This window comes from Sycon ciliatum, chromosome 10 (assembly GCF_964019385.1).
Source record: "Sycon ciliatum chromosome 10, ocSycCili1.1, whole genome shotgun sequence".
In the NCBI taxonomy this organism is placed as follows: Eukaryota; Metazoa; Porifera; class Calcarea; order Leucosolenida; family Sycettidae; genus Sycon; species Sycon ciliatum.
In genome coordinates, this window is record NC_088652.1 from 19,138,554 (window position 1) to 19,209,759 (window position 71,206).

A 71,206-nucleotide genomic window follows, 5' to 3' on the forward strand; every position below is an offset into this window, starting at 1 on the left:
GTCTAGCTAAACAACAAGATCAGGGTGGCGATGGTCAGTTCTTGAGCTTCGAACAGGCAGAACGGTGAGAAATTGTCGCTTTTTGACCATTTGTGCCCACGTGTCACTTTCAACGTACCTCTCTATAACATGACCCAGCTGTGATGTGAGTGGTCGCATTGATTTGATTTTTGGTTTGCTTGTAGGCCGCTGGTATCCGTATTCAGTGACGGCAAAATGTTGGCACTGCTGTGAATAGTTGAGCCGCAAAGTGAAGAATCACGGGGAAAAAGGCCAAAAACTTCGAGATAGCTTGTTTCAGCTTTGAGCAGCCCTGGGCAAGTTGTTTATTGAAATGTGGCATTTTTTCTTCGTCATCTTCCCTATGTCTAGCTAAACAACAAGATCAGGGTGGCGATGGTCAGTTCTTGAGCTTCGAACAGGCAGAACGGTGAGAAATTGTCGCTTTTTGACCATTTGTGCCCACTTGTCACTTTCAACGTACCTCTCTATAACATGACCCAGCTGTGATGTGAGTGGTTGCATTGATTTGATTTTTGGTTTGCTTGTAGGCCGCTGGCACCCGTATTCAGTGACGGCAAAATTTTGGCATTGCTGTGAATAGTTGAGCCGCAAAGTGAAGAATCACGGGGAAAAAGGCCCAAAACTTCGAGATAGCTTGTTTCAGCTTTGAGCAGCCCTGGGCAAGTTGTTTATTGGAATGTGGCATTTTTTCTTCGTCATCTTCCCTATGTCTAGCTAAACAACAAGATCAGGGTGGCGATGGTCAGTTCTTGAGCTTCGAACAGGCAGAACGGTGAGAAATTGTCGCTTTTTGACCATTTGTGCCCACGTGTCACTTTCAACGTACCTCTCTATAACATGACCCAGCTGTGATGTGAGTGGTCGCATTGATTTGATTTTTGGTTTGCTTGTAGGCCGCTGGTATCCGTATTCAGTGACGGCAAAATGTTGGCACTGCTGTGAATAGTTTAGCCGCAAAGTGAAGAATGACGGGGAAAAAGGCCCAAAACTTCGAGATAGCTTGTTTCAGCTTTCAGCAGCCCTGGGCAAGTTGTTTATTGAAATGTGGCATTTTTTCTTCGTCAACTTCCCTATGTCCAGCTAAACAACAAGATCAGGGTGGCGATGGTCAGTTCTTGAGCTTCGAACGGGCAGAAAGGCGAGAAATTGTCGCTTTTTGACCATTTGTGCCCACGTGTCACTTTCAACGTACCTCTCTATAACATGACCCAGCTGTGGTGTGAGTGGTCGCATTGATTTGATTTTTGGTTAGCTTGTAGGCCGCTGGTATCCGTATTCAGTGACGGCAAAATGTTGGCACTGCTGTGAATAGTTTAGCCGCAAAGTGAAGAATCACGGGGAAAAAGGCCCAAAACTTCGAGATAGCTTGTTTCAGCTTTCAGCAGCCCTGGGCAAGTTGTTTATTGAAATGTGGCATTTTTTCTTCTAGCACTTCCCTATGTCCAGCTAAACGACAAGATCAGGGTGGCGATAGTCAGTTCTTGAGCTTCGAACGGGCAGAAAGGCAAGAAATTGTCGCTTTTTGACCATTTGTGCCCAATTGTCACTTTCAACGTACCTCTCTATAACATGACCCAGCTGTGATGTGATTGGTCGCATTGAAGTGATTTTTGGTTTGCTTGTAGGCCGCTGGCACCCGTATTCAGTGACGGCAAAATTTTGGCACTGCTGTGAATAGTTTAGCCGCAAAGTGAAGAATCACGGGGAAAAAGGCCCAAAACATCGAGATAGCTTGTTTCAGCTTTCAGCAGCCCTGGGCAAGTTGTTTATTGAAATGTGGCATTTTTTCTTCGTGAACTTCCCTATGTCCAGCTAAACGACAAGATCAGGGTGGCGATAGTCAGTTCTTGAGCTTCGAACGGGCAGAAAGGCAAGAAATTGTCGCTTTTTGACCATTTGTGCCCACTTGTCACTTTCAACGTACCTCTCTATAACATGACCCAGCTGTGATGTGATTGGTCGCATTGAATTGATTTTTGGTCTGCTTGTAGGCCGCTGGCACCCGTATTCAGTGACGGCAAAATTTTGGCACTGCTGTGAATAGTTTAGCCGCAAAGTGAAGAATCACGGGGAAAAAGGCCAAAAACTTCGAGATAGCTTGTTTCAGCTTTGAGCAGCCCTGGGCAAGTTGTTTATTGAAATGTGGCATTTTTTCTTCGTCAACTTCCCTATGTCCAGCTAAACAACAAGATCAGGGTGGCGATGGTCAGTTCTTGAGCTTCGAACGGGCAGAACGGTGAGAAATTGTCGCTTTTTGACCATTTGTGCCCACGTGTCACTTTCAACGTACCTCTCTATAACATGACCCAGCTGTGGAGTGAGTGGTCGCATTGATTTGATTTTTGGTTAGCTTGTAGGCCGCTGGTATCCGTATTCAGTGACGGCAAAATGTTGGCACTGCTGTGAATAGTTTAGCCGCAAAGTGAAGAATCATGGGGAAAAAGGCCCAAAACGTCGAGATAGCTTGTTTCAGCCTTCAGCAGCCCTGGACAAGTTGTTTATTGAAATGTGGCATTTTTTCTTCGTCATCTTCCCTATGTCTAGCTAAACAACAAGATCAGGGTGGCGATGGTCAGTTCTTGAGCTTCGAACAGGCAGAACGGTGAGAAATTGTCGCTTTTTGACCATTTGTGCCCACTTGTCACTTTCAACGTACCTCTCTATAACATGACCCAGCTGTGATGTGAGTGGTCGCATTGATTTGATTTTTGGTTTGCTTGTAGGCCGCTGGCACCCGTATTCAGTGACGGCAAAATGTTGGCATTGCTGTGAATAGTTGAGCCGCAAAGTGAAGAATCACGGGGAAAAAGGCCAAAAACTTCGAGATAGCTTGTTTCAGCTTTGAGCAGCCCTGGGCAAGTTGTTTATTGAAATGTGGCATTTTTTCTTCGTCATCTTCCCTATGTCTAGCTAAACAACAAGATCAGGGTGGCGATGGTCAGTTCTTGAGCTTCGAACAGGCAGAACGGTGAGAAATTGTCGCTTTTTGACCATTTGTGCCCACGTGTCACTTTCAACATACCTCTCTATAACATGACCCAGCTGTGATGTGAGTGGTCGCATTGATTTGATTTTTGGTTTGCTTGTAGGCCGCTGGCACCCGTATTCAGTGACGGCAAAATGTTGGCACTGGCGATGGTCAGTTCTTGAGGTTAGAACAGGCAGAAAGATGAGAAATTGTCGCTTTTTGACCATTTGTGCCCACGTGTCACTTTCAACGTACCTCTCTATAACATGACTCAGCTGTGATGTGATTGGTCGCATTGATTTGATTTTTGGTTTGCTTGTAGGCCGCTGGCACCCGTATTCAGTAACGGCAAAATTTTGGCACTGCTGTGAATAGTTTAGCCGCAAAGTTGTGAAGAATCATGGGGAAAAAGGCCCAAAACTTCGAGATAGCTAGTTTCAGCCTTCAGCAGCCCTGGGCAAGTTGTTTATTGAAATGTGGCATTTTTTCTTCGTCATCTTCCCTATGTCTAGCTAAACAACAAGATCAGGGTGGCGATGGTCAGTTCTTGAGGTTAGAACAGGCAGAACGGTGAGAAATTGTCGCTTTTTGACCATTTGTGCCCAATTGTCACTTTCAACGTACCTCTCTATAACATGACCCAGCTGTGATGTGAGTGGTCGCATTGATTTGATTTTTGGTTTGCTTGTAGGCCGCTGGCACCCGTATTCAGTGACGGCAAAATTTTGGCATTGCTGTGAATAGTTGAGCCGCAAAGTGAAGAATCACGGGGAAAAAGGCCAAAAACTTCGAGATAGCTTGTTTCAGCTTTGAGCAGCCCTGGGCAAGTTGTTTATTGAAATGTGGCATTTTTTCTTCGTCATCTTCCCTATGTCTAGCTAAACAACAAGATCAGGGTGGCGATGGTCAGTTCTTGAGCTTCGAACAGGCAGAACGGTGAGAAATTGTCGCTTTTTGACCATTTGTGCCCACTTGTCACTTTCAACGTACCTGTCTATAACATGACCCAGCTGTGATCTGATTGGTCGCATTGATTTGATTTTTGGTTTGCTTGTAGGCCGCTGGCACCCGTATTCAGTGACGGCAAAATGTGTGCACTGCTGTGAATAGTTTAGCCGCAAAGTGAAGAATCACGGGGAAAAAGGCCAAAAACTTCGAGATAGCTTGTTTCAGCTTTCAGCAGCCCTGGGCAAGTTGTTTATTGAAATGTGGCATTTTTTCTTCGTCAACTTCCCTATGTCCAGCTAAACAACAAGATCAGGGTCGCGATGGTCAGTTCTTGAGCTTCGAACGGGCAGAAAGGTGAGAAATTGTCGCTTTTTGACCATTTGTGCCCACGTGTCACTTTCAACGTACCTCTCTATAACATGACCCAGCTGTGATGTGAGTGGTCGCATTGATTTGATTTTTGGTTTGCTTGTAGGCCGCTGGTATCCGTATTCAGTGACGGCAAAATGTTGGCACTGCTGTGAATAGTTTAGCCGCAAAGTGAAGAATGACGGGGAAAAAGGCCCAAAACTTCGAGATAGCTTGTTTCAGCTTTCAGCAGCCCTGGGCAAGTTGTTTATTGAAATGTGGCATTTTTTCTTCGTCAACTTCCCTATGTCCAGCTAAACAACAAGATCAGGGTGGCGATGGTCAGTTCTTGAGCTTCGAACGGGCAGAAAGGTGAGAAATTGTCGCTTTTTGACCATTTGTGCCCACGTGTCACTTTCAACGTACCTCTCTATAACATGACCCAGCTGTGATGTGATTGGTGGCATTGATTTGATTTTTGGTTTGCTTGTAGGCCGCTGGCACCCGTATTCAGTGACGGCAAAATTTTGGCACTGCTGTGAATAGTTTAGCCGCAAAGTTAAGAATCACGGGGAAAAAGGCCCAAAACTTCGAGATAGCTTGTTTCAGCTTTGAGCAGCCCTGGGCAAGTTGTTTATTGAAATGTGGCATTTTTTCTTCGTCAACTTCCCTATGTCCAGCTAAACAACAAGATCAGGGTGGCGATGGTCAGTTCTTGAGCTTCGAACGGGCAGAAAGGTGAGAAATTGTCGCTTTTTGACCATTTGTGCCCACGTGTCACTTTCAACGTACCTCTCTATAACATGACCCAGCTGTGGTGTGAGTGGTCGCATTGATTTGATTTTTGGTTAGCTTGTAGGCCGCTGGTATCTGTATTCAGTGACGGCAAAATGTTGGCACTGCTGTGAATAGTTTAGCCGCAAAGTGAAGAATCACGGGGAAAAAGGCCCAAAACTTCGAGATAGCTTGTTTCAGCTTTCAGCAGCCCTGGGCAAGTTGTTTATTGAAATGTGGCATTTTTTCTTCGTCAACTTCCCTATGTCCAGCTAATCGACAAGATCAGGGTGGCGATGGTCAGTTCTTGAGCTTCGAACGGGCAGAAAGGCAAGAAATTGTCGCTTTTTGACCATTTGTGCCCACTTGTCACTTTCAACGTACCTCTCTATAACATGACCCAGCTGTGATCTGATTGGTCGCATTGATTTGATTTTTGGTTTGCTTGTAGGCCGCTGGCACCCGTATTCAGTGACGGCAAAATTTTGGCACTGCAGTGAATAGTTTAGCCGCAAAGTGAAGAATCACGGGGAAAAAGGCCAAAAACTTCGAGATAGCTTGTTTCAGCTTTCAGCAGCCCTGGGCAAGTTGTTTATTGAAATGTGGCATTTTTTCTTCGTCAACTTCCCTATGTCCAGCTAAACAACAAGATCAGGGTGGCGATGGTCAGTTCTTGAGCTTCGAACGGGCAGAACGGTGAGAAATTGTCGCTTTTTGACCATTTGTGCCCACGTGTCACTTTCAACGTACCTCTCTATAACATGACCCAGCTGTGGAGTGAGTGGTCGCATTGATTTGATTTTTGGTTAGCTTGTAGGCCGCTGGTATCCGTATTCAGTGACGGCAAAATGTTGGCACTGCTGTGAATAGTTTAGCCGCAAAGTGAAGAATCATGGGGAAAAAGGCCCAAAACTTCGAGATAGCTTGTTTCAGCCTTCAGCAGCCCTGGGCAAGTTGTTTATTGAAATGTGGCATTTTTTCTTCGTCATCTTCCCTATGTCTAGCTAAACAACAAGATCAGGGTGGCGATGGTCAGTTCTTGAGCTTCGAACAGGCAGAACGGTGAGAAATTGTCGCTTTTTGACCATTTGTGCCCACGTGTCACTTTCAACGTACCTCTCTATAACATGACCCAGCTGTGATGTGAGTGGTCGCATTGATTTGATTTTTGGTTTGCTTGTAGGCCGCTGGCATCCGTATTCAGTGACGGCAACATTTTGGCATTGCTGTGAATAGTTGAGCCGCAAAGTGAAGAATCACGGGGAAAAAGGCCAAAAACTTCGAGATAGCTTGTTTCAGCTTTGAGCAGCCCTGGGCAAGTTGTTTATTGAAATGTGGCATTTTTTCTTCGTCAACTTCCCTATGTCCAGCTAAACAACAAGATCAGGGTGGCGATGGTCAGTTCTTGAGCTTCGAACGGGCAGAAAGGTGAGAAATTGTCGCTTTTTGACCATTTGTGCCCACGTGTCACTTTCAACGTACCTCTCTATAACATGACCCAGCGGTGGTGTGAGTGGTCGCATTGATTTGATTTTTGGTTAGTTTGTAGGCCGCTGGTATCCGTATTCAGTGACGGCAAAATGTTGGCACTGCTGTGAATAGTTTAGCCGCGAAGTGAAGAATCACGGGGAAAAAGGCCCAAAACTTCGAGATAGCTTGTTCCAGCTTTCAGCAGCCCTGGGCAAGTTGTTTATTGAAATGTGGCATTTTTTCTTCGTCAACTTCCCTATGTCCAGCTAATCGACAAGATCAGGGTGGCGATGGTCAGTTTTTGAGCTTCGAACGGGCAGAAAGGCAAGAAATTGTCGCTTTTTGACCATTTGTGCCCACTTGTCACTTTCAACGTACCTCTCTATAACATGACCCAGCTGTGATGTGATTGGTCGCATTAATTTAATTTTTGGTTTGCTTGTAGGCCGCTGGCACCCGTATTCAGTGACGGCAAAATTTTGGCACTGCTGTGAATAGTTTAGCCGCAAAGTGAAGAATCACGGGGAAAAAGGCCCAAAACTTCGAGATAGCTTGTTTCAGCTTTGAGCAGCCCTGGGAAGTTGTTTATTGAAATGTGGCATTTTTTCTTCGTCAACTTCCCTATGTCCAGCTAAACAACAAGATCAGGGTGGCGATGGTCAGTTCTTGAGCTTCGAACGGGCAGAACGGTGAGAAAGTGTCGCTTTTTGACCATTTGTGCCCACGTGTCACTTTCAACGTACCTCTCTATAACATGACCCGGCTCTGGTGTGAGTGGTCGCATTCATTTGATTTTTGGTTAGCTTGTAGGCCGCTGGTATCCGTATTCAGTGACGGCAAAATGTTGGCACTGCTGTGAATAGTTTAGCCGCAAAGTGAAGAATCATGGGGAAAATGGCCCAAAACTTCGAGATAGCTTGTTTCAGCCTTCAGCAGCCCTGGGCAAGTTGTTTATTGAAATGTGGCATTTTTTCTCCGTCAACTTCCCTATGTCCAGCTAAACAACAAGATCAGGGTGGCGATGGTCAGTTCTTGAGCTTCGAACAGGCAGAACGGGGAGAAATTGTCGCTTTTTGACCATTTGTGCCCACGTGTCACTTTCAACGTACTTCTCTATAGCATGACCCAGCTGTGATGTGACCGGTCGCATTGATTTGATTTTTGGTTTGCTTGTAGGCCGCTGGTATCCGTATTCAGTGACGGCAAAATGTTGGCACTGCTGTGAATAGTTTAGCCGCAAAGTGAAGAATCACGGGGAAAAAGGCCCAAAACTTCGAGATAGCTTGTTTCAGCTTTCAGCAGCCCTGGGCAAGTTGTTTATTGAAATGTGGCATTTTTCTTCGTCAACTTCCCTATGTCCAGCTTAACGACAAGATCAGGGTGGCGATGGTCAGTTCTTGAGCTTCGAACGGGCAGAAAGGCAAGAAATTGTCGCTTTTTGACCATTTGTGCCCACTTGTCACTTTCAACGTACCTCTCTCTAACATGACCCAGCTGTGATGTGAGTGTCGCATTGATTTGATTTTTGGTTAGCTTGTAGGCCGCTGGTATCCGTATTCAGTGACGGCAAAATGTTGGCGCTGCTGTGAATACTTTAGCCGCAAAGTGAAGAATCCTGGGGAAAGAGGCCCAAAACTTCGAGATAGCTTGTTTCAGCCTTCAGCAGCCCTGGGCAAGTTGTTTATTGAAATGTGGCATTTTTTCTTCGTCATCTTCCCTATGTCTAGCTAAACAACAAGATCAGGGTGGCGATGGTCAGTTCTTGAGCTTCGAACAGGCAGAACGGTGAGAAATTGTCGCTTTTTGACCATTTGTGCCCACTTGTCACTTTCAACGTACCTCTCTATAACATGACCCAGCTGTGATGTGAGTGGTCGCATTGATTTGATTTTTGGTTTGCTTGTAGGCCGCTGGCACCCGTATTCAGTGACGTCAAAATTTTGGCATTGCTGTGAATAGTTGAGCCGCAAAGTGAAGAATCACGGGGAAAAAGGCCCAAAACTTCGAGATAGCTTGTTTCAGCTTTGAGCAGCCCTGGGCAAGTTGTTTATTGAAATGTGGCATTTTTTCTTCGTCATCTTCCCTATGTCTAGCTAAACAACAAGATCAGGGTGGCGATGGTCAGTTCTTGAGCTTCGAACAGGCAGAACGGTGAGAAATTGTCGCTTTTTGACCATTTGTGCCCACGTGTCACTTTCAACGTACCTCTCTATAACATGACCCAGCTGTGATGTGAGTGGTCGCATTGATTTGATTTTTGGTTTGCTTGTAGGCCGCTGGCACCCGTATTCAGTGACGGCAACATTTTGGCACTGCTGTGAATAGTTTAGCCGCAAAGTGAAGAATCACGGGGAAAAAGGCCAAAAACTTCGAGATAGCTTGTTTCAGCTTTCAGCAGCCCTGGGCAAGTTGTTTATTGAAATGTGGCATTTTTTCTTCGTCAACTTCCCTATGTCCAGCTAAACAACAAGATCAGGGTGGCGATGGTCAGTTCTTGAGCTTCGAACGGGCAGAACGGTGAGAAATTGTCGCTTTTTGACCATTTGTGCCCACGTGTCACTTTCAACGTACCTCTCTATAACATGACCCAGCTGTGGTGTGAGTGGTCGCATTGATTTGATTTTTGGTTTGCTTGTAGGCCTCTGGTATCCGTATTCAGTGACGGCAAAATTTTGGCACTGCTGTGAATAGTTTAGCCGCAAAGTGAAGAATCACGGGGAAAAAGGCCCAAAACTTCGAGATAGCTTGTTTCAGCCTTCAGCAGCCCTGGGCAAGTTGTTTATTGAAATGTGGCATTTTTTCTTCGTGAACTTCCCTATGTCCAGCTAAACGACAAGATCAGGGTGGCGATGGTCAGTTCTTGAGCTTCGAACGGGCAGAAAGGTGAGAAATTGTCGCTTTTTGACCATTTGTGCCCACGTGTCACTTTCAACGTACCTCTCTATAACATGACCCAGCTTTGATGGGAGTTGTCGCATTGATTTCATTTTTGGTTTGCGGGTAGGCTGCTGGCACCCGTATTCAGTGACGGCAAAATTTTGGCACTGCTGGGAATAGTTGAGCTGCAAAGTGAAGAATCACGGGGAAAAAGGCCCAAAACTTCGAGATAGCTTGTTTTTGTTTGAAGTTTTATTTTACATCGCAAACCAAATGGGCACTGATGCCCAATATTATGATGGCGATAGAATATAAAGTGTAGCTCGATAAAGCTTCACTTGCGAAAATGAGAAAACAGTCAAAAGGAAGTATTTGTACCGGTAATTACAAGTCAAGTTCGAACGAAGTAACAATCAGGGAGAAATAGGAAGATGAGGACCTATGCCAGAGGGAGGTGCTTTTCGGCCATATTAACCGTAGAAAAACACTTTCAGCAATCTTTTAAACGGGGTTGGACGACGAGCGGACGTGAGTTCCTGTGACAGGGTGTTCCAAAACTTCACGGCGGAAACCAATGGTCGGCTGTCGCCAGATGTTCGCCGAGTTAGCGGAACAACGTATTTGCAATTGTCATTGCCACGGGTGTTACTGGGAGGTTGGAGGGCTACTCTATCTTTCAGAAGAGGGCTGATGCTGCTGGTGTGGACACGGTGCATAAGGAAACGGAGTTTGCATTTGGCACGTTCAATTACAGGGGTCAGGGAAAGGCGAGTGTATATAGGAGTGGTATGGGACGGGAAGGGCAGATTGGCTACGCAGCGAACACATCGCTTGTCGAGGACAGTGAGCTGGTGCCGCTGCTGAGCCGTGAGGGCAGAGAAGAACGCGTTTGATCCATAAAGCATGTCAGGAAGTATAAGGGCAGAATAGAAGAGGAGCGACTGGCGTTCAGATAGCGACGGGCCGATGGTTCTCAGGGTGGTTAGCTTCTGGGAAGTTTTACGTACTATGCTGGAGACCTGCGCGTCCCACCGAAGACAGGAATCGATCTGTAGGCCCAGAAAGCGAGCAGTGGTGGTCTGGGTGAGAGGCGTCCCGTTGCAGTTAACGTTGAGTTCCAGGGTACTACGGCGTGATGCCTCAATGGCTAAGACCTGCGTCTTGTCAGGGTTTAAAACCAGGCCTTTCCCGTGTAGGTAGTCAGCCAAGTTTGACACAGCAACTGATAAGACTTGATTTAGGGTTTCTACGGATCTGCTTGCGGTGTCGAGAAGGATGTCATCCGCAAACAGCTGGGAGTGTGCTGGGCTGGTGACGCTATGGACGTCCATGGTATATAGTGAAAACAGCAAAGGACCCAGTACACTACCCTGAGGGACTCCACACTCGCATGCAGTTAGGCCCGAGCACTGCCCACTCGCCAGAACTACTCTCTGTCGACGGTCCGTGAAGTAGCTCGCAAACCAACGCAAAACAGTCGAAGATACACCCAAAGCAAACAAATCTTGGATCATGAGCTGGTGCCGTACTTTATCGAATGCCTTGCTCATGTCCACTAGTACTGCGCCAGTATGTAGCTGGTGGTCTGCTGACGACAGATAGCGGTCCATGGCCAAGGTCAAGGCATCTTCCGTGGAGTGTTGTGGCCGGTACGCAAACTGATTGGCGGGCAAAAGTGAATGGGTTTGTAAGAAGTCACACAGGCGTTTGTGGACTATCTTCTCCAAGATCTTCGATGCTATTGGCAGCAAAGATATGGGACGGTAATTGCGAGATGCGTTCTTGTCACCAGACTTAAATAGGGGTCGAACATTTGCAATCTTCAGGGAGACGGGCACAATGCCAGACGAAAGGGATGCATTAATTAATATGGATAGCGACGGGGCGAGGGCTGCTGCACAATGCTTCAGGATGAATGCCGGAATACTGTCGCTGCCCTCAGCTTTACGAGCATCGAGTCTCACGAGAAAGGTGAATACCTCCTCAACACTAGTGGCCTGGAATTCCCGCAAAGGTTCCCGTGGTGACGGGCCACAAGGTAAGGATAGCTGCACAGGTCTACTTGGATCGGAGACTACTCCACTGACTTGCTCGCTGAGTGCTGCTATACTGACAGAGGGTGGAGTGGGAGTTTTGGTCCGGCCGCTGAGCTCGTTTATTGTCTTCCAAGTATGGCGCGCATTTGCCTGACTCCGTGTGAGAAGATTCTTGTAATACTGGGCCCTGAGGCGTCGGGACATTCGCTTAGCCTCGGCTCGTGCTGATGTGAATACAGTTCGTAGATCCATGTCAGTCGGCGACGATGTGCTGCGTTGCGAAGTAGAATAGCGTCGTGGAGGGCAGGTAATTTCCAAGGACAGGGCGTGCGGGAGGAAGATTTAGGCCGATACGTTCGGACAGGAGCGTGCTCGTCCAAAACGGAAACAATCTTGTCAGTCCAAGAATACCACATGGCATCCACAGTCTGAGCGGTTGAAAAATTCTCCAGGTCACAATGATGCAAGTCATGAGCGAATCGGTTCATATCGATCCTTGCTAGGTTACGACCGCACTTGACAGCAGGAGGCTCCACAGTGCACTTGAAAGGTAGGTCAATTACGACCGCAAAGTGGTCGCTGATGGTACAAGGGAGAACCGTGCAGGAGGTTATCGCTCCATCCACAGCTAGGGCGAGATCCAGTGTTGTTCTGCTGCCGTGGGGGGCAATGCGGGTAGTGTCCTGCACCTTGTTGCTGATATTGAACTGGTCGCAGAAGCGATGTAAATTGTCGAGCTGAGGGGCTTGGCGCCGGCTTACGTCGACATTGAAGTCGCCCGTTAAAATCAGCGGGGACGATGGCATTGACGCCGCTGCTGTGTCAACTGCGTTGGACAAGTCCTGCCAAAATTGTACTGGCGTGCCTGGAGGTCGATACACTCCTCCTAGGAGAATCCGGTTTCGATGACTTCTGATCTCCAGTAGCAAAAGTTCTATGTTGGTGTGGTCTCCCACCACTTGTGCTTGAAAGCGATTGTGGACATAGGCTGCTAGGCCACCTCCATGACCGGGACGATCCCTCCGGAAAAGTGCATGGTTAGGTATGCTGAGCAAGCTGTCTGCGGTAGAGCTAGATAGAAAGGTTTCCGCCAGTATCATGATGTCAATGTTTTGAGATCGTATGAAATCCTCAATTTCATGCTTTTTATTAAGAAGTGGCACACATTGAGGAACCCTACTCTAAGATTAAGACTAAGGCCGTTGTTGCTGTTTGATAAAGGGGCTAAATTAGGGGTGTGTGGTCTAGGATGGAATGGGATTGCATTAGGGTTTAGTGGGGTGTCGGCATTCATGATGCGGCTGAAGCTGAAGCTATCTTGTCCAAGGCGAATCTCCACTCTCGTGCACGCACCTCCGCTGGCCAGAAGTCTTCCTGCAGGGCTTTGTCGATTTGATCTGCTGGGATCACGACATGTGCGTACGCCAGTCCGAAGTACCGGGATTCTGACACACTGCACTTCATGACTGGCAGGTCTTTTTTCTCGCACCAACCTACTATGGAATCAGCACTACATCCCATGTGGACATTGCCAAGGTGAATTGCGCGGCATTTTATCCGAGGGGCTCCACGAAAACTTGCAGGAGCTTTAGGTTTGTGCTGATAATACGAGATGACAGTGGACTGGCCTGGCTTGTGTGCTACTTCACGGCTGGCAGTGGTAGTCTTATTTGCCAACGTGCGTGCAGGGTTTCGCGGTTTCCTCCGTTCAACGTCCTTCAACTCAGGTTCGACCGGTACGGGATCACATGTTGGCTCGCGTGGTGTACTCGTGTCAGTAGTAACCCCTGAGCTGCAAGCATTTGAATACGAGTTGCGTGTAGCAGGCCCTGAGTCAGATGTGCGTGGGTTGATCACTGATGTGGCCGTGGAGGACGTGGACTGGCCTGTTGGGGTACATGTACTCGTACGCAATTTCTGAACTTCCTCCCTGAGTGCCGCCACTTCGATTCTCAGGGAATTGTTGTCAACAACAGCTTCTTTCATGGCAGCCAATTCCTTGATCAAACTACTCATGATCCCCATGAAAGACTCGCCACCGCAACATCTATGGTCATGACACATGCATGAGCACTTACGGTTAGCAGGCAAGCTAGACGAGGCCACATCAATTTGGCATCCAGAATAGCCGTTTTCGCCAAATAAAGGCGTGACGTCAACAGAACCGTCCATACCAGTGCTCGGAGAACAACTTTGGGCAATCGGAGTCGTACTAGAGCTATCTTCTCCGCTTTCTTTGGACCTGGTTGACATGGGCATGGTGAACCCGTATAAAACAAGAAAAAATCAGCCAAAGTTGGAGCTAGAAAATTTGCATCCTACTCCTACACGTACGTACAACTTCAGCTTTGAGCAGCCCTGGGCAAGTTGTTTATTGAAATGTGGCATTTTTCCTTCGTCAACTTCCCTATGTCTAGCTAAACAACAAGATCAGGGTGGCGATGGTCAGTTCTTGAGCTTCGAACAGGCAGAACGGTGAGAAATTGTCGCTTTTTGACCATTTGTGCACACGTGTCACTTTCAACGTACCTCTCTATAACATGACCCAGCTGTGATGTGAGTGGTCGCATTGATTTGATTTTTGGTTTGCTTGTAGGCCGCTGCCACCCGTATTCAGTGACGGCAAAATTTTGGCACCGCTGTGAATAGTTGAGCCGCAAAGTGAAGAATCACGGGGAAAAAGGCCCAAAACTTTGAGATAGCTTGTTTCAGCTTTGAGCAGCCCTGGGCAAGTTGTTTATTGAAATGTGGCATTTTTCCTTCGTCAACTTCCCTATGTCTAGCTAAACAACAAGACCAGGGTGGCGATGGTCAGTTCTTGAGCTTCGAACAGGCAGAACGGTGAGAAAATGTCGCTTTTTGACCATTTGTGCACACGTGTCACTTTCAACGTACCTCTCTGTAACATGACCCAGCTGTGATGTGAGTGGTCGCATTGATTTGATTTTTGGTTTGCTTGTAGGCTGCTGGCACCCGTATTCAGTGACGGCAAAATTTTGGCACCGCTGTGAATAGTTGAGCCGCAAAGTGAAGAATCACGGGGAAAAAGGCCCAAAACTTCGAGATAGCTTGTTTCAGCTTTGAGCAGCCCTGGGCAAGTTGTTTATTGAAATGTGGCATTTTTTCTTCGTCAACTTCCCTATGTCCAGCTAAACAACAAGATCAGGGTGGCGATGGTTAGTTCTTGAGCTTCGAACAGGCAGAACGGTGAGAAAATGTCGCTTTTTGACCATTTGTGCACACGTGTCACTTTCAACGTACCTCTCTATAACATGACCCAGCTGTGATGTGAGTGGTCGCATTGATTTGATTTTTGGTTTTCTTGTAGGCCGCTGGCACCCGTATTCAGTGACGGCAAAATTTTGGCACCGCTGTGAATAGTTGAGCCGCAAAGTGAAGAATCACGGGGAAAAAGGCCCAAAACTTCGAGATAGCTTGTTTCAGCTTTGAGCAGCCCTGGGCAAGTTGTTTATTGAAATGTGGCATTTTTCCTTCGTCAACTTCCCTATGTCTAGCTAAACAACAAGATCAGGGTGGCGATGGTCAGTTCTTGAGCTTCGAACAGGCAGAACGGTGAGAAATTGTCGCTTTTTGACCATAATTTTGTGCACACGTGTCACTTTCAACGTACCTCTCTCTAACATGACCCAGCTGTGATGTGAGTGGTCGCATTGATTTGATTTTTGGTTTGCTTGTAGGCCGCTGGCACCCGTATTCAGTGACGGCAAAATTTTGGCACCGCTGTGAATAGTTGAGCCGCAAAGTGAAGAATCACGGGGAAAAAGGCCCAAAACTTCGAGATAGCTTGTTTCAGCTTTGAGCAGCCCTGGGAAGTTGTTTATTGAAATGTGGCATTTTTTCTTCGTCAACTTCCCTATGTCTAGCTAAACAACAAGATCAGGGTGGCGATGGTCAGTTCTTGAGCTTCGAACAGGCAGAACGGTGAGAAATTGTCGCTTTTTGACCATTTGTGCACACGTGTTACTTTCAACGCACCTCTCTATAACATGACCCAGCTGTGATGTGAGTGGTCGCATTGATTTGATTTTTGGTTTGCTTGTAGGCCGCTGGCACCCGTATTCAGTGACGCTAAAATGTTGGCACTGCTGTGAATAGGTTAGCCGCAAAGTGAAGAATCACGGGCAAAAGGCCCAAAACTTCGAGATAACTTAATTTCAGCTTTGAGCAGCCCTGGGCAAGTTGTTTATTGAAATGTGGCATTTTTTCTTCGTCAACTTCCCTATGTCCAGCTGAACAACAAGATCAGGGTGGCGATGGTCAGTTCTTGAGCTTGGAACGGGCAGAAAGGTGAGAAATTGTCGCTTTTTGACCATTTGTGCCCACGTGTCATTTTCAACGTACCTCTCTATAACATGACCCAGCTGTGGTGTGAGTGGTCGCATTGATTTGATTTTTGGTTTGCTTGTAGGCCGTTGGCACCCGTATTCAGTGACGGCAAAATTTTGGCACTGCTGTTTATAGTTTAGCCGCAAAGTGAAGAATCACGGGGAAAAGGCCCAAAACTTCGAGATAGCTTGATTTCAATTTTGAGCAGCCCTGGGCAAGTTGTTTATTGAAATGTGGCATTTTTTCTTCGCCAACTTCCCTATGTCCAGCTAGACAACAAGATCAGGGTGGCGATGGTCAGTTCTTGAGCTTCGAACAGGCAGAACGGTGAGAAATTGTCGCTTTTTGACCATTTGTGCCCACGTGTCACTTTCAACGTACCTCTCTATAACATGACCCAGCTGTGATGTGAGTGGTCGCATTGATTTGATTTTTGGTTTGCTTGTAGGCCGCTGGCACCCGTATTCAGTGACGGCAAAATTTTGGCACCGCTGTGAATAGTTGAGCCGCAAAGTGAAGAATCACGGGGAAAAAGCCCCAAAACTTCGAGATAGCTTGTTTCAGCTTTGAGCAGCCCTGGGCAAGTTGTTTATTGAAATGTGGCATTTTTTCTTCGTCATCTTCCCTATGTCCAGCTAAACAACAAGATCAGGGTGGCGATGGTCAGTTCTTGAGCTTCGAACAGGCAGAACGGTGAGAAAATGTCGCTTTTTGACCATTTGTGCACACGTGTCACTTTCAACGTACCTCTCTATAACATGACCCAGCTGTGATGTGAGTGGTCGCATTGATTTGATTTTTGGTTTTCTTGTAGGCCGCTGGCACCCGTATTCAGTGACGGCAAAAATTTGGCACCGCTGTGAATAGTTGAGCCGCAAAGTGAAGAATCACGGGGAAAAAGGCCCAAAACTTCGAGATAGCTAGTTTCAGCTTTCAGCAGCCCTGGGCAAGTTGTTTATTGAAATGTGGCATTTTTTCTTCGTCAACTTCCCTATGTCCAGCTGAACAACAAGATCAGGGTGGCGATGGTCAGTTCTTGAGCTTGGAACGGGCAGAAAGGTGAGAAATTGTCGCTTTTTGACCATTTGTGCCCACGTGTCATTTTCAACGTACCTCTCTATAACATGACCCAGCTGTGGTGTGAGTGGTCGCATTGATTTGATTTGTGGTGTGCTTGTAGGCCGTTGGCACCCGTATTCAGTGACGGCAAAATTTTGGCACTGCTGTTTATAGTTTAGCCGCAAAGTGAAGAATCACGGGGAAAAAGGCCCAAAACTTCGAGATAGCTTGATTTCAATTTTGAGCAGCCCTGGGCAAGTTGTTTACTGAAATGTGGCATTTTTTCTTCGCCAACTTCCCTATGTCCAGCTAGACAACAAGATCAGGGTGGCGATGGTCAGTTCTTGAGCTTCGAACAGGCAGAACGGTGAGAAATTGTCGCTTTTTGACCATTTGTGCCCACGTGTCACTTTCAACGTACCTCTCTATAACATGACCCAGCTGTGATGTGAGTGGTCGCATTGATTTGATTTTTGGTTTGCTTGTAGGCCGCTGGCACCCGTATTCAGTGACGGCAAAATGTTGGCACTGCTGTGAATAGTTTAGCCGCAAAGTGAAGAATCACGGGCAAAAGGCCCAAAACTTCGAGATAGGTTAATTTCAGCTTTCAGCAGCCCTGGGCAAGTTGTTTATTGAAATGTGGCATTTTGTCTTCGTCAACTTCCCTATATCCATCTAAACAACAAGATCAGGGTGGCGATGGTCAGTTCTTGAGCTTGGAACGGGCAGAAAGGTGAGAAATTGTCGCTTTTTGACCATTTGTGCCCACGTGTCATTTTCAACGTACCTCTCTATAACATGACCCAGCTGTGATGTGAGTGGTCGAATTGATTTGATTTTTGGTTTGCTTGTAGGCCGCTGGCACCCGTATTCAGTGACGCCAAAATGTTGGCATTGCTGTGAATAGTTTAGCCGCAAAGTGAAGAATCACGGACAAAAAGGCCGAAAACTTCGAGATAACTTGATTTCAGCTTTGAGCAGCCCTGGGCCAGTTGTTTATTGAAATGTGGCATTTTTTCTTCGTGAACTTCGCTATGTCCAGCTAAACAACAAGATCAGGGTGGCGATGGTCTGTTCTTGAGCTTCGAACAGGCAGAAAGGTGAGAAATTGTCGCTTTTTGACCATTTGTGACCACGTGTCACTTTCAACGTACCTCTCTATAACATGACCCAGCTGTGATGTGAGTGGTCGCATTGATTTGATTTTGGTTTGCTTGTAGGCCGCTGGCACCCGTATTCAGTGACGCTAAAATGTTGGCACTGCTGTGAATAGTTTAGCCGCAAAGTGAAGAATCACTGGCAAAAGGCCCAAAACTTCGAGATAGCTCAATTTCAGCTTTCAGCAGCCCTGGGCAAGTTGTTTATTGAAATGTGGCATTTTTTCTTCGTGAACTTCCCTATGTCCAGCTAAACAACAAGAGCAGGGTGGCGATGGTCAGTTCTTGAGCTTGGAACGGGCAGATAGGTGAGAAATTGTCGCTTTTTGACCATTTGTGCCCACGTGTCATTTTCAACGTACCTCTCTATAACATGACCCAGCTGTGATGTGAGTGGTCGCATTGATTTGATTTTTGGTTTGCTTGTACGCCGCTGGCACCCGTATTCAGTGACGCCAAAATGTTGGCATTGCTGTGAATAGTTTAGCCGCAAAGTGAAGAATCACGGACAAAAAGGCCCAAAACTTCGAGATAGCTTGTTTCAGCTTTCAGCAGCCCTGGGCAAGTTGTTTATTGAAAAGTGGCATTTTTTCTTCGTGAACTTCCCTATGTCCAGCTAAACAACAAGATCAGGGTGGCGATGGTCAGTTCTTGAGCTTCGAACAGGCAGAACGGTGAGAAATTGTCGCTTTTTGACCATTTGTGCCCACGTGTCACTTTCAACGTACCTCTCCATAACATGACCCAGCGGTGATGTGAGTGGTCGCATTGATTTGATTTTTGGTTTGCTTGTAGGCCGCTGGCACCCGTATTCAGTGACGCTAAAATGTGTGCACTGCTGTGAATAGTTTAGCCGCAAAGTGAAGAATCACGGACAAAAAGGCCCAAAACTTCGAGATAGCTTAATTTCAGCTTTCAGCAGCCCTGGGCAAGTTGTTTATTGAAATGTGGCATTTTTTCTTCGTCAACTTCCCTATGTCCAGCTAAACAACAAGATCAGGGTGGCGATGGTCAGTTCTTGAGCTTGGAACGGGCAGAAAGGTGAGAAATTGTCGCTTTTTGACCATTTGTGCCCACGTGTCACTTTCAACGTACCTCTCTATAACTTGACCCAGCGGTGATGTGAGTGGTCGCATTGATTTTATTTTTGCCGCTGGCACCCGTATTCAGTGACGCCAAAATGTTGGCACTGCTGTGAATATTTCAGCCGCAAAGTGAAGAATCACGGACAAAAAGGCCCAAAACTTCGAGATAACTTGATTTCAGCTTTGAGCAGCCCTGGGCAAGTGTCACTTTCAACGTACCTCTCTATAACATGACCCAGCGGTGATGTGAGTGGTCGCATTGATATTTTTTATGGTTTGCTTGTAGGCCGCTGGCACCCGTATTCAGTGACGCTAAAATGTTGGCACTGCTGTGAATAGTGTAGCCGCAAAGTGAAGAATCACGGGCAAAAGGCCCAAAACTTCGAGATAGCTTAACCCTTTACCGTTTGTACGTACAAATTTCGACCCCTCGCGGTCGATGACTTCTATGCGCACAGCGCTGGACTGGTTCACCGCAGAGAGCTGGGATTTTTCCTACTGGTAGCCAAGATGTACGCGCAGAGGGTGCCGACAATTTTTTTGTGTGATGCAATATAAAAAATCGCGAAAATCGCGACTTGAAAAATGCGCTTTGGGAAAAGTGCGTACCCTGCGACTTTTGGTATTGCCTGCAGATTATTTCGACTTTTGCTTGAGCTGGCCTCACGACTGTCTGCCCTACTGTGCAAGCCATGGACGCGGAGCAAGCTCTTTCGCTTCTGGAGACCCTTCCTGACGACTCTGTCGCTGCCTCATCCAGCGAAGATGAGTTTGTGGAGCCAGACAATCCTGTTGAAAATATTTATTCTGACGACGACCGCGACGATGACATGGCGAGTGAAAGCAGCGCCAGTGAGAGTGACATGGATGTCACAGACGACGACAATGTCGCTGAGATGAGTGCCACTAATGGTGGAAGGGGACGTGGCAGAGAGAGAGGATTCGGCCGTGGAATAGGCCGTCGTCACGGTAGAGGTCGTGGTGCACAGGTACTATGTACAGCCAGCGGTGCAACCTGCACTAGTCGATATTTGCAATACTTGGGACAATGCTGACACCGCTGTGACTGGTAACACTCCTGCATTCCACCCAGAGAACGAACCTGGTATCCACTTACCTGAGGGAGCCACTCCAGTGCAAGGATCTGATTTATTGCATATTGCAACAGTTTGCCCGATCGGGAATAAATCCAAATAATTATTAGTGCTAAATAGTGAAATCTGTGTTCGTTTTCTGGACTTGAAAGTTGTTGCATCGCATTCCTGAGGGTTTTTACTTTCAGAATCACCCCATTTTGTACATAATAAAAGTGAAAAATAAAAAAGTTACGGCATGAACAATGACGGTCGGTTTATGCTGTACAAATACCTAAAACGGTAAAGGGTTAATTTCAGCTTTCAGCAGCCCTGGGCAAGTTTAGGGTTCACGGCTTGCCACTAAAAGCACCCGTCACGTGCGCCTCCATTTTGGATTATGGACGCGCGCTACAGCCTGGCCGCGACAGCGCCTATCGAAGTAAAAAAATATCGACTCGAAGTCTAGCCGGAGAGCGTACTTTTTGAATTTTTCCTTAGCTTCAGTGGCTTCACTTCACTCGGGCTTTGCATTTTTCTGACTGACCTGGACTTGATGATGGCGGCAGTGGCGGTCTTGGCGAAATATCCAGTTCCATCTGAGACACTCTGTCGTCTTTTCTTATCTGCATGCTGAGGTTCTGGCAAAGCGCAGCTGCATCGAACCTGACTAGATGTAGCTGCACGCATCCTTTGTTTGCCCTGCAAATCTCGATCTGTTGCTCTTCTTGCTGTTTGGCCGCTGATGCCATGGAAGAAAATATTCTTCCTGTAAAGAGGCCGAAACTGAGCTAGGGCACGTCAAGATATGTAGGGTATACAAAGAAAAAGAAATGTCATGGTCGTTTCAGCAGCTCACAACAGCCAACACGCTCCATTGTCGGGATTGGAAGTATCCAGCACGGCTGTTCCGAGAGCTGCTCCATCGTCGGGATCGAGCGCTGCTGCTCTTGTTATTCTTCTTCTTCAGAAATTCTCCACACCTTGTCGGCCAAAGTACGCGCGCGCGTGCACGGAAAATAGATGCGCTGAGCCGTTTCTTGTTCGATTTTGACAAATAATGGCTTGTTGTTTTGCTCTCGACCTTGGCTATCCTTCTACCGTTCAGTATTTTACGGAAACGCAACGGCTCCCCCTGTTTTTTAGCCGAACTTTGGCCAAAGTTACTGGAAAACCCGGAACTCGTTTGAAAAAATACGAACGGTGGAAGTCTTGGAATGTCTTTCGTGCGTGTGGATTCAAAAATTCAGGCAGTTTGAGACAACCGTAATGAATCCCGTAGAGTTGAAAGCGAGTGATATTGATGGGAAAATGCGATTTGAGCACTGACCGATTGTGTGGGACAGTATATGCACGCGCCTGTCACGTGCATGATGTAGCTGGCGACGCTAGCATGCCAATCCGTGAACCCTAAAGTTGTTTATTGAAATGTGGCATTTTTTCTTCGTCAACTTGCCTATGTCTAGCTAAACAACAAGATCAGGGTGGCGATGGTCAGTTCTTGAGCTTCGAACGAGCAGAAAGGTGAGAAATTGTCGCTTTTTGACCATTTGTGCCCACGTGTCACTTTCAACGTACCTCTCTATAACTTGACCCAGCGGTGATGTGAGTGGTCGCATTGATTTGATTTTTGGTTTGCTTGTAGGCCGCTGGCACCCGTATTCAGTGACGCCAAAATGTTGGCATTGCTGTGAATAGTTTAGCCGCAAAGTGAAGAATCACGGGAAAAAGGCCCAAAACTTCGAGATAACTTGATTTCAGCTTTGAGCAGCCCTGGGCAAGTTGTTTATTGATATGTAGCATTTTTTCTTCGTGAACTTCCCTATGTCCAGCTAAACAACAAGATCAGGGTGGCCATTAGCGCCCACGTGTCACTTTCAACGTACCTCTCTATAACATGACCCAGCTTTGATGTGAGTGGTCGCATTGATTTGATTTTTGGTTTGCTTGTAGGCCGCTGGCACCCGTATTCAGTGACGGCAAAATTTTGGCACTGCTGTGAATACTTGGTCCGGCTCATCGCAATTGTCGCTTATCTATCGCCACTAAGAACAGGAGTTTTGTTGGCGCTCTGTGAAATTTTCAATGGGCATAGTGAGGAAGCATGATACATGAATACTCTCCGCCACAAGAAAAAAAATCAGCCATGGAATCAGGTGAAGCGAGTCATAGAAGAGAAGCAAGGTAAGCAAAATGCACGAAATAAATCAGCGAAGGAGCGCGTTCTTGCACTCACACTCTTACAGGTCCAGAGTTCATTCAACTCTCCGTCACTGAGCTGCCGCCGTTACATGAGCTGACATTAAATTGCTGGTGTCTAGCTGCTTGTGTAGACAGATAGAGTATCTCTTGCTTTGTCAGCCTGTCGTATGGCAGCAATGGAAAAGAAACAGCTGTGGCTGGCACTTCCGTGCTTGAAGGAACCGTGGGCAGTGTGACCTGTGTGTCACCACAGCGTGTTTCAACAAAGCCTTCGAATGAGGCATACAAGCCTCTCCAGACAGCTGTCATACGCTCCGCTGGATAAGCTGACCACGACTCTTGTAATGCTGCTGCCAGGTCCACGAAGGAACAACCAAAACGTCCCTGCCATGCGCGCATCGCATCGAAAACACCTTTCTTCTTCAGCATGACGCTCATACTACTCTGCCGTGCAAGCGTGCCTGTCACGCTCTACAGGATGTGCCTACAGTTCCGGTCTTCGGGTCGCTGCGCTTGGCTTTTGCAGTTTTGGCAACACAGACAGTGAATCATCATGTGAATGGCCAGATTTCCACTTCCAAAAAAGTCGAACACATCGCGATTCAAAGCGCTAGTCGCGATCATTTTTCTTTGGTGCTTCATTTGATCTTGCCATCACAACCTCCCAAGCAAAAGTAAGTTAGATATCGTGATTGGACTGGGTTTTACGTGTCAAAAAGTGCGTGGGAGATAAGCGACAATTGCGATGAGCCGGACCAAGTAGTTTAGTCGCAAAGTGAAGAATCACGGGGAAAAGGCCCAAAACTTCGAGATAGCTTGTTTCAGCTTTGAGCAGCCCTGGGCAAGTTGTTTATTGAAATGTGGCATTTTTTCTTCGTCAACTTCCCTATGTCTAGCTAAACAACAAGATCAGGGTGGCGATGGTCAGTTCTTGAGCTTCGAACGGGCAGAAAGGTGAGAAATTGTCGCTTTTTGACCATTTGTGCCCACGTGTCACTTTCAACGTACCTCTCTATAACCAGTCGGGGAGATGTCCTATCTAGGACATCGCACTCTGAATGAGTCTGATTGGTTACCTGTCCCAGAGTTGTCATGGAAGCGTCGGTCGCGCACACGCGATGAAAAGAAGTGCTGCGTGAGCATTTCTGAATGTATGTGGAGGATGCGCGATCGTAATGGCGATGGATTTCTTTCCGAAATGGTCAAGTTTGAGGGAATAGGCGGAGAATATCAGACAGCGGCGGGGATTGAGGTAGTGTATATGTAGGACTCAGTATAGAGTCCATGCACTATATGATGTCCAGCACCCTATATAGAGTCCATTGGTCCAAAATCCACTATACAGAGTCCAGGAGTCCCCTCAGTTTTGATCAGCTTCATCCTGCCGCGCAATCCCCTATAAGGAGTACACTTTTTCTACAAGTCCCCTATTCACAGTCCAGGAGTCCAGTTTATCCAGTCACGCCGTCCTGTGTGTTGTGCCCGAAAGAGAACAAAAACATTTTCAGTTTTGCTTGCCTCGTGGCAGCGCATTCCTTTCTTCACTTCAGCCATGGCTGCCAATTCTGCTGTGCAGTTGCTGACAGTAATCTGTCTCGAGGTAACCAAGGAGGATAAGGAGACGTTCAAAATCAAATCTGGAAAGCGTCTTGTGGTTCTCTGAAGACGTTTCATCAGTGCGCGGGATGAAAGCAGAAATTGCAGAACGAGAAAAGTTCAGCACAGTTCAAATCTGACGAGTCAGGTACACTGACGCTCTCTTTCGTTCGACGCCACAATGATCCCCTGTTTGGCTGGCCATTGCTGCCAGTAAGACGTTTGAACGGTTTCATCAGAGCGAGGGATGAAAGCAGAAAGCGGAGAAAGAGAAAAGTTCAGCACAGTTGCAATCTGACGAGTCAGATACACTGACACTCTCTTTCGTTCGACGCCACAAGGATACCCCTGTTTGACTGGACAAGAGCTGCCTGTACCACCGTGTCAAAAGGCTGTCCAACTACATGGCAGGACGATGACTGAGGTAAGGAAGCTTTTACTCGTTTCGATTGGTCTGCTGTTCTGTTGTTATGCTTGAATTTTTTTTTCCATTTTCAAGGAGCGTATCGCGTTTGTTTGATGTTGCTTGAATGAATGCCCTAAAAGTAATCAACCACTTCGTAATAGTCCTCAAGGACTGCAAGGACTTTGCATCAATCGTATATGATCGTCTAGCTATCATCAATTATTATTTTATTTCATGAGAAATGTATTTTTATCCCTGTGATAATTATGTGAACTCCACGACACTGTTCCTGTAGTATGATGTCAAATACAATGGGATCCACAAACGCAGTGCCAGTGTACTAGTAGTAGTAGGACTAGGAGGATTGCTTGTATGCCAATGACAAGAAAAAGCTTCTCAAGCTAATACTCGTATTCCCTGAAGTAACCGTTTTGATGTCACGAACATGACATTGTGTCGGTGAAACTGCCTCGTGACAACAAATCATTGCATTTCCATCTTGGGGAAGACTGACTGACAGCAACGCTGTACAGATTGTTCAAATCATCTCATTTGAATTTAGTTGCAGTGAAGTGAAACACTGTGTACACTACATGTATGTTGGTGTGTCTGTGCGTCTTGAGTGGGCACAAACGATCTTGTTCCTCGTATTACTAATAGATTGTTGTCCCCACCGTCACCTGTTCACAGGTCTTTGAGTGGATTGATTTTCATTGAGCATCACATTTGTTGAGAACTTGGTAGTTGTGTGCTCCCATGCATCATTACGGTAATAAGCGTATCCTTGTGCTATCTATTTGTTGCAGGTGTGCTGATCTTCAGAAGCTTGCGGAACTGAGTGCTGCTGAACATTTGCATGGCCATGAGCAATGGTGAAGCTTGCTATTGCACTCTCAGCATGTGCTAGTATTATGCTGACCACTGCACTATGTTACTCTCTTACACTACTACGTGTATGTAAACGTGCGTGTACCCGTCCCCGTATGCATTCGTTTCGTATAATTATTTGTTATCCCTCTTGACTTTACATGTAAATGGGTGGACGTTTGCATGGCTGTTGGAGTTGGGTGTGTATTGTGTCTCTACTCTTTTTTTGGTGTTTTCTTGGCGTTGTATAAGTTTGTGTGTGTGTGTGTGTGTGTGTGTGTGTGTGTGCGCGCGCGTGCGCGCACAATAATTTGAAAACAAATAATTAATCCTGGGCTCTCCATTATTCTCTTTCGATTCTTGTTTTTTTTCTAGGTATTTTCTTGGCGTTGTATGGGTGTGTGCATGTGTGTGTGCGTGCACAATAATTTGGCAACACTACATGATTGAGATATTGTAATTTGCAGCGTCTGCGAAGAGACCACTTGATTTGAGGATGGTGTTTGTAGGGTTTTTCATGTAATGAAGTGGCTGCAGTGGCGCCTCAATATATATTTTTTTATCTTGAGAAGTGAATGATGTAAAGGATTAAAGGGAGAGGTCGTTTTCTGGTTAATATTCACTGCTTACAGCAGATCCTATGTCTATTTTCGAACTCGATAGGGGATGCGTAATTGGCTGGACTTTATACAGGGGGTGTCGTCCACATAAAGACTCTTTATAGTTGATTTCAAAGTTTGGACTCCGTACAGTTGATTTTGGACCAATGGACTCTATATAGGGGTGAAGCCAATTGGCTGGACTCTATACAGGGAGTGATGTCCATCGAAACTTTGAGCTCACAGTTGATTCCAAATTTGGACTCTGTACAGTGGATTTTGGACCAATGGACTCTATATAGGGGTTGGACATCATATAGGGGCTGGACGCTCTACTGAGTCCAACATATATTCGATTCTCCATCGAATACCCGACCGAATGGCCGTTTTCGTTTGGGGATTTCATGTGGGGTTTCTCGTAGCCACGCGGCGCTTCTTTGGAAACGATTGGTTCTAATTTTGAATGTTTTGCCTTTGGAATGTTTCTTCACCATGTTCACGCCCCGTGCGTTCATTTCGCCCAAAACCTGGCCATGCAGAGGAGGAAGACAAGCCAGCAGGCGCTAGGCCCGTAAATTACTGCCTGGAAGATATTATTTGGCCAAAGCTTGCTGTTGGCGTTTTTGATTTCTTGGCCAGCTCTTGGCTAAAACTGGACCTTGGACGGTCTTTCTTGGATATCAACCCAGGACGTGGTGGTCATGGACGTATCGCCATCGCTTTCAGCCAGATCCTTCTGCTGCCTGAAGCCAATGGCGAAAGTAAAAACTTTATCGCAGCAGCAGCTACTGCTCTGCTGAAAGTGCGAACGCAAATTGCTTCGCCAATCCTCTTGTGCACTTGCAATTTCCAATGTGACCAAAACGATTCGCTTGCCAGTTCCTTTGTCCAGTCGTACTCCACAACGAGGGAAATAAAATTCGTGAAGGTAAGAGGCAAGATAGGAATCTCGACTCGCTTGAGGCAAGCCGCCAGGAGAACGACAACTAATAATAATTATTACTTTTGAGACGAAAGGCCCTCGTTGCGTTTGTTTTGAGTGCGACATGTTCATCTTCCTCGGACGCGACACAAAGTTTTGAGTCACGTGTCACGATTACTATGGGAACAGCATAGTATGTATGCTGGGCCATGCTGGGTTCCGTGATGTCCTATCTAGGACATCACCAGGACTGATAACATGACCCAGCTGTGTTGTGAGTGGTCGCGTTGATTTGATTTTTGGTTTGCTTGTAGGCCGCTGGTATCCGTATTCAGTGACGGCAAAATTTTGGCACTGCTGTGAATAGTTTAGCCGCAAAGTGAAGAATCACGGGGAAAAAGGCCCAAAACTTCGAGATTACTTGTTTCAGCTTTCAGCAGCCCTGGGCAAGTTGTTTATTAAAATGTGGCATTTTTTCTTCGTCAACTTCCCTATGTCCAGCTAAACAACAAGATCAGGGTGGCGATGGTCAGTTCTTGAGCTTCGAACGGGCAGAAAGGTGAGAAATTGTCGCTTTTTGACCATTTGTGCCCACGTGTCACTTTCAACGTACCTCTCTATAACATAACCCAGCTTTGATGTGAGTGGTCGCATTGATTTCATTTTTGGTTTGCTTGTAGGCCGCTGGCACCCGTATTCAGTGAACGCAAAATGTTGGCACTGCTGTGAATAGTTTAGTCGCAAAGTGAAGAATCACGGGGAAAAAGACCCAAAACTTCGAGATAGCTTGTTTCAGCTTTGAGCAGCCCTGGGCAAGTTGTTTATAGAAATGTGGCATTTTTTCTTCGTCAACTTCCCTACGTCTAGCTAAACAACAAGATCAGGGTGGCGATGGTCAGTTCTTGAGCTTCGAACAGGCAGAACGGTGAGAAACTGTCGCTTTTTGACCATTTGTGCCCACGTGTCACTTTCAGCGTACCTCTCTATAACATGACCCAGCTTTGATGTGAGTGGTCGCATTGATTTGATTTTTGGATTGCTTGTAGGCCGCTGGCACCCGTATTCAGTGACGGCAAAATGTTGGCACTGCTGTGAATAGTTTAGTTGCAAAGTGAAGAATCACGGGGAAAAAGACCCAAAACTTCGAGATAGCTTGTTTCAGCTTTGAGCAGCCCTGGGCAAGTTGTTTACAGAAATGTGGCATTTTTTCTTCGTCAACTTCCCTACGTCTAGCTAAACAACAAGATCAGGGTGGCGATGGTCAGTTCTTGAGCTTCGAACAGGCAGAACGGTGAGAAACTGTCGCTTTTTGACCATTTGTGCCCACGTGTCACTTTCAACGTACCTCTCTATAACATGACCCAGCTTTGATGTGAGTGGTCGCATTGATTTGATTTTTGGTTTGCTTGTAGGCCGCTGGTATCCGTATTCAGTGACGGCAAAATGTTGGCACTGCTGGGAATAGTTTAGCCGCAAAGTGAAGAATGACGGGGAAAAAGGCCCAAAACTTCGAGATAGCTTGTTTTCAGCTTTGAGCAGCCCTGGGCAAGTTGTTTATTGAAATGTGGCATTTTTTTCTTCGTCAACTTCCCTATGTCTAGCTAAACAACAAGATCAGGGTGGCGATGGTCAGTTCTTGAGCTTCGAACAGGCAGAACGGTGAGAAATTGTCGCTTTTTGACCATTTGTGCCCACGTGTCACTTTCAACGTACCTCTCTATAACATGACCCAGCTTTGATGTGAGTGGTCGCATTGATTTGATTTTTGGTTTGCTTGTAGGCCGCTGGTATCCGTATTCAGTGACGGCAAAATTTTGGCACTGCTGTGAATAGTTTAGCCGCAAAGTGAAGAATCACGGGGAAAAAGGCCCAAAACTTCGAGATTGCTTGTTTCAGCTTTGAGCAGCCCTGGGCAAGTTGTTTATTAAAATGTGGCATTTTTTCTTCGTCAACTTCCCTATGTCCAGCTAAACAACAAGATCAGGGTGGCGATGGTCAGTTCTTGAGCTTCGAACGGGCAGAAAGGTGAGAAATTGTCGCTTTTTGACCATTTGTGCCCACGTGTCACTTTCAACGTACCTCTCTATAACATGACCCAGCTGTGATGTGAGTGGTCGCATTGATTTGATTTTTGGTTTGCTTGTAGGCCGCGGGCACCCGTATTAAGTGACGGCAAAATTTTCGCACTGATGTGAATAGTTTAGCCGCAAAGTGAAGAATCACGGGAAAAAGGCCCAAAACTTCGAGATAGCTTGTTTCAGCTTTGAGCAGCCCTGGGCAAGTTGTTGATTGAAATGTGGCATTTTTTCTTCGTCAATTTCCCTATGTCTAGCTAAACAACAAGATCAGGGTGGCGATGGTCAGTTCTTGAGCTTCGAACAGGCAGAACGGTGAGAAATTGTCGCTTTTTGACCATTTGTGCCCACGTGTCACTTTCAACGTACCTCTCTATAACATGACCCAGCTTTGATGTGAGTGGTCGCATTGATTTCATTTTTGGTTTGCTTGTAGGCCGCTGGCACCCGTATTCAGTGACGGCAAAATTTTGGCACTGCTGTGAATAGTTTAGTCGCAAAGTGAAGAATCACGGGGAAAAAGGCCCAAAACTTCGAGATAGCTTGTTTCAGCTTTGAGCAGCCCTGGGCAAGTTGTTTATTGAAATGTGACATTTTTTCTTCGTCAACTTCCCTATGTCCAGCTAAACAACAAGATCAGGGTGGCGATGGTCAGTTCTTGATCCTCGAACGGGCAGGAAGGTGAGAAATTGTCGCTTTTTGACCATTTGTGCCCACGTGTCACTTTCAACGTACCTCTCTATAACATGACCCAGCTTTGATGTGAGTGGTCGCATTGATTTCATTTTTGGTTCGCTTGTAGGCCATTGGCACCCGTATTCAGTGACGGCAAAATGTTGGCACTGCTGTGAATAGTTTAGTCGCAAAGTGAAGAAAAAGACCCAAAACTTCGAGTTAGCTTGTTTCAGCTTTCAGCAGCCCTGGGCAGGTTGTTTATTGAAATCTGGCATTTTATCTTCGTCAACTTCCCTATGTCCAGCTAAACAACAAGATCAGTGTGGCGATGGTCAGTTCTTGAGCTTTGAACGGGCAGAAAGGTGAGAAATTGTCGCTTTTTGACCATTTGTGCCCACGTGTCACTTTCAACGTACCTCTCCATAACATGACCCAGCTGTGATGTGAGTGGTCGCATTCATTTGATTTTTGGTTTGCTTGTTGGCCGCTGGCACTCGTATTCAGTGACGCCAAAATTTTGGCACTGCTGTGAATCGTTCAGTCGCAAAGTGAAGAATCACGGGCAAAAAGGCCCTAAACTTCGAGATAGCTTGTTTTCAGCTTTGAGCAGCGCTGGGCAAGTTGTTTATTGAAATGTGGCATTTTGTCTTTGTCAACTTCCCTATGTCCAGCTAAACAACAAGATCAGGGTGGCGATGGTCAGTTCTTGAGCTTCGAACGGGCAGAAAGGTGAGAAATTGTCGCTTTTTGACCATTTGTGCCCACGTGTCACTTTCAACGTACCTCTCTATAACATGACCCAGCTTTGATGTGAGTGGTCGCATTGATTTGATTCTTGGTTTGCTTGTAGACCGCTGGCACCCGTATTCAGTGACGCTAAAATGTTGGCACTGCTGTGAATAGTTTAGCCGCAAAGTGAAGAATCACGGGGAAAAAGGCCCAAAACTTCGAGATAGCTTAATTTCTGCTTTCAGCAGCCCTGGGCAAGTTGTTTATTGAAATGTGGCATTTTTTCCTCGTCAACTTCCCTATGTCCAGCTAAACAACAAGATCAGGGTGGCGATGGTCAGTTCTTGAGCTTGGAACGGGCAGAAAGGTGAGAAATTGTCGCTTTTTGACCAATAATTTTGTGCCCACGTGTCACTTTCAACGTACCTCTCTATAACATGACCCAGCTTTGATGTGAGTGGTCGCATTGATTTGATTTTTGGTTTGCTTGTAGGCCGCTGGCACCCGTATTCAGTGACGCCAAAATTTTGGCGCTGCTGTGAATCGTTCAGTCGCAAAGTGAAGAATCACGGGCAAAAAGGCCCTGAACTTCGAGATAGCTTGTTTTCAGCTTTGAGCAGCCCAGGGCAAGTTGTTTATTGAAATGTGGCATTTTTTCTTCGTGCACTTCCCTATGTCCAGCTAAACAACAAGATCAGGGTGGCGATGGTCAGTTCTTGAGCTTCGAACGGGCAGAAAGGTGAGAAATTGTCGCTTTTTGACCATTTGTGCCCACGTGTCACTTTCAACGTACCTCTCTATAACATGACCTAGCTTTGATGTGAGTGGTCGAATTGATTTCATTTTTGGTTTGCTTGTAGGCTGCTGGCACCCGTATTCAGTGCCGACAAAATTTTGGCACTGCTTTGAATAGTTTATTCGCAAAGTCAAGAATCACTGGGAAAAAGGCCCAAAACTTCGAGATAGCTTGTTTCAGCTTTGAGCAGCCCTGGGCAAGTTGTTTATTGAAATGTGGCATTTTTTTCTTCGTCAACTTCCCTATGTCTAGCTAAACAACAAAATCAGGGTGGCGATGGTCAGTTCTTGAGCTTCGATAGGTAGAACGGTGAGAAATTGTCGCTTTTTGACCATTTGTGCCCACGTGTCACTTTCAACGTACCTCTCTATAACATGACCCAGCTGTGATGTGAGTGGTCGCATTGATTTGATTTTTGGTTTGCTTGTAGGCCGCTGGCACCCGTATTCAGTGACGCCAAAATGTTGGCATTGCTGTGAATAGTTTAGCCGCAAAGTGAAGAATCACGGACAAAAAGGCCCAAAACTTCGAGATAACTTAATTTCAGCTTTGAGCAGCCCTGGGCAAGTTGTTTATTGAAATGTGGCATTTTTTCTTCGTGAACTTCCCTATGTCCAGCTAAACAACAAGATCAGGGTGGTCATGGTCAGTTCTTGAGCTTCGAACGAGCAGAAATGTGAGAAATTGTCGCTTTTTGACCATTTGTGCCCACGTGTCACTTTCAACGTACCTCTCTATAACATGACCCAGCTGTGATGTGAGTGGTCGCATTGATTTGATTTTTGGTTTTCTTGTAGGCCGCTGGCACGCGTATTCAGTGACGGCAAAATTTTGGCACTGCTGTGAATAGTTTAGTCGCAAAGTGAAGAATCACGGGGAAAAAGGCCCAAAACTTCGAGATAGCTTGTTTCAGCTTTGAGCAGCCCTGGGGAAGTTGTTTACTGAAATGTGGCATTTTTTCTTCGTCAACTTCCCTATGTCTAGCTAAACAACAAGATCAGGGTGGCGATGGTCAGTTCTTGAGCTTCGAACAGGCAGAACGGTGAGAAATTGTCGCTTTTTGACCATTTGTGCCCACGTGTCACTTTCAACGTACCTCTCTATAACATGACCCAGCTGTGATGTGAGTGGTCGCATTGATTTGATTTTTGGTTTTCTTGTAGGCCGCTGGCACCCGTATTCAGTGACGCCAAAATGTTGGCATTGCTGTGAATAGTTCAGCCGCAAAGTGAAGAATCACGGACAAAAAGGCCCAAAACTTCGAGATAACTTTATTTCAGCTTTGAGCAGCCCTGGGCAAGTTGTTTATTGAAATGTGGCATTTTTTCTTCGTCAACTTCCCTATGTCAAGCTTAACCCTTTAAGAGCCGCCCCATACTTGAATGCGTCGTAAACGACGCATTCAAATGCAAAACTTCAAAAGATCGTAACTCAGTCTAATCTTGCTCAAATCCATCGATCGAAATATCCAGGGCGAAGAGAAAACTCTCACCTGTCGGGAGAAACAATTTGCGAAGCGCTGCAAGCAACGGTTCCCGAGATAAATCACTCGTAAGTTGAGCCGCGATCGCGGCAATTTCAAAAGCGCGCAGTGCAACTTTAGTATTGAGATTTTTGAGACTTTTCGTCACGCTGGTTTACTCGAATTTGCACGGGTTTCACTGTTGATATTGTCAAGGGTACACAGCAAAAAAATTGGAACTCCACGATCGAGTAGAATGAAATATCTGGAGCGGGACGCAATTGGACGCATTTGGGGCATTTTTCGTACTGTCGCTGCGATCTAGCGCTGGATAGACGGTGTGCTGGCTATCATGATCGACCTCATTCTCTTCCTCTCGCGAATACCTTTCCAGGAAGCCCTAGATTGTGAGGATTGAGTGAGTAGAACTGAAGCTATGATCCGAGGAACATGAAAAAATGCAGATTTTTGAAAATTTCCTGTGGCTCTTAAAGGGTTAACAACAAGATCAGGGTGGCGATGGTCAGTTCTTGAGCTTCGAACGGGCAGAAAGGTGAGAAATTGTCGCTTTTTGACCATTTGTGCCCACATGTCACTTTCAACGTACCTCTCTATAACATGACCCAGCGGTGATGTGAGTGGTCGCATTGATATTTTTTATGGTTTGCTTGTAGGCCGCTGGCACCCGTATTCAGTGTCGCCAAAATGTTGGCATTGCTGTGAATAGTTTAGCCGCAAAGTGAAGAATCACGGACAAAAAGGCCCAAAACTTCGAGATAGCTTGATTTCAGCTTTGAGCAGCCCTGGGCAAGTTGTTTATTGAAATGTGGCATTTTTTCTTCGTGAACTTCCCTATGTCAAGCTAAACAACAAGATCAGGGTGGCGATGGTCAGTTCTTGAGCTTCGAACGGGCAGAAAGGTGAGAAATTGTCGCTTTTTGACCATTTGTGCCCACGTGTCACTTTCAACGTACCTCTCTATAACATGACCCAGCTGTGATGTGAGTGGTCGCATTGATTTGATTTTTGGTTTGCTTGTAGGCCGCTGGCACCCGTATTCAGTGACGCCAAAATGTTGGCATTGCTGTGAATAGATTAGCCGCAAAGTGAAGAATCACAGACTAAAAGGCCCAAAACTTCGAGATAACTTAATTTCAGCTTTGAGCAGCCCTGGGCAAGTTGTTTATTGAAATGTGGCATTTTTTCTTCGTGAACTTCCCTATGTCCAGCTAAACAACAAGATCAGGGTGGTCATGGTCAGTTCTTGAGCTTCGAACGAGCAGAAATGTGAGAAATTGTCGCTTTTTGACCATTTGTGCCCACGTGTCACTTTCAACGTACCTCTCTATAACATGACCCAGCTGTGATGTGAGTGGTCGCATTGATTTGATTTTTGGTTTTCTTGTAGGCCGCTGGCACGCGTATTCAGTGACGGCAAAATTTTGGCACTGCTGTGAATAGTTTAGTCGCAAAGTGAAGAATCACGGGGAAAAAGGCCCAAAACTTCGAGATAGCTTGTTTCAGCTTTGAGCAGCCCTGGGGAAGTTGTTTACTGAAATGTGGCATTTTTTCTTCGTCAACTTCCCTATGTCTAGCTAAACAACAAGATCAGGGTGGCGATGGTCAGTTCTTGAGCTTCGAACAGGCAGAACGGTGAGAAATTGTCGCTTTTTGACCATTTGTGCCCACGTGTCACTTTCAACGTACCTCTCTATAACATGACCCAGCTGTGATGTGAGTGGTCGCATTGATTTGATTTTTGGTTTTCTTGTAGGCCGCTGGCACCCGTATTCAGTGACGCCAAAATGTTGGCATTGCTGTGAATAGTTCAGCCGCAAAGTGAAGAATCACGGACAAAAAGGCCCAAAACTTCGAGATAACTTTATTTCAGCTTTGAGCAGCCCTGGGCAAGTTGTTTATTGAAATGTGGCATTTTTTCTTCGTCAACTTCCCTATGTCAAGCTTAACCCTTTAAGAGCCGCCCCATACTTGAATGCGTCGTAAACGACGCATTCAAATGCAAAACTTCAAAAGATCGTAACTCAGTCTAATCTTGCTCAAATCCATCGATCGAAATATCCAGGGCGAAGAGAAAACTCTCACCTGTCGGGAGAAACAATTTGCGAAGCGCTGCAAGCAACGGTTCCCGAGATAAATCACTCGTAAGTTGAGCCGCGATCGCGGCAATTTCAAAAGCGCGCAGTGCAACTTTAGTATTGAGATTTTTGAGACTTTTCGTCACGCTGGTTTACTCGAATTTGCACGGGTTTCACTGTTGATATTGTCAAGGGTACACAGCAAAAAAAATTGGAACTCCACGATCGAGTAGAATGAAATATCTGGAGCGGGACGCAATTGGACGCATTTGGGGCATTTTTCGTACTGTCGCTGCGATCTAGCGCTGGATAGACGGTGTGCTGGCTATCATGATCGACCTCATTCTCTTCCTCTCGCGAATACCTTTCCAGGAAGCCCTAGATTGTGAGGATTGAGTGAGTAGAACTGAAGCTATGATCCGAGGAACATGAAAAAATGCAGATTTTTGAAAATTTCCTGTGGCTCTTAAAGGGTTAACAACAAGATCAGGGTGGCGATGGTCAGTTCTTGAGCTTCGAACGGGCAGAAAGGTGAGAAATTGTCGCTTTTTGACCATTTGTGCCCACATGTCACTTTCAACGTACCTCTCTATAACATGACCCAGCGGTGATGTGAGTGGTCGCATTGATATTTTTTATGGTTTGCTTGTAGGCCGCTGGCACCCGTATTCAGTGTCGCCAAAATGTTGGCATTGCTGTGAATAGTTTAGCCGCAAAGTGAAGAATCACGGACAAAAAGGCCCAAAACTTCGAGATAGCTTGATTTCAGCTTTGAGCAGCCCTGGGCAAGTTGTTTATTGAAATGTGGCATTTTTTCTTCGTGAACTTCCCTATGTCAAGCTAAACAACAAGATCAGGGTGGCGATGGTCAGTTCTTGAGCTTCGAACGGGCAGAAAGGTGAGAAATTGTCGCTTTTTGACCATTTGTGCCCACGTGTCACTTTCAACGTACCTCTCTATAACATGACCCAGCTGTGATGTGAGTGGTCGCATTGATTTGATTTTTGGTTTGCTTGTAGGCCGCTGGCACCCGTATTCAGTGACGCCAAAATGTTGGCATTGCTGTGAATAGATTAGCCGCAAAGTGAAGAATCACAGACTAAAAGGCCCAAAACTTCGAGATAACTTAATTTCAGCTTTGAGCAGCCCTGGGCAAGTTGTTTATTGAAATGTGGCATTTTTTCTTCGTGAACTTCCCTATGTCCAGCTAAACAACAAGATCAGTGTGGCGATGGTCAGTTCTTGAGCTTTGAACGGGCAGGAAGGTGAGAAATTGTCGCTTTTTGACCATTTGTGCCCACGTGTCACTTTCAACGTACCTCTCTATAACATGACCCAGCTGTGATGTGAGTGGTCGCATTGATTTGATTTTTGGTTTGCTTGTAGGCCGCTGGCACCCGTATTCAGTGACGCCAAAATGTTGGCATTGCTGTGAATAGATTAGCCGCAAAGTGAAGAATCACAGACTAAAAGGCCCAAAACTTCGAGATAACTTAATTTCAGCTTTGAGCAGCCCTGGGCAAGTTGTTTATTGAAATGTGGCATTTTTTCTTCGTGAACTTCCCTATGTCCAGCTAAACAACAAGATCAGTGTGGCGATGGTCAGTTCTTGAGCTTTGAACGGGCAGGAAGGTGAGAAATTGTCGCTTTTTGACCATTTGTGCCCACGTGTCACTTTCAACGTACCTCTCTATAACATGACCCAGCTGTGATGTGAGTGGTCGCATTGATTTGATTTTTGGTTTGCTTGTAGGCCGCTGGCACCCGTATTCAGTGACGCCAAAATGTTGGCATTGCTGTGAATAGATTAGCCGCAAAGTGAAGAATCACAGACTAAAAGGCCCAAAACTTCGAGATAACTTAATTTCAGCTTTGAGCAGCCCTGGGCAAGTTGTTTATTGAAATGTGGCATTTTTTCTTCGTGAACTTCCCTATGTCCAGCTAAACAACAAGATCAGTGTGGCGATGGTCAGTTCTTGAGCTTTGAACGGGCAGGAAGGTGAGAAATTGTCGCTTTTTGACCATTTGTGCCCACGTGTCACTTTCAACGTACCTCTCTATAACATGACCCAGCTGTGTTGTGAGTGGTCGCATTGATTTGATTTTTGGTTTGCTTGTAGGCCGCTGGTATCCGTATTCAGTGACGGCAAAATTTTGGCACTGCTGTGAATAGTTTAGTCGCAAAGTGAAGAATCACGGGGGAAAAGGCCCAAAACTTCGAGATAGCTTGTTTCAGCTTTGAGCAGCCCTGGGCAAGTTGTTTATTGAAATGTCGCATTTTTTCTTCGTCAACTTCCCTATGTCTAGCTAAACAACAAGATCAGGGTGGCAATGGTCAGTTCTTGAGCTTCGAACAGGCAGAACGGTGAGAAATTGTCGCTTTTTGACCATTTGTGCCCACGTGTCACTTTCAACGTACCTCTCTATAACATGACCCAGCTGTGATGTGAGTGGTCGCATTGATTTGATTTTTGGTTTGCTTGTAGGCCGTTGGTATCGGTATTCAGTGACGGCAAAAATTTGGCACTGCTGTGAATAGTTTAGTCGCAAAGTGAAGAATCACGGGAAAAGGCCCAAAACTTCGAGATAGCTAGTTTCAGCTTTCAGCAGCCCTGGGCAAGTTGTTGATTGAAATGTGGCATTTTTTCTTCGTCAACTTCCCTATGTCCAGCTAAACAACAAGATCAGGGTGGCGATGGTCAGTTCTTGAGCTTTGAACAGGCAGGAAGGTGAGAAATTGTCGCTTTTTGACCATTTGTGCCCACGTGTCACTTTCAACGTACCTCTCCATAACATGACCCAGCTTTGATGTGAGTGGTCGCATTGATTTGATTTTTGGTTTGCTTGTAGGCCGCTGGCACCCGTATTCAGTGACGCAAAAATTTTGGCGCTGCTGTGAATCGTTCAGTCGCAAAGTGAAGAATCACTGGCAAAAAGGCCCTAAACTTCGAGATAGCTTGTTTTCAGCTTTGAGCAGCCCTGGGCAAGTTGTTTATTGAAATGTGGCATTTTTTTCTTCGTGAACTTCCCTATGTCCAGCTAAACAACAAGATCAGGGTGGCGATGGTCAGTTCTTGAGCTTCGAACGGGCAGAAAGGTGAGAAATTGTCGCTTTTTGACCAATAATTTTGTGCCCACGTGTCACTTTCAACGTACCTCTCTATAACATGACCCAGCTGTGATGTGAGTGGTCGCATTGATTTCATTTTTGGTTCGCTTGTAGGCCATTGGCACCCGTATTCAGTGACGGCAAAATGTTGGCACTGCTGTGAATAGTTTAGCCGCAAAGTGAAGAATCACGGGCAAAAGGCCCAAAACTTCGAGATAGCTTAATTTCTGCTTTCAGCAGCCCTGGGCAAGTTGTTTATTGAAATGTGGCATTTTTTCTTCGTCAACTTCCCTATGTCGAGCTAAACAACAAGATCAGGGTGGCGATGGTCAGTTCTTGAGCTTGGAACGGGCAGAAAGGCGAGAAATTGTCGCTTTTTGACCAATAATTTTGTGCCCACGTGTCACTTTCAACGTACCTCTCTATAACATGACCCAGCTTTGATGTGAGTGGTCGCATTGATTTGATTTTTGGTTTGCTTGTAGGCTGCTGGCACCCGTATTCAGTGCCGACAAAATTTTGGCACTGCTGTGAAAAGTTTAGTCGCAAAGTCAAGAATCACGGGGAAAAAGGCCCAAAACTTCGAGATAGCTTGTTTCAGCTTTGAGCAGCCCTGGGCAAGTTGTTTATTGAAATGTGGCATTTTTTCTTCGTCAACTTCCCTATGTCTAGCTAAACAACAAGATCAGGGTGGCGATGGTCAGTTCTTGAGCTTCGATAGGTAGAACGGTGAGAAATTGTCGCTTTTTGACCATTTGTGCCCACGTGTCACTTTCAACGTACCTCTCTATAACATGACCCAGCTGTGATGTGAGTGGTCGCATTGATTTGATTTTTGGTTTGCTTGTAGGCCGCTGGCACCCGTATTCAATGACGCCAAAATTTTGGCACTGCTGTGAATAGTTTAGCCGCAAAGTGAAGAATCACGGGAAAAGGCCCAAAACTTCGAGATAGCTAGTTTCAGCTTTCAGCAGCCCTGGGCAAGTTGTTGATTGAAATGTGACATTTTTTCTTCGTCAACTTCCCTATGTCCAGCTAAACAACAAGATCAGGGTGGCGATGGTCAGTTCTTGAGCTTTGAACGGGCAGGAAGGTGAGAAATTGTCGCTTTTTGACCATTTGTGCCCACGTGTCACTTTCAACGTACCTCTCTATAACATGACCCAGCTGTGTTGTGAGTGGTCTCGTTGATTTGATTTTTGGTTTGCTTGTAGGCCGCTGGTATCCGTATTCAGTGACGGCAAAATTTTGGCACTGCTGTGAATAGTTTAGTCGCAAAGTGAAGAATCACGGGGGAAAAGGCCCAAAACTTCGAGATAGCTTGTTTCAGCTTTGAGCAGCCCTGGGCAAGTTGTTTATTGAAATGTCGCATTTGTTCTTCGTCAACTTCCCTATGTCCAGCTAAACAACAAGATCAGGGTGGCGATGGTCAGTTCTTGAGCTTTGAACGGGCAGGAAGGTGAGAAATTGTCGCTTTTTGACCATTTGTGCCCACGTGTCACTTTCAACGTACCTCTCCATAACATGACCCAGCTTTGATGTGAGTGGTCGCATTGATTTGATTTTTGGTTTGCTTGTAGGCCGCTGGCACCCGTATTCAGTGACGCAAACATTTTGGCACTGCTGTGAATCGTTCAGTCGGAAAGTGAAGAATCACTGGCAAAAAGGCCCTAAACTTCGAGATAGCTTGTTTTCAGCTTTGAGCAGCCTTGGGCAAGTTGTTTATTGAAATGTGGCATTTTTTTCTTCGTGAACTTCCCTATGTCCAGCTAAACAACAAGATCAGGGTGGCGATGGTCAGTTCTTGAGCTTCGAACGGGCAGAAAGGTGAGAAATTGTCGCTTTTTGACCATTTGTGCCCACGTGTCACTTTCAACGTACCTCTCTATAACATGACCCAGCTGTGTTGTGAGTGGTCGCGTTGATTTGATTTTTGGTTTGCTTGTAGGCCGCTGGTATCCGTATTTAGTGACGGCAAAATTTTGGCACTGCTGTGAATAGTTTAGCCGCAAAGTGAAGAATCACGGGGAAAAAGGCCCATAACTTCGAGATTGCTTGTTTCAGCTTTCAGCAGCCCTGGGCAAGTTGTTTATTAAAATGTGGCATTTTTTCTTCGTCAACTTCCCTATGTCCAGCTAAACAACAAGATCAGGGTGGCGATGGTCAGTTCTTGAGCTTCGAACGGGCAGAAAGGTGAGAAATTGTCGCTTTTTGACCATATGTGCCCACGTGTCACTTTCAACGTACCTCTCTATAACATGACCCAGCTGTGATGTGAGTGGTCGCATTGATTTGATTTTTGGTTTGCTTGTAGGCCGCTGGCACCCGTATTCAGTGACGGCAAAATTTTGGCACTGCTGTGAATAGTTTAGTCGCAAAGTGAAGAATCACGGGGAAAAAGGCCCAAAACTTCAAGATAGCTTGTTTCAGCTTTGAGCAGCCCTGGGCAAGTTGTTTATTGAAATGTGGCATTTTTTCTTCGTCAACTTCCCTATGTCTAGCTAAACAACAAGATCAGGGTGGCGATGGTCAGTTCTTGAGCTTCGAACAGGCAGAAAGGTGAGAAATTGTCGCTTTTTGACCATTTGTGCCCACGTGCCACTTTCAACGTACCTCTCTATAACATGACCCGGCTGTGATGTGAGTGGTCGCATTGATTTGATTTTTGGTTTGCTTGTAGGCCGCTGGGGGCCGTATTCAGTGACGGCAAAATGTTGGCACTGCTGTGAATAGTTTAGTCGCAAAGTTAAGAATCACGGGGAAAAAGACCCAAAACTTCGAGATAGCTTGTTTCAGCTTTGAGCAGCCCTGGGCAAGTTGTTTATAGAAATGTGGCATTTTTTCTTCGTCAACTTCCCTACGTCTAGCTAAACAACAAGATCAGGGTGGCGATGGTCAGTTCTTGAGCTTCGAACAGGCAGAAAGGTGAGAAATTGTCGCTTTTTGACCATTTGTGCCCACGTGCCACTTTCAACGTACCTCTCTATAACATGACCCAGCTGTGATGTGAGTGGTCGCATTGATTTGATTTTTGGTTTGCTTGTAGGCCGCTGGCGGCCGTATTCGGTGACTCCAAAATTTTGGCGCTGCTGTGAATCGTTCAGTCACAAAGTGAAGAATCACGGGGAAAAAGGCCCTAAACTTCGAGATAGCTTGTTTTCAGCTTTGAGCAGCCCTGGGCAAGTTGTTTATTGAAATGTGGCATTTTTTCTTCGTCAACTTCCCTATGTCCAGCTAAACAACAAGATCAGGGTGGCGATGGTCAGTTCTTGAGCTTCGAACGGGCAGAAAGGTGAGAAATTTAAGCTTTTTGACCATTTGTGCCCACGTGTCACTTTCAACGTACCTCTCTATAACATGACCCAGCTTTGAGGTAAGTGGTCGCATTGATTTGATTTTTGGTTCGCTTGTAGGCCGCTGGCACCCGTATTCAGTGACGGCAAAATTTTGGCACTGCTGTGAATAGTTTAGCCGCAAAGTTAAGAATCACGGGGAAAAAGGCCCAAAACTTCGAGATAGCTTGTTTCAGCTTTGAGCAGCCCTGGGCAAGTTGTTTATTGAAATGTGGCATTTTTTCTTCGTCAACTTCCCTATGTCCAGCTAAACAACAAGATCAGGGTGGCGATGGTCAGTTCTTGAGCTTCGAACGGGCAGAAAGGTGAGAAATTGTCGCTTTTTGACCATTTGTGCCCACGTGTCACTTTCAACGTACCTCTCTATAACATGACCCAGCTTTGATGTGAGTGGTCGCATTAATTTCATTTTTGGTTTGCTTGTAGGCCGCTGGCACCCGTATTCAGTGACGGCAAAATTTTGGCACTGCTGTGAATAGTTTAGCCGCAAAGTGAAGAATCACGGGGAAAAAGGCCCAAAACTTCGAGATAGCTTGTTTCAGCTTTGAGCAGCCCTGGGCAAGTTGTTTATTGAAATGTAGCATTTTTTCTTCGTCAACTTCCCTATGTCCAGCTAAACAACAAGATCAGGGTGGCGATGGTCAGTTCTTGAACTTCGAACGGGCAAGAAGGTGAGAAATTGTCGCTTTTTGACCATTTTTGCCCACGTGTCACTTTCAACGTACCTCTCTATAACATGACCCAGCTTTGAGGTAAGTGGTCGCATTGATTTCATTTTTGGTTTGCTTGTAGGCCGCTGGCACCCGTATTCAGTGACGGCAAAATTTTGGCACTGCTGTGAATAGTTTAGCCGCAAAGTTAAGAATCACGGGGAAAAAGGCCAAAAACTTCGAGATAGCTTGTTTCAGCTTTGAGCAGCCCTGGGCAAGTTGTTTATTGAAATGTAGCATTTTTTCTTCGTCAACTTCCCTATGTCTAGCTAAACAACAAGATCAGGGTGGCGATGGTCAGTTCTTGAGCTTCGAACAGGCAGAACGGTGAGAAATTGTCGCATTGATATTTTTTATGGTTTGCTTGTAGGCCGCTGGCACCCGTATTCAGTGTCGCCAAAATGTTGGCATTGCTGTGAATAGTTTAGCCGCAAAGTGAAGAATCACGGACAAAAAGGCCCAAAACTTCGAGATAGCTTGATTTCAGCTTTGAGCAGCCCTGGGCAAGTTGTTTATTGAAATGTGGCATTTTTTCTTCGTGAACTTCCCTATGTCAAGCTAAACAACAAGATCAGGGTGGCGATGGTCAGTTCTTGAGCTTCGAACGGGCAGAAAGGTGAGAAATTGTCGCTTTTTGACCATTTGTGCCCACGTGTCACTTTCAACGTACCTCTCTATAACATGACCCAGCTGTGATGTGAGTGGTCGCATTGATTTGATTTTTGGTTTGCTTGTAGGCCGCTGGCACCCGTATTCAGTGACGCCAAAATGTTGGCATTGCTGTGAATAGATTAGCCGCAAAGTGAAGAATCACAGACTAAAAGGCCCAAAACTTCGAGATAACTTAATTTCAGCTTTGAGCAGCCCTGGGCAAGTTGTTTATTGAAATGTGGCATTTTTTCTTCGTGAACTTCCCTATGTCCAGCTAAACAACAAGATCAGTGTGGCGATGGTCAGTTCTTGAGCTTTGAACGGGCAGGAAGGTGAGAAATTGTCGCTTTTTGACCATTTGTGCCCACGTGTCACTTTCAACGTACCTCTCTATAACATGACCCAGCTGTGATGTGAGTGGTCGCATTGATTTGATTTTTGGTTTGCTTGTAGGCCGCTGGCACCCGTATTCAGTGACGCCAAAATGTTGGCATTGCTGTGAATAGATTAGCCGCAAAGTGAAGAATCACAGACTAAAAGGCCCAAAACTTCGAGATAACTTAATTTCAGCTTTGAGCAGCCCTGGGCAAGTTGTTTATTGAAATGTGGCATTTTTTCTTCGTGAACTTCCCTATGTCCAGCTAAACAACAAGATCAGTGTGGCGATGGTCAGTTCTTGAGCTTTGAACGGGCAGGAAGGTGAGAAATTGTCGCTTTTTGACCATTTGTGCCCACGTGTCACTTTCAACGTACCTCTCTATAACATGACCCAGCTGTGTTGTGAGTGGTCGCATTGATTTGATTTTTGGTTTGCTTGTAGGCCGCTGGTATCCGTATTCAGTGACGGCAAAATTTTGGCACTGCTGTGAATAGTTTAGTCGCAAAGTGAAGAATCACGGGGGAAAAGGCCCAAAACTTCGAGATAGCTTGTTTCAGCTTTGAGCAGCCCTGGGCAAGTTGTTTATTGAAATGTCGCATTTTTTCTTCGTCAACTTCCCTATGTCTAGCTAAACAACAAGATCAGGGTGGCAATGGTCAGTTCTTGAGCTTCGAACAGGCAGAACGGTGAGAAATTGTCGCTTTTTGACCATTTGTGCCCACGTGTCACTTTCAACGTACCTCTCTATAACATGACCCAGCTGTGATGTGAGTGGTCGCATTGATTTGATTTTTGGTTTGCTTGTAGGGCGTTGGTATCGGTATTCAGTGACGGCAAAAATTTGGCACTGCTGTGAATAGTTTAGTCGCAAAGTGAAGAATCACGGGAAAAGGCCCAAAACTTCGAGATAGCTAGTTTCAGCTTTCAGCAGCCCTGGGCAAGTTGTTGATTGAAATGTGGCATTTTTTCTTCGTCAACTTCCCTATGTCCAGCTAAACAACAAGATCAGGGTGGCGATGGTCAGTTCTTGAGCTTTGAACAGGCAGGAAGGTGAGAAATTGTCGCTTTTTGACCATTTGTGCCCACGTGTCACTTTCAACGTACCTCTCCATAACATGACCCAGCTTTGATGTGAGTGGTCGCATTGATTTGATTTTTGGTTTGCTTGTAGGCCGCTGGCACCCGTATTCAGTGACGCAAAAATTTTGGCGCTGCTGTGAATCGTTCAGTCGCAAAGTGAAGAATCACTGGCAAAAAGGCCCTAAACTTCGAGATAGCTTGTTTTCAGCTTTGAGCAGCCCTGGGCAAGTTGTTTATTGAAATGTGGCATTTTTTTCTTCGTGAACTTCCCTATGTCCAGCTAAACAACAAGATCAGGGTGGCGATGGTCAGTTCTTGAGCTTCGAACGGGCAGAAAGGTGAGAAATTGTCGCTTTTTGACCAATAATTTTGTGCCCACGTGTCACTTTCAACGTACCTCTCTATAACATGACCCAGCTGTGATGTGAGTGGTCGCATTGATTTCATTTTTGGTTCGCTTGTAGGCCATTGGCACCCGTATTCAGTGACGGCAAAATGTTGGCACTGCTGTGAATAGTTTAGCCGCAAAGTGAAGAATCACGGGCAAAAGGCCCAAAACTTCGAGATAGCTTAATTTCTGCTTTCAGCAGCCCTGGGCAAGTTGTTTATTGAAATGTGGCATTTTTTCTTCGTCAACTTCCCTATGTCGAGCTAAACAACAAGATCAGGGTGGCGATGGTCAGTTCTTGAGCTTGGAACGGGCAGAAAGGCGAGAAATTGTCGCTTTTTGACCAATAATTTTGTGCCCACGTGTCACTTTCAACGTACCTCTCTATAACATGACCCAGCTTTGATGTGAGTGGTCGCATTGATTTGATTTTTGGTTTGCTTGTAGGCTGCTGGCACCCGTATTCAGTGCCGACAAAATTTTGGCACTGCTGTGAAAAGTTTAGTCGCAAAGTCAAGAATCACGGGGAAAAAGGCCCAAAACTTCGAGATAGCTTGTTTCAGCTTTGAGCAGCCCTGGGCAAGTTGTTTATTGAAATGTGGCATTTTTTCTTCGTCAACTTCCCTATGTCTAGCTAAACAACAAGATCAGGGTGGCGATGGTCAGTTCTTGAGCTTCGATAGGTAGAACGGTGAGAAATTGTCGCTTTTTGACCATTTGTGCCCACGTGTCACTTTCAACGTACCTCTCTATAACATGACCCAGCTGTGATGTGAGTGGTCGCATTGATTTGATTTTTGGTTTGCTTGTAGGCCGCTGGCACCCGTATTCAGTGACGCCAAAATGTTGGCATTGCTGTGAATAGATTAGCCGCAAAGTGAAGAATCACAGACTAAAAGGCCCAAAACTTCGAGATAACTTAATTTCAGCTTTGAGCAGCCCTGGGCAAGTTGTTTATTGAAATGTGGCATTTTTTCTTCGTGAACTTCCCTATGTCCAGCTAAACAACTAGATCAGTGTGGCGATGGTCAGTTCTTGAGCTTTGAACGGGCAGGAAGGTGAGAAATTGTCGCTTTTTGACCATTTGTGCCCACGTGTCACTTTCAACGTACCTCTCTATAACATGACCCAGCTGTGTTGTGAGAGGTCGCGTTTATTTGATTTTTGGTTTGCTTGTAGGCCGCTGGTATCCGTATTCAGTGACGGCAAAATTTTGGCACTGCTGTGAATAGTTTAGTCGCAAAGTGAAGAATCACGGGGGAAAAGGCCCAAAACTTCGAGATAGCTTGTTTCAGCTTTGAGCAGCCCTGGGCAAGTTGTTTATTGAAATGTCGCATTTTTTCTTCGTCAACTTCCCTTTGTCTAGCTAAACAACAAGATCAGGGTGGGAATGGTCAGTTCTTGAGCTTCGAACAGGCTGAACGTTGAGAAATTGTCGCTTTTTGACCATTTGTGCCCACGTGTCACTTTCAACGTACCTCTCTATAACATGACCCAGCTGTGATGTGAGTGGTCGCATTGATTTGATTTTTGGTTTGCTTGTAGGCCGTTGGTATCGGTATTCAGTGACGGCAAAATTTTGGCACTGCTGTGAATAGTTTAGCCGCAAAGTGAAGAATCACGGGAAAAGGCCCAAAACTTCGAGATAGCTAGTTTCAGCTTTCAGCAGCCCTGGGCAAGTTGTTGATTGAAATGTGACATTTTTTCTTCGTCAACTTCCCTATGTCCAGCTAAACAACAAGATCAGGGTGGCGATGGTCAGTTCTTGAGCTTTGAACGGGCAGGAAGGTGAGAAATTGTCGCTTTTTGACCATTTGTGCCCACGTGTCACTTTCAACGTACCTCTCTATAACATGACCCAGCTGTGTTGTGAGTGGTCTCGTTGATTTGATTTTTGGTTTGCTTGTAGGCCGCTGGTATCCGTATTCAGTGACGGCAAAATTTTGGCACTGCTGTGAATAGTTTAGTCGCAAAGTGAAGAATCACGGGGGAAAAGGCCCAAAACTTCGAGATAGCTTGTTTCAGCTTTGAGCAGCCCTGGGCAAGTTGTTTATTGAAATGTCGCATTTGTTCTTCGTCAACTTCCCTATGTCCAGCTAAACAACAAGATCAGGGTGGCGATGGTCAGTTCTTGAGCTTTGAACGGGCAGGAAGGTGAGAAATTGTCGCTTTTTGACCATTTGTGCCCACGTGTCACTTTCAACGTACCTCTCCATAACATGACCCAGCTTTGATGTGAGTGGTCGCATTGATTTGATTTTTGGTTTGCTTGTAGGCCGCTGGCACCCGTATTCAGTGACGCAAACATTTTGGCACTGCTGTGAATCGTTCAGTCGGAAAGTGAAGAATCACTGGCAAAAAGGCCCTAAACTTCGAGATAGCTTGTTTTCAGCTTTGAGCAGCCTTGGGCAAGTTGTTTATTGAAATGTGGCATTTTTTTCTTCGTGAACTTCCCTATGTCCAGCTAAACAACAAGATCAGGGTGGCGATGGTCAGTTCTTGAGCTTCGAACGGGCAGAAAGGTGAGAAATTGTCGCTTTTTGACCATTTGTGCCCACGTGTCACTTTCAACGTACCTCTCTATAACATGACCCAGCTGTGTTGTGAGTGGTCGCGTTGATTTGATTTTTGGTTTGCTTGTAGGCCGCTGGTATCCGTATTTAGTGACGGCAAAATTTTGGCACTGCTGTGAATAGTTTAGCCGCAAAGTGAAGAATCACGGGGAAAAAGGCCCATAACTTCGAGATTGCTTGTTTCAGCTTTCAGCAGCCCTGGGCAAGTTGTTTATTAAAATGTGGCATTTTTTCTTCGTCAACTTCCCTATGTCCAGCTAAACAACAAGATCAGGGTGGCGATGGTCAGTTCTTGAGCTTCGAACGGGCAGAAAGGTGAGAAATTGTCGCTTTTTGACCATATGTGCCCATGTGTCACTTTCAACGTACCTCTCTATAACATGACCCAGCTTTGATGTGAGTGGTCGCATTGATTTCATTTTTGGTTTGCTTGTAGGCCGCGGGCACCCATATTCAGTGACGGCAAAATTTTCGCACTGATGTGAATAGTTTAGCCGCAAAGTGAAGAATCACGGGGAAAAAGGCCCAAAACTTCGAGATAGCTTGTTTCAGCTTTGAGCAGCCCTGGGCAAGTTGTTTATTGAAATGTGGCATTTTTTCTTCGTCAACATCCCTATGTCTAGCTAAACAACAAGATCAGGGTGGCGATGGTCAGTTCTTGAGCTTCGAACAGGCAGAACGGTGAGAAATTGTCGCTTTTTGACCATTTGTGCCCACGTGTCACTTTCAACGTACCTCTCTATAACATGACCCAGCTGTGATGTGAGTGGTCGCATTGATTTGATTTTTGGTTTGCTTGTAGGCCGCTGGCACCCGTATTCAGTGACGGCAAAATTTTGGCACTGCTGTGAATAGTTTAGTCGCAAAGTGAAGAATCACGGGGAAAAAGGCCCAAAACTTCAAGATAGCTTGTTTCAGCTTTGAGCAGCCCTGGGCAAGTTGTTTATTGAAATGTGGCATTTTTTCTTCGTCAACTTCCCTATGTCTAGCTAAACAACAAGATCAGGGTGGCGATGGTCAGTTCTTGAGCTTCGAACAGGCAGAAAGGTGAGAAATTGTCGCTTTTTGACCATTTGTGCCCACGTGCCACTTTCAACGTACCTCTCTATAACATGACCCAGCTGTGATGTGAGTGGTCGCATTGATTTGATTTTTGGTTTGCTTGTAGGCCGCTGGGGGCCGTATTCAGTGACGGCAAAATGTTGGCACTGCTGTGAATAGTTTAGTCGCAAAGTTAAGAATCACGGGGAAAAAGACCCAAAACTTCGAGATAGCTTGTTTCAGCTTTGAGCAGCCCTGGGCAAGTTGTTTATAGAAATGTGGCATTTTTTCTTCGTCAACTTCCCTACGTCTAGCTAAACAACAAGATCAGGGTGGCGATGGTCAGTTCTTGAGCTTCGAACAGGCAGAAAGGTGAGAAATTGTCGCTTTTTGACCATTTGTGCCCACGTGCCACTTTCAACGTACCTCTCTATAACATGACCCAGCTGTGATGTGAGTGGTCGCATTGATTTGATTTTTGGTTTGCTTGTAGGCCGCTGGCGGCCGTATTCGGTGACTCCAAAATTTTGGCGCTGCTGTGAATCGTTCAGTCACAAAGTGAAGAATCACGGGGAAAAAGGCCCTAAACTTCGAGATAGCTTGTTTTCAGCTTTGAGCAGCCCTGGGCAAGTTGTTTATTGAAATGTGGCATTTTTTCTTCGTCAACTTCCCTATGTCCAGCTAAACAACAAGATCAGGGTGGCGATGGTCAGTTCTTGAGCTTCGAACGGGCAGAAAGGTGAGAAATTTAAGCTTTTTGACCATTTGTGCCCACGTGTCACTTTCAACGTACCTCTCTATAACATGACCCAGCTTTGAGGTAAGTGGTCGCATTGATTTGATTTTTGGTTCGCTTGTAGGCCGCTGGCACCCGTATTCAGTGACGGCAAAATTTTGGCACTGCTGTGAATAGTTTAGCCGCAAAGTTAAGAATCACGGGGAAAAAGGCCCAAAACTTCGAGATAGCTTGTTTCAGCTTTGAGCAGCCCTGGGCAAGTTGTTTATTGAAATGTGGCATTTTTTCTTCGTCAACTTCCCTATGTCCAGCTAAACAACAAGATCAGGGTGGCGATGGTCAGTTCTTGAGCTTCGAACGGGCAGAAAGGTGAGAAATTGTCGCTTTTTGACCATTTGTGCCCACGTGTCACTTTCAACGTACCTCTCTATAACATGACCCAGCTTTGATGTGAGTGGTCGCATTAATTTCATTTTTGGTTTGCTTGTAGGCCGCTGGCACCCGTATTCAGTGACGGCAAAATTTTGGCACTGCTGTGAATAGTTTAGCCGCAAAGTGAAGAATCACGGGGAAAAAGGCCCAAAACTTCGAGATAGCTTGTTTCAGCTTTGAGCAGCCCTGGGCAAGTTGTTTATTGAAATGTAGCATTTTTTCTTCGTCAACTTCCCTATGTCCAGCTAAACAACAAGATCAGGGTGGCGATGGTCAGTTCTTGAACTTCGAACGGGCAAGAAGGTGAGAAATTGTCGCTTTTTGACCATTTTTGCCCACGTGTCACTTTCAACGTACCTCTCTATAACATGACCCAGCTTTGAGGTAAGTGGTCGCATTGATTTCATTTTTGGTTTGCTTGTAGGCCGCTGGCACCCGTATTCAGTGACGGCAAAATTTTGGCACTGCTGTGAATAGTTTAGCCGCAAAGTTAAGAATCACGGGGAAAAAGGCCAAAAACTTCGAGATAGCTTGTTTCAGCTTTGAGCAGCCCTGGGCAAGTTGTTTATTGAAATGTAGCATTTTTTCTTCGTCAACTTCCCTATGTCTAGCTAAACAACAAGATCAGGGTGGCGATGGTCAGTTCTTGAGCTTCGAACAGGCAGAACGGTGAGAAATTGTCGCTTTTTGACCATTTGTGCCCACGTGTCACTTTCAACGTACCTCTCTATAACATGACCCAGCTGTGATGTGAGTGGTCGCATTGATTTGATTTTTGGTTTGCTTGTAGGCCGCTTGTATCCGTATTCAGTGACGGCAAAATTTTGGCACTGCTGTGAATAGTTTAGCCGCAAAGTGAAGAATCACGGGGAAAAAGGCCCAAAACTTCGAGATAGCTTGTTTCAGCTTTCAGCAGCCCTGGGCAAGTTGTTTATTGAAATGTGGCATTTTTTCTTCGTCAACTTCCCTATGTCCAGCTAAACAACAAGATCAGGGTGGCGATGGTCAGTTCTTGAACTTCGAACGGGCTGAAAGGAGAGAAATTGTCGCTTTTTGACCATTTGTGCCCACGTGTCACTTTCAACGTACCTCTCTATAACATGACCCAGCTTTGAGGTAAGTGGTCGCATTGATTTGATTTTTGGTTCGCTTGTAGGCCGCTGGCACCCGTATTCAGTGACGGTAAAATTTTGGCACTGCTGTGAATAGTTTAGCCGCAAAGTTAAGAATCACGGGGAAAAAGGCCCAAAACTTCGAGATAGCTTGTTTTCAGCTTTGAGCAGCCCTGGGCAAGTTGTTTATTGAAATGTAGCAATTTTTCTTCGTCAACTTCCCTATGTCTAGCTAAACAACAAGATCAGGGTGGCGATGGTCAGTTCTTGAGCTTCGAACAGGCAGAAAGGTGAGAAATTGTCGCTTTTGGACCATTTGTGCCCACGTGCCACTTTCAACGTACCTCTCTATAACATGACCCAGCTGTGATGTGAGTGGTCGCATTGATTTGATTTTTGGTTTGCTTGTAGGCCGCTGGCGGCCGTATTCAGTGACTCCAAAATTTTGGCGCTGCTGTGAATCGTTCAGTCGCAAAGTGAAGAATCACGGGGAAAAAGGCCCTAAACTTCGAGATAGCTTGTTTCAGCTTTGAGCAGCCCTGGGCAAGTTGTTTATTGAAATGTGGCATTTTTTCTTCGTACACTTCCCTATGTCCAGCTAAACAATAAGATCAGGGTGGCGATGGTCAGTTCTTGAGCTTGGAACGGGCAGAAAGGAGAGAAGTTGTCGCTTTTTGACCATTTGTGCCCACGTGTCACTTTCAAAGTACCTCTTTATAACATGACCAGGCTGTGACGTGAGTGGTCGCATTGATTTGATTTTTGGTTTGCTTGTAGGCCGCTGGCACCCGTATTTAGTGACGCTAAAATGTTGGCACTGCTGTGAATAGTTTAGCCGCAAAGTGAAGAATCACGGGGAAAAAGGCCCAAAACTTCGAGATAGCTTGTTTCAGCTTTGAGCAGCCCTGGGCAAGTTGTTTATTAAAATGTGGCATTTTTCTTCGTCAACTTCCCTATGTCTAGCTAAACAACAAGATCAGGGTGGCGATGGTCAGTTCTTGAGCTTCGAACAGGCAGAACGGTGAGAAATTGTCGCTTTTTGACCATTTGTGCCCATGTGTCACTTTCAACGTACCTCTCTATAACATGACCCAGCTGTGATGTGAGTGGTCGCATTGATTTGATTTTTGGTTTGCTTGTAGGCCGCTGGTATCCGTATTCAGTGACGGCAAAATTTTGGCACTGCTGAGAATAGTTTAGCCGCAAAGTGAAGAATCACGGGGAAAAGGCCCAAAACTTCGAGATAGCTTGTTTCAGCTTTGAGCAGCCCTGGGCAAGTTGTTTATTGAAATGTGGCATTTTTTCTTCGTACACTTCCCTATGTCCAGCTAAACAATAAGATCAGGGTGGCGATGGTCAGTTCTTGAGCTTGGAACGGGCAGAAAGGAGAGAAGTTGTCGCTTTTTGACCATTTGTGCCCACGTGTCACTTTCAAAGTACCTCTCTATAACATGACCCAGCTGTGATGTGAGTGGTCGCATTGATTTGATTTTTGGTTTGCTTGTAGGCCGATGGCACCCGTATTTAGTGACGCTAAAATATTGGCACTGCTGTGAAATGTTTAGCCGCAAAGTGAAGAATCACGGGCAAAAGTCCCAAAGCTTCGAGATAGCTTGTTTCAGCTTTCAGCAGCCCTGGGCAAGTTGTTTATTGAAATGTGGCATTTTTTCTTCGTCAACTTCCCTATGTCTAGCTAAACAACAAGATCAGGTTGGCGATGGTCAGTTCTTGAGCTTGGAATGGGCAGAAAGGAGAGAAATTGTCGCCTTTTCACCATTTGTGCCCACGTCTCACTTTCAACGTACCTCTCTATAACATGACCCAGCTTTGATGTGGGTGGTCGCATTGATTTCATTTTTGGTTTGCTTGTAGGCCGCTGGCACCCGTATTCAGTGACGGCAAAATTTTGGCACTGCTGTGAATAGTTTAGCCGCAAAGTGAAGAATCACGGGGAAAAAGGCCCAAAACTTCGAGATAGCTTGTTTCAGCTTTCAGCAGCCCTGGGCAAGTTGTTTATTGAAATGTGGCATTTTTTCTTCGTCAACTTCCCTATGTCTAGCTAAACAACAAGATCAGGTTGGCGATGGTCAGTTCTTGAGCTTCGAACAGGCAGAACGGTGAGAAATTGTCGCTTTTTGACCATTTGTGCCCACGCGTCACTTTCAACGTACCTCTCTATAACATGACCCAGCTGTGATGTGAGTGGTCGCATTGATTTCATTTTTGGTTTGCTTGTAGGCTGCTGGTATCCGTATTCAGTGACGCCAAAATTTTGGTACTGCTGGGAACAGTTTAGCCGCAAAGTGAAGAATCACGGGGAAAAAGGCCAAAAACTTCGAGATAGCTTGTTTCAGCTTTGAGCAGCCCTGGGCAAGTTGTTTATTGAAATGTGGCATTTTTTCTTCGTGAACTTACCTATGTGCAGCTAAACAACAAGATCAGGGTGGCGATGGTCAATTCTTGAGCTTCGAACGGGCAGAAAGGTGAGAAATTGTCGCTTTTTGACCATTTGTGCCCACGTGTCACTTTCAAAGTACCTCTCTATAACATGACCCAGCTGTGATGTGAGTGGTCGCATTGATTTGATTTTTGGTTTGCTTGTAGGCCGCTGGCACCTGTATTTGAGCCTGGCCACGCGAAAAGGGCCCTAATGATGATTTTTGTCAAAATGAGTTTAGTGTCCACTATTATAGCTGAAGCTGTCAGGATTGCTGTGCAAAAAACCGTTCCAAAAAATGTCAATCCAAACCAGAGTTATAGTGATTTTTGTAACCTGCGTTTCAAGGTATTTTCTGAGTAAACGGCTGATAAATTAATGGAAACTAGATTATTTGACAGCGGTTCGTAATGGCAAGAATAACTCAGCCAAATTAATTAAAAAAAACCATGACATTCAGTGAATCATAAGCTTGTTATATCCCTGTTTGTTCCTCAAGAGTCATGCAGATTCCTGTGTAAGTCAATCCGACATCTCGGCTTCTGCAGGTACGGGCTGTGGGCAGAGGTCGTCCGTGTACGGGTCAGCAACAAACGGACGGATCTCCTTGTACAAGTACTGCGCCCGGTCATCACTTATGCCACCAAGAGGAATGGCAGACGTCAGGGCATTGTGCGGCCGCCGTCCCGTGTTACGGTTGATGCGTGGCACAGGTCCGCAGTTTTTCAGGTGGTTGAGTATATTTTTCAATACTCTCTGCGACACGTCATAGATTTGCCTGAATGCTCCGGCGCATACAACCTCTCCGCGGAACGAATAATCAAATGCTGCACGTCTTCTCTTTCCTCGCTGAGCGTCAGAGCGCTACTCCGCCGACAACAGTACTCCCATCAACAGCATATCCTTTTTCTGCTTTTTCTAGTCCTCTCATCGTAAGTTGGAAATCGTCCACTTCACTGGATGGGAACTTGCTGAGGCAGTTTTTGGTGCAGCCGCAGGACCTCGTTGGAGTGTCAGCTGCTGCTGCTGCTGCTGCATCAGCAGCCTGTCCCTCCCCAGCATCAGCAACATGCACCTGAGCAGCAGCAGCAGCAGCAGCAGCAGCCTGTCCCTCAGCAGCGCCAACAACCTGTTGCATAGGGGCAGCAGCAGCAGCCTGTTCCCCCGCTGGTTCTTGATTTTCTTGAACCGAAAAAGCATTTCAGAACAAACTCATGGACGGCTTTGTCCGTGTCCACATCACCTTCCCAGTACTGAAGCGATCGCTCGTCACCATCATCCTCCCTGGGCGATCCTGGCGCATCACAGGGTTCTGAGCCATCTGGAACGTCACCATGAAGGCTGGTGGAGACACCAACGACAGCAGCGGAAAGTGGAACAGCTGATCGTGACACTCGAATTTCTTCTCCGTCAGAATCGTCATCACTCGCGCTAGTGTCGGCATTGGATTCAGATTCAGCGCTGGGCGCGAGATACTGATCCTCACTGGCGGTGAGGACCAGGCTCAGTGCTTCGTCAACAGTGAAATGTCGATAGATACTCATCTCGGCGGAGGAATAGTAAAACAAGAACAGCGATGGAAAATCGCACTCGAGAAATTTCCAAACTAGCGCAGCTCGCTCCCCGAAGCGCGACGCAAATTTTTTCGATCTCAGCCGTACATTGGCCGATTTGAAAAAGGGAAATACCCACGTAGAGCTGGGACCTTGGGCCATCGCACTGTGCTATCCTGTAGAGCCTAGCGCTTACCAGACTCGCGTTGCGAGCGCACGAATACTGTGGTGTATGTGAACTATGACGTAATCGACCTGTCAACTTTCAAGTGCGTGTTACTGCACTGTACAGTGAACATCGTTAGGGCCCTTTTCGCACGGCCCGGCTCATTTAGTGACGCTAAAATGTTGGCACTGCTGTGAAAAGTTTAGCCGCAAAGTGAAGAATCACGGGCAAAAGGCCCAAAACTTCGAGATAGCTTGTTTTCAGCTTTGAGCAGCCCTGGGCAAGTTGTTTATTGAAATGTGGCATTTTTTCTTCGTCAACTTCCCTATGTCCAGCTAAACAACAAGATCAGGGTGGCGATGGTCAGTTCTTGAGCTTCGAATGGGCAGAAATGTGAGAAATTGTCGCTTTTTGACCATTTGTGCCCACGTGTCACTTTCAACGTACCTCTCTATAACATGACCCAGCTTTGATGTGAGTGGTCGCATTGATTTCATTTTTGGTTTTCTTTTGGGCCGCTGGCACCCGTATTCAGTGACGGCAAAATTTTGGCACTGCTGTGAATAGTTTAGCCGCAAAGTGAAGAATCACGGGGAAAAAGGCCCAAAACTTCGAGATAGCTTGTTTCAGCTTTGAGCAGCCCTGGGCAAGTTGTTTATTGAAATGTGGCATTTTTTCTTCGTCAACTTCCCTATGTCTAGCTAAACAACAAGATCAGGGTGGCGATGGTCAGTTCTTGAGCTTCGAACAGGCAGAACGGTGAGAAATTGTCGCTTTTTGACCATTTGTGCCCACGTGTCACTTTCAACGTACCTCTCTAGAACATGACCCAGCTGTGAAGTGAGTGGTCGCATTGATTTGATTTTTGGTTTGCTTGTAGGCCGCTGGTATCCGTATTTAGTGACGGCAAAATTTTGGCACTGCTGAGAATAGTTTAGCCGCAAAGTGAAGAATCACGGGGAAAAGGCCCAAAACTTCGAGATAGCTTGTTTCAGCTTTGAGCAGCCCTGGGTAAGTTGTTTATTGAAATGTGGCATTTTTTCTTCGTACACTTCCCTATGTCTAGCTAAACAACAAGATCAGGGTGGCGATGGTCAGTTGTTGAGCTTCGAATGGGCAGAAAGGTGAGAAATTGTCGCTTTTTGACCATTTGTGCCCACGTGTCACTTTCAACGTACCTCTCTATAACATGACCCAGCTTTGATGTGAGTGGTCGCATTGATTTGATTTTTGGTTTGCTTGTAGGCCGCTGGCACCCGTATTCAGTGACGGCAAAATTTTGGCACTGCTGTGAATAGTTTAGCCGCAAAGTGAAGAATCACGGGCAAAAAGGCCCAAAACTTCGAGATAGCTTGTTTCAGCTTTGAGCAGCCCTGGGCAAGTTGTTTATTGAAATGTGGCATTTTTTCTTCGTGAACTTCCCTATGTCTAGCTAAACAACAAGATCAGGGTGGCGATGGGCAGTTCTTGAGCTTCGAACAGGCAGAACGGTGAGAAATTGTCGCTTTTTGACCATTTGTGCCCACGTGTCACTTTCAACGTACCTCTCTATAACATGACCTAGCTGTGATGTGAGTGTTCGCATTGATCTGATTTTTGGTTTGCTTGTAGGCCGCTGGTATCCGTATTCAGTGACGGCAAAATCTTGGCACTGCTGGGAATAGTTTAGCCGCAAAGTGAAGAATCACGGGCAAAAAGGCCCAAAACTTCGAGATAGCTTGTTTCAGCTTTGAGCAGCCCTGGGCAAGTTGTTTATTGAAATGTGGCATTTTTTCTTCGTCAACTTCCCTATGTCTAGCTAAACAACAAGATCAGGGTGGCGATGGTCAGTTCTTGAGCTTCGAACAGGCAGAACGGTGAGAAATTGTCGCTTTTTGACCATTTGTGCCCACGTGTCACTTTCAACGTACCTCTCTAGAACATGACCCAGCTGTGATGTGAGTGGTCGCATTGATTTGATTTTTGGTTTGCTTGTAGGCCGCTGGTATCCGTATTTAGTGACGGCAAAATTTTGGCACTGCTGAGAATAGTTTAGCCGCAAAGTGAAGAATCACGGGGAAAAAGGCCCAAAACTTCGAGATAGCTTGTTTCAGCTTTCAGCAGCCCTGGGCAAGTTGTTTATTGAAATGTGGCATTTTTTCTTCGTCAACTTCCCTATGTCCAGCTAAACAACAAGATCAGGGTGGCGATGGTCAGTTCTTGAGCTTCGAATGGGCAGAAAGGTGAGAAATTGTCGCTTTTTGACCATTTGTGCCCACGTGTCACTTTCAACGTACCTCTCTATAACATGACCCAGCTTTGATGTGAGTGGTCGCATTGATTTGATTTTTGGTTTGCTTGTAGGCCGCTGGCACCCGTATTCAGTGACGGCAAAATTTTGGCACTGCTGTGAATAGTTTAGCCGCAAAGTGAAGAATCACGGGCAAAAAGGCCCAAAACTTCGAGATAGCTTGTTTCAGCTTTGAGCAGCCCTGGGCAAGTTGTTTATTGAAATGTGGCATTTTTTCTTCGTCAACTTCCCTATGTCTAGCTAAACAACAAGATCAGGGTGGCGATGGGCAGTTCTTGAGCTTCGAACAGGCAGAACGGTGAGAAATTGTCGCTTTTTGACCATTTGTGCCCACGTGTCACTTTCAACGTACCTCTCTATAACATGACCTAGCTGTGATGTGAGTGTTCGCATTGATTTGATTTTTGGTTTGCTTGAAGGCCGCTGGTATCCGTATTCAGTGACGGCAAAATCTTGGCACTGCTGGGAATAGTTTAGCCGCAAAGTGAAGAATCACGGGCAAAAAGGCCCAAAACTTCGAGATAGCTTGTTTCAGCTTTGAGCAGCCCTGGGCAAGTTGTTTATTGAAATGTGGCATTTTTTCTTCGTCAACTTCCCTATGTCTAGCCAAACAACAAGATCAGGGTGACGATGGTCAGTTCTTGAGCTTCGAACAGGCAGAACGGTGAGAAATTGTCGCTTTTTGACCATTTGTGCCCACGTGTCACTTTCAACGTACCTCTCTATAACATGACCCAGCTGTGATGTGAGTGGTCGCATTGATTTGATTTTTGGTTTGCTTGTAGGCCGCTGGTATCCGTATTCAATGACGGCAAAATCTTGGCACTGCTGGGAATAGTTTAGCCGCAAAGTGAAGAATCACGGGGAAAAGGCCCAAAACTTCGAGATAGCTAGTTTCAGCTTTCAGCAGCCCTGGGCAAGTTGTTTATTGAAATGTGGCATTTTTTCTTCGTCAACTTCCCTATGTCCAGCTAAACAACAAGATCAGGGTGGCGATGGTCAGTTCTTGAGCTTCGAACGGGCAGAAAGGTGAGAAATTGTCGCTTTTTGACCATTTGTGCCCACGTGTCACTTTCAACGTACCTCTCTATAACATGACCCAGCTTTGATGTGAGTGGTCGCATTGATTTGATTTTTGGTTTGCTTGTAGGCCGCTGGCACCCGTATTCAGTGACGGCAAAATTTTGGCACTGCTGTGAATAGTTTAGCGGCAAAGTGAAGAATCACGGGCAAAAAGGCCCAAAACTTCGAGATAGCTTGTTTCAGCTTTGAGCAGCCCTGGGCAAGTTGTTTATTGAAATGTGGCATTTTTTCTTCGTCAACTTCCCTATGTCCAGCTAAAAAACAAGATCAGGGTGGCGATGGTCAGTTCTTGAGCTTTGAACGGGCAGAAGGGTGAGAAATTGTCGCTTTTTGACCATTTGTGCCCACGTGTCACTTTCAACGTACCTCTCTATAACATGACCCAGCTGTGATTTGAGTGGTCGCATTGATTTTATTTTTGGTTGGCTTGTAGGCCGCTGGTATCCGTATTCAGTGACGGCAAAATGTTGGCACTGCTGTGAAAAGTTTAGCCGCAAAGTGAAGAATCACGGGGAAAAAGGCCCAAAACTTCGAGATAGCTTGTTTCAGCTTTCAGCATCCCTGGGCAAGTTGTTTATTGAAATGTGGCATTTTTTCTTCGTCAACTTCCCTATGTCCAGCTAAACGACAAGATCAGGGTGGCGATGGTCAGTTCTTGAGCTTTGAACGGGCAGAAAGGCAAGAAATTGTCGCTTTTTGACCATTTGTGCCCACTTGTCACTTTCAACGTACCTCTCTATAACATGACCCAGCTGTGATGTGAGTGGTCGCATTGATTTGATTTTTGGTTTGCTTGTAGGCCGCTGGCACCCGTATTCAGTGACGGCAAAATGTTGGCACTGCTGTGAATAGTTTAGCCGCAAAGTGAAGAATCACGGGGAAAAAGGCCCAAAACTTCGAGATAGCTTGTTTCAGCTTTGAGCAGCCCTGGGCAAGTTGTTTATTGAAATGTGGCATTTTTTCTTCGTCAATTTCCCTATGTCCAGCTAAACAACAAGATCAGGGTGGCGATGGTCAGTTCTTGAGCTTCGAACGGGCAGAAAGGTGAGAAATTGTCGCTTTTTGACCATTTGTGCCCACGTGTCACTTTCAACGTACCTCTCTATAACATGACCCAGCTTTGATGTGAGTGGTCGCATTGATTTTATTTTTGGTCTGCTTGTAGGCTGCTGGCACCCGTAATCAGTGACGCCAAAATTTTGGCACTGCTGTGAATAGTTGAGCCGCAAAGTGAAGAATCACGGGCAAAAAGGCCCAAAACTTCGAGATAGCTTGTTTCAGCTTTGAGCAGCCCTGGGCAAGTTGTTTATTGAAATGTGGCATTTTTTCTTCGTCAACTTCCCTATGTCCAGCTAAACAACAAGATCAGGGTGGCGATGGTCAGTTCTTGAGCTTTGAACGGGCAGAAGGGCGAAAAATTGTAGCTTTTTGACCATTTGTGCCCACGTGTCACTTTCAACGTACCTCTCTATAACATGACCCAGCTTTGATGTGAGTGGTCGCATTGATTTGATTTTTGGTTTGCTTGTAGGCCGCTGGCACCCGTATTCAGTGACGGCAAAATTTTGGCACTGCTGTGAATAGTTTAGCGGCAAAGTGAAGAATCACGGGGAAAAAGGCCCAAAACTTCGAGATAGCTTGTTTCAGCTTTGAGCAGCCCTGGGCAAGTTGTTTATTGAAATGTGGCATTTTTTCTTCGTCAACTTCCCTATGTCCAGCTAAACAACAAGATCAGGGTGGCGATGGTCAGTTCTTGAGCTTTGAACGGGCAGAAGGGTGAGAAATTGTCGCTTTTTGACCATTTGTGCCCACGTGTCACTTTCAACGTACCTCTCTATAACATGACCCAGCTGTAATGTGAGTGGTCGCATTGATTTTATTTTTGGTTGGCTTGTAGGCCGCTGGTGTCCGTATTCAGTGACGGCAAAATGTTGGCACTGCTGTGAATAGTTTAGCCGCAAAGTGAAGAATCACGGGGAAAAAGGCCCAAAACTTCGAGATAGCTTGTTTCAGCTTTCAGCAGCCCTGGGCAAGTTGTTTATTGAAATGTGGCATTTTTTCTTCGTCAACTTCCCTATGTCCAGCTAAACGACAAGATCAGAGTGGCGATGGTCAGTTCTTGAGCTTTGAACGGGCAGAAAGGCAAGAAATTGTCGCTTTTTGACCATTTGTGCCCACTTGTCACTTTCAACGTACCTCTCTATAACATGACCCAGCTGTGATGTGAGTGGTCGCATTGATTTGATTTTTGGTTTGCTTGTAGGCCGCTGGCACCCGTATTCAGTGACGGCAAAATGTTGGCACTGCTGTGAATAGTTTAGCCGCAAAGTGAAGAATCACGGGGAAAAAGGCCCAAAACTTCGAGATAGCTTGTTTCAGCTTTGAGCAGCCCTGGGCAAGTTGTTTATTGAAATGTGGCATTTTTTCTTCGTCAATTTCCCTATGTCCAGCTAAACAACAAGATCAGGGTGGCGATGGTCAGTTCTTGAGCTTCGAACGGGCAGAAAGGTGAGAAATTGTCGCTTTTTGACCATTTGTGCCCACGTGTCACTTTCAACGTACCTCTCTATAACATGACCCAGCTTTGATGTGAGTGGTCGCATTGATTTTATTTTTGGTCTGCTTGTAGGCTGCTGGCACCCGTAATCAGTGACGCCAAAATTTTGGCACTGCTGTGAATAGTTGAGCCGCAAAGTGAAGAATCACGGGCAAAAAGGCCCAAAACTTCGAGATAGCTTGTTTCAGCTTTCAGCAGACCTGGGCAAGTTGTTTATTGAAATGTGGCATTTTTTCTTCGTCAACTTCCCTATGTCCAGCTAAACAACAAGATCAGGGTGGCGATGGTCAGTTCTTGAGCTTTGAACGGGCAGAAGGGCGAAAAATTGTTGCTTTTTGATCATTTGTGCCCACGTGTCACTTTCAACGTACCTCTCCATAACATGACTCAGCTGTGATGTGAGTGGTCGCATTGATTTGATTTTTGGTTTGCTTGTAGGCCGCTGGCACCCGTATTCATTGACGCCAAAATTTTGGCGCTGCTGTGAATCGTTCAGTCGCAAAGTGAAGAATCACGGGCAAAAAGGCCCAAAACTTCGAGATAGCTTGTTTTCAGCTTTGAGCAGCCCTGGGCAAGTTGTTTATTGAAATGTGGCATTTTTTCTTCGTCAACTTTACTATGTCCAGCTAAACAACAAGATCAGGGTGGCGATGGTCAGTTCTTGAGGTTCGAATGGGCAGAAAGGTGAGAAATTGTCGCTTTTTAACCATTTGTGCCCACGTGTCACTTTCAACGTACCTCTCTATAACATGACCCAGCTTTGATGTGAGTGGTCGCATTGATTTCATTTTTGGTTTGCTTGTAGGCCGCTGGCACCCGTATTCAGCGACGGCAAAATTTTGGCACTGCTGTGAATAGTTTAGCCGCAAAGTGAAGAATCACGGGGAAAAAGGCCCAAAACTTCGAGATAGCTTGTTTCAGCTTTGAGCAGCCCTGGGCAAGTTGTTTATTGAAATGTGGCATTTTTTCTTCGTCAACTTCCCTATGTCTAGCTAAACAACAAGATCAGGGTGACGATGGTCAGTTCTTGAGCTTCGAACGGGCAGAACGGTGAGAAATTGTCGCTTTTTGACCATTTGTGCCCACGTGTCACTTTCAACGTACCTCTCTATAACATGACCCAGCTGTGATGTGAGTGGTCGCATTGATTTGATTTTTGGTTTGCTTGTAGGCCGCTGGTATCCGTATTCAGTGACGGCAAAATGTTGGCACTGCTGCGAATAGTTTAGCCGCAAAGTGAAGAATCACGGGGAAAAAGGCCCAAAACTTCGAGATAGCTTGTTTCAGCTTTCAGCAGCCCTGGGCAAGTTGTTTATTGAAATGTGGCATTTTTTCTTCGTCAACTTCCCTATGTCTAGCTAAACAACAAGATCAGGGTGGCGATGGTCAGTTCCTGAGCTTCGAACAGGCAGAACGGTGAGAAATTGTCGCTTTTTGACCAGTTGTGCCCACGTGTCACTTTCAACGTACCTCTCTATAACATGACCCAGCTGTGATGTGAGTGGTCGCATTGATTTGATTTTTGGTTTGCTTGTAGGCCGCTGGTATCCGTATTCAATGACGGCAAAATCTTGGCACTGCTGGGAATAGTTTAGCCGCAAAGTGAAGAATCACGGGGAAAAGGCCCAAAACTTCGAGATAGCTAGTTTCAGCTTTCAGCAGCCCTGGGCAAGTTGTTTATTGAAATGTGGCATTTTTTCTTCGTCAACTTCCCTATGTCCAGCTAAACTACAAGATCAGGGTGGCGATGGTCAGTTCTTGAGCTTCGAACGGGCAGAAAGGTGAGAAATTGTCGCTTTTTGACCATTTGTGCCCACGTGTCACTTTCAACGTACCTTTCCTTATCATAACCCAGCTGTGATGTGAGTGGTCGCATTGTTTTGATTTTTGGTTTGCTTGTAGGCCGCTGGTATCCGTATTCAATGACGGCAAAATCTTGGCACTGCTGGGAATAGTTTAGCCGCAAAGTGAAGAATCACGGGGAAAAGGCCCAAAACTTCGAGATAGCTAGTTTCAGCTTTCAGCAGCCCTGGGCAAGTTGTTTATTGAAATGTGGCATTTTTTCTTCTTGAACTTCCCCATGTCCAGCTAAACAACAAGATCAGGGTGGCGATGGTCAGTTCTTGAGCTTCGAACGGGCAGAAAGGTGAGAAATTGTCGCTTTTTGACCATTTGTGCCCACGTGTCACTTTCAACGTACCTCTCTATAACATGACCCAGCTTTGATGTGAGGGGTCGCATTGATTTGATTTTTGGTTTGCTTGTAGGCCGCTGGTATCCGTATTCAGTGAGGCCAAAATTTTGGCACTTCTGGGAATAGTTAAGCCGCAAAGTGAAGAATCACGGGGAAAAAGGCCCAAAACTTCGGGATAGCTTGTTTCAGCTTTGAGCAGCCCTGGGCAAGTTGTTTATTGAAATGTGACATTTTTTCTTCGTGAACTTCCCTATGTCCAGCTAAACAACAAGATCAGGGTGGCGATGGTCAGTTCTTGAGCTTCGAACGGGCAGAAAGGTGAGAAATTGTCGCTTTTTGACCATTTGTGCCCACGTGTCACTTTCAACGTACCTCTCTATAACATGACCCAGCTTTGATGTGAGTGGTCGCATTGATTTTATTTTTGGTCTGCTTGTAGGCTGCTGGCACCCGTATTCAGTGACGGCAAAATTTTGGCACTGCTGGGAATAGTTGAGCCGCAAAGTGAAGAATCACGGGCAAAAAGCCCCAAAACTTCGAGATAGCTTGTTTCAGCTTCGAGCAGCCCTGGGCAAGTTGTTTATTGAAATGTGGCATTTTTTCTTCGTCAACTTCCCTATGTCTAGCTAAACAACAAGATCAGGGTGGCGATGGTCAGTTCTTGAGGTTCGAACGGGCAGAAAGGTGAGAAATTGTCGCTTTTTGACCATTTGTGCCCACGTGTCACTTTCAACGTACCTCTCTATAACATGACCTAGCTTTGATGTGAGTGGTCGCATTGATTTGATTTTTGGTTTGCTTGTAGGTCGCTGGTATCCGTATTCAGTGACTACAAAATGTTGGCACTGCTGTGAATAGTTTAGCCGCAAAGTGAAGAATCACGGGGAAAAAGGCCCAAAACTTCGAAATAGCTTGTTTCAGCTTTGAGCAGCCCTGGGCAAGTTGTTTATTGAAATGTGGCATTTTTTTCGTGCACTTCACTATGTCCAGCTAAACAACAAGATCAGGGTGGCGATGGTCAGTTCTTGAGCTTCGAACGGGCAGAAAGGTGAGAAATTGTCGCTTTTTGACCATTTGTGCCCACGTTTCACTTTCAACGTACCTTTCCTTATCATAACCCAGCTGTGATGTGAGTGGTCGCATTGTTTTGATTTTTGGTTTGCTTGTAGGCCGCTGGCTCCCGTATTTAGTGACGCCAAAATGTTGGCACTGCTGTGAAAAGTTTAGCCGCAAAGTGAAGAATCACGGGCAAAAGGCCCAAAACTTCGAGATAGCTTGTTTCAGCTTTGAGCAGCGCTGGGCAAGTTGTTTATTGAAACGTGGCATTTTTTTCTTCGTCAACTTCCCTATGTCCAGCTAAACAACAAGATCAGGGTGGCGATGGTCAGTTCTTGAGCTTTGAACGGGCAGAAAGGTGAGAAATTGTCGCTTTTTGATCATTTGTGCCCACGTGTCACTTTCAACGTACCTCTCTATAACATGACCCAGCTTTGATGTGAGTGGTCGCATTGATTTGATTTTTGGTTTGCTTGTAGGCCGCTGGCACCCGTATTCAGTGACGGCAAAATTTTGGCACTGCTGGGAATAGTTTAGCCGCAAAGTGAAGAATCACGGGGAAAAAGGCCCAAAACTTCGAGATAGCTTGTTTCAGCTTTGAGCAGCCCTGGGCAAGTTGTTTATTGAAATGTGGCATTTTTTTCTTCGTCAACTTCCCTATGTCCAGCTAAACAACATGATCAGGGTGGCGATGGTCAGTTCTTGAGCGTAGAACTGGCAGAAAGGTGAGAAATTGTCGCTTTTTGACCATTTGTGCCCACGTGTCACTTTCAACGTACCTCTCTAAAACATGACCCAGCTGTGATGTGAGTGGTCGCATTGATTTGATTTTTGGTTTGCTTGTAGGCCGCTGGCACCCGTATTAAGTGACGCCAAAATTTTGGCACTGCTGGGAATTGTTTAGCCGCAAAGTGAAGAATCACGGGGAAAAAGGCCCAAAACTTCGGGATAGCTTGTTTCAGCTTTGAGCAGCCCTGGGCAAGTTGTTTATTGAAATGTGGCATTTTTTTCTTCGTCAACTTCCCTATGTCCAGCTAAACAACAAGATCAGGGTGGCGATGGTCAGTTCTTGAGCTTCGAACGGGCAGAAAGGTGAGAAATTGTCGCTTTTTGACCATTTGTGCCCACATGTCACTTTCAACGTACCTCTCTATAACATGACCCAGCTGTGGTGTGAGTGGTCGCATTGATTTGATTTTTGGCTTGCTTGTAGGCCGCTGGTATCCGTATTCAGTGACGGCAAAATGTTGGCACTGCTGTGAATAGTTTAGCCGCAAAGTGAAAAATCACGGGGAAAAAGGCCCAAAACTTCGAGATAGCTTGTTTCAGCTTTGAGCAGCCCTGGGCAAGTTGTTTATTGAAATGTGGCATTTTTTCTTCGTCAACTTCCCTATGTCCAGCTAAACGACAAGATCAGGGTGGCGATGGTTAGTTCTTGAGCTTCGAACGGGCAGAAAGGTGAAAAATTGTCGTTTTTTGACCATTTGGGCCCACGTGTCACTTTCAACGTACCTCTCTATAACATGACCCACCTGTGATGTGAGTGGTCGCATTGATTTCATTTTTGGTTTGCTTGTAGGCCGCTGGCACCCGTATTCAGTGACGGCAAAATTTTGGCACTGCTGTGAATAGTTGAGCCGCAAAGTGAAGAATCACGGGGAAAAAGGCCAAAAACTTCGAGATAGCTTGTTTCAGCTTTGAGCAGCCCTGGGCAAGTTGTTTATTGAAATGTGGCATTTTTTCTTCGTCAACTTCCCTATGTCCAGCTAATCGACAAGATAAGGGTGGCGATGGTCAGTTCTTGAGCTTCGAACGGGCAGAAAGGCAAGAAATTGTCGCTTTTTGACCATTTGAGCCCACTTGTCACTTTCAACGTACCTCTCTATAACATGACCCAGCTGTGATGTGATTGGTCGCATTGATTTGATTTTTGGTTTGCTTGTAGGCCGCTGGCACCCGTATTCAGTGACGGCAAAATTTTGGCACTGCTGGGAATAGTTGAGCCGCAAAGTGAAGAATCACGGGCAAAAAGCCCCAAAACTTCGAGATAGCTTGTTTCAGCTTTGAGCAGCCCTGGGCAAGTTGTTTATTGAAATGTGGCATTTTTTCTTCGTCAACTTCCCTATGTCTAGCTAAACAACAAGATCAGGGTGGCGATGGTCAGTTCTTGAGCTTCGAACAGGCAGAACGGTGAGAAATTGTCGCTTTTTGACCATTTGTGCCCACGTGTCACTTTCAACGTACCTCTCTATAACATGACCCAGCTGTGATGTGAGTGGTGGCATTGATTTGATTTTTGGTTTGCTTGTAGGCCGCTGGCACCCGTATTCAGTGACGGCAAAATTTTGGCACTGCTGTGAATAGTTGAGCCGCAAAGTGAAGAATCACGGGGAAAAAGGCCCAAAACTTCGAGATAGCTTGTTTCAGCTTTCAGCAGCCCTGGGCAAGTTGTTTATTGAAATGTGGCATTTTTTCTTCGTGAACTTCCCTATGTCCAGCTCAACAACAAGATCAGGGTGGCGATGGTCAGTTCCTGAGCTTCGAACGGGCAGAAAGTTGAGAAATTGTCGCTTTTTGACCATTTGTGCCCACGTGTCACTTTCAACGTACCTCTCTATAACATGACCCAGCTTTAATGTGAGTGGTCGCATTGATTTCATTTTTGGTTTGCTTGTAGTCCGCTGGCACCCGTATTCAGTGACGGCAAATTTTGGCACTGCTGGGAATAGTTGAGCCGCAAAGTGAAGAATCACGGGCAAAAAGGCCCAAAACTTCGAGATAGCTTGTTTCAGCTTTGAGCAGCCCTGGGCAAGTTGTTTATTGAAATGTGGCATTTTTTCTTCGTCAACTTCCCTATGTCTAGCTAAACAACAAGATCAGGGTGGCGATGGTCAGTTCTTGAGCTTCGAACAGGCAGAACGGTGAGAAATTGTCGCTTTTTGACCATTTGTGCCACGTGTCACTTTCAACGTACCTCTCTATAACATGACCCAGCTGTGATGTGAGTGGTCGCATTGATTTGATTTTTGGTTTGCTTGTAGGCCGCTGGCACCCGTATTCAGTGACGGCAAAATTTTGGCACTGCTGTGAATAGTTTAGCCGCAAAGTGAAGAATCACGGGGAAAAAGGCCCAAAACTTCGAGATAGCTTGTTTCAGCTTTGAGCAGCCCTGGGCAAGTTGTTTATTGAAATGTGGCATTTTTTCTTCGTCAACTTCCCTATGTCCAGCTAAACGACAAGATCAGGGTGGCGATGGTCAGTTCTTGAGCTTCGAACGGGCAGAAAGGCAAGAAATTGTCGCTTTTTGACCATTTGTGCCCACGTGTCACTTTCAACTTACCTCTCTATAACATGACCCAGCTGTGATTTGAGTGGTCGCATTGATTTGATTTTTGGTTTGCTTGTAGGCCGCTGGTATCCGTATTCAGTGACGGCAAAAAGTTGGCACTGCTGTGAATAGTTTAGCCGCAAAGTGAAGAATCACGGGGAAAAAGGCCCAAAACTTCGAGATAGCTTGTTTCAGCCTTCAGCAGCCCTGGGCAAGTTGTTTATTGAAATGTGGCATTTTTTCTTCGTCAACTTCCCTATGTCCAGCTAAGCAACAAGATCAGGGTGGCGATGGTCAGTTCTTGAGCATCGAACAGGCAGAAAGGTGAGAAATTGTCGCTTTTTCACCATTTGTGCCCACGTGTCACTTTCAACGTACCTCTCTATAACATGACCCAGCTTTGATGTGAGTGGTCGCATTGATTTGATTTTTGGTTTGCTTGTAGTCCGCTGGCACCCGTATTCAGTGACGGCAAAATTTTGGCACTGCTGTGAATAGTTGAGCCGCAAAGTGAAGAATCACGGGCAAAAAGGCCCAAAACTTCGAGATAGCTTGTTTCAGCTTTGAGCAGCCCTGGCCAAGTTGTTTATTGAAATGTGGCATTTTTTCTTCGTCAACTTCCCTATGTCTAGCTAAACAACAAGATCAGGGTGGCGATGGTCAGTTCTTGAGCTTCGAACAGGCAGAACGGTGAGAAATTGGCGCTTTTTGACCATTTGTGCCCACGTGTCACTTTCAACGTACCTGTTATATAACATGACCCAGCTGTGATGTGAGTGGTCGCATTGATTTGATTTTTGGTTTGCTTGTAGGCCGCTGGTATCCGTATTCAGTGACGGCAAAATGTTGGCACTGCTGTGAATAGTTTAGCCGCAAAGTGAAGAATCACGGGGAAAAAGGCCAAAAACTTCGAGATAGCTTGTTTCAGCTTTCAGCAACCCTGGGCAAGTTGTTTATTGAAATGTGGCATTTTTTCTTCGTACATTTCCCTATGTCCAGCTAAACAACAAGATCAGGGTGGCGATGGTCAGTTCTTGAGCTTCGAACGGGCAGAAAGGTGAGAAATTGTCGCTTTTTGACCATTTGTGCCCACGTGTCACTTTCAACGTACCTCTCTATAACATGACCCAGCTGTGATGTGAGTGGTCTCATTGATTTGATTTTTGGTTTGCTTGTAGGCCGCTGGTACCCGTATTCATTAAGGCCAAAATGTTGGCACTGCTGGGAATAGTTTAGCCGCAAAGTGAAGAATCACGAGGAAAAAGGCCCGAAACTTCGGGGTAGCTTGTTTCAGCTTTGAGCAGCCCTGGGCAAGTTGTTTATTGAAATGTGGCATTTTTTCTTCGTGAACTTCCCTATGTCCAGCTAAACAACAAGATCAGGTTGGCGATGGTCAGTTCTTGAGCTTCGAACAGGCAGAAAGGTGAGAAATTGTCGCTTTTTGACCATTTGTGCCCACGTGTCACTTTCAACGTACCTCTCTATAACATGACCCAGCTGTGATGTGAGTGGTCGCATTGATTTGATTTTTGGTTTGCTTGTAGGCCGCTTGCACCCGTATTTAGTGACGCTAAAATGTTGGCACTGCTGTGAAAAGTTTAGCCGCAAAGTGAAGAATCACGGGCAAAAAGGCCCAAAACTTCGAGATAGCTTGTTTCAGCTTTGAGCAGCGCTGGGCAAGTTGTTTATTGAAATGTGGCATTTTTTTCTTCGTCAACTTCCCTATGTCCAGCTAAACAACAAGATCAGGGTGGCGATGGTCAGTTCTTGAGCTTTGAACGGGCAGAAAGGTGAGAAATTGTCGCTTTTTGACCATTTGTGCCCACGTGTCACTTTCAACGTACCTCTCTATAACATGACCCGGCTTTGATGTGAGTGGTCGCATTGATTTGATTTTTGGTTTGCTTGTAGGCCGCTGGCACCCGTATTCAGTGACGGCAAAATTTTGGCACTGCTGGGAATAGTTTAGCCGCAAAGTGAAGAATCACGGGGAAAAAGGCCCAAAACTTCGAGATAGCTTGTTTCAGCTTTGAGCAGCCCTGGGCAAGTTGTTTATTGAAATGTGGCATTTTTTTCTTCGTCAACTTCCCTATGTCCAGCTAAACAACATGATCAGGGTGGCGATGGTCAGTTCTTGAGCGTAGAACTGGCAGAAAGGTGAGAAATTGTCGCTTTTTGACCATTTGTGCCCACTTGTCACTTTTAACGTACCTTTCCATATCATGACCCAGCTGTGATGTGAGTGGTCGCATTGATTTGATTTTTGGTTTGCTTGTAGGCCGCTGGCACCCGTATTAAGTGACGCCAAAATTTTGGCACTGCTTGGAATTGTTTAGCCGCAAAGTGAAGAATCACGGGGAAAAAGGCCCAAAACTTCGGGATAGCTTGTTTCAGCTTTGAGCAGCCCTGGGCAAGTTGTTTATTGAAATGTGGCATTTTTTTCTTCGTCAACTTCCCTATATCCAGCTAAACAACAAGATCAGGGTGGCGATGGTCAGTTCTTGAGCTTCGAACGGGCAGAAAGGTGAGAAATTGTCGCTTTTTGACCATTTGTGCCCACATGTCACTTTCAACGTACCTCTCTATAACATGACCCAGCTGTGGTGTGAGTGGTCGCATTGATTTGATTTTTGGTTTGCTTGTAGGCCGCTGGTATCCGTATTCAGTGACGGCAAAATGTTGGCACTGCTGTGAATAGTTTAGCCGCAAAGTGAAAAATCACGGGGAAAAAGGCCCAAAACTTCGAGATAGCTTGTTTCAGCTTTGAGCAGCCCTGGGCAAGTTGTTTATTGAAATGTGGCATTTTTTCTTCGTCAACTTCCCTATGTCCAGCTAAACGACAAGATCAGGGTGGCGATGGTTAGTTCTTGAGCTTCGAACGGGCAGAAAGGTGAAAAATTGTCGTTTTTTGACCATTTGGGCCCACGTGTCACTTTCAACGTACCTCTCTATAACATGACCCAGCTGTGATGTGAGTGGTCTCATTGATTTGATTTTTGGTTTGCTTGTAGGCCGCTGGTACCCGTATTCATTAAGGCCAAAATGTTGGCACTGCTGGGAATAGTTTAGCCGCAAAGTGAAGAATCACGAGGAAAAAGGCCCGAAACTTCGGGGTAGCTTGTTTCAGCTTTGAGCAGCCCTGGGCAAGTTGTTTATTGAAATGTGGCATTTTTTCTTCGTGAACTTCCCTATGTCCAGCTAAACAACAAGATCAGGTTGGCGATGGTCAGTTCTTGAGCTTCGAACAGGCAGAAAGGTGAGAAATTGTCGCTTTTTGACCATTTGTGCCCACGTGTCACTTTCAACGTACCTCTCTATAACATGACCCAGCTGTGATGTGAGTGGTCGCATTGATTTGATTTTTGGTTTGCTTGTAGGCCGCTTGCACCCGTATTTAGTGACGCTAAAATGTTGGCACTGCTGTGAAAAGTTTAGCCGCAAAGTGAAGAATCACGGGCAAAAAGGCCCAAAACTTCGAGATAGCTTGTTTCAGCTTTGAGCAGCGCTGGGCAAGTTGTTTATTGAAATGTGGCATTTTTTTCTTCGTCAACTTCCCTATGTCCAGCTAAACAACAAGATCAGGGTGGCGATGGTCAGTTCTTGAGCTTTGAACGGGCAGAAAGGTGAGAAATTGTCGCTTTTTGACCATTTGTGCCCACGTGTCACTTTCAACGTACCTCTCTATAACATGACCCAGCTTTGATGTGAGTGGTCGCATTGATTTGATTTTTGGTTTGCTTGTAGGCCGCTGGCACCCGTATTCAGTGACGGCAAAATTTTGGCACTGCTGGGAATAGTTTAGCCGCAAAGTGAAGAATCACGGGGAAAAAGGCCCAAAACTTCGAGATAGCTTGTTTCAGCTTTGAGCAGCCCTGGGCAAGTTGTTTATTGAAATGTGGCATTTTTTTCTTCGTCAACTTCCCTATGTCCAGCTAAACAACATGATCAGGGTGGCGATGGTCAGTTCTTGAGCGTAGAACTGGCAGAAAGGTGAGAAATTGTCGCTTTTTGACCATTTGTGCCCACTTGTCACTTTTAACGTACCTTTCCATATCATGACCCAGCTGTGATGTGAGTGGTCGCATTGATTTGATTTTTGGTTTGCTTGTAGGCCGCTGGCACCCGTATTAAGTGACGCCAAAATTTTGGCACTGCTTGGAATTGTTTAGCCGCAAAGTGAAGAATCACGGGGAAAAAGGCCCAAAACTTCGGGATAGCTTGTTTCAGCTTTGAGCAGCCCTGGGCAAGTTGTTTATTGAAATGTGGCATTTTTTTCTTCGTCAACTTCCCTATATCCAGCTAAACAACAAGATCAGGGTGGCGATGGTCAGTTCTTGAGCTTCGAACGGGCAGAAAGGTGAGAAATTGTCGCTTTTTGACCATTTGT

At 45.8% G+C, this 71,206-nt stretch overlaps 2 long non-coding RNA genes across 4 annotated transcripts; both read left to right on the plus strand.

Annotated features, from left to right (window-relative positions):
• Positions 1 to 4,234: 4,234 nt before the first annotated feature.
• On the plus strand, positions 4,235 to 42,381 carry LOC135825756 (uncharacterized). Of its 3 annotated transcripts, none has more exons than XR_010555127.1 (4): positions 4,235 to 4,294; positions 33,358 to 33,415; positions 35,432 to 35,489; positions 42,322 to 42,381. It is a non-coding gene; the product is annotated as an uncharacterized LOC135825756 (long non-coding RNA). The 3 variants fall into 3 exon arrangements; XR_010555129.1 differs by lacking the exon at positions 4,235 to 4,294 and adding an exon at positions 29,811 to 29,870; XR_010555128.1 differs by lacking the exon at positions 4,235 to 4,294 and adding an exon at positions 30,541 to 30,604.
• Positions 23,638 to 25,413, plus strand: LOC135825900 (uncharacterized). The gene is made up of 2 exons (XR_010555167.1): positions 23,638 to 24,388; positions 25,177 to 25,413. It is a non-coding gene; the product is annotated as an uncharacterized LOC135825900 (long non-coding RNA).
• Positions 42,382 to 71,206: the final 28,825 nt, after the last annotated feature.